The sequence below is a fragment of the Ovis aries genome, chromosome 8 (assembly GCF_016772045.2).
Source record: "Ovis aries strain OAR_USU_Benz2616 breed Rambouillet chromosome 8, ARS-UI_Ramb_v3.0, whole genome shotgun sequence".
Classification (NCBI taxonomy): domain Eukaryota; kingdom Metazoa; phylum Chordata; class Mammalia; order Artiodactyla; family Bovidae; genus Ovis; species Ovis aries.
In genome coordinates, this window is record NC_056061.1 from 49,112,778 (window position 1) to 49,184,866 (window position 72,089).

The 72,089-nt window shown below is 40.0% G+C and overlaps 1 protein-coding gene across 2 annotated transcripts; it reads left to right on the top strand.

Moving 5' to 3' along the window:
* The first annotated feature begins 24,959 nt into the window (after nt 1-24,959).
* CNR1 (cannabinoid receptor 1) lies at nt 24,960-55,816 on the top strand. 2 transcript variants are annotated; one of them, XM_060419235.1, is made up of 2 exons: nt 24,960-25,154; nt 50,250-55,816. In XM_060419235.1, exon 2 carries the CDS (start codon nt 50,313-50,315, stop codon nt 51,729-51,731), a length of 1,419 nt encoding a protein of 472 aa, XP_060275218.1. In that variant the 5' UTR covers nt 24,960-25,154; nt 50,250-50,312; the 3' UTR covers nt 51,732-55,816. The 2 variants fall into 2 exon arrangements, with proteins under 2 accessions (XP_060275218.1, XP_004011330.1); XM_004011281.4 differs by lacking the exon at nt 24,960-25,154 and adding an exon at nt 25,987-26,536.
* Nucleotides 55,817-72,089: the final 16,273 nt, after the last annotated feature.

Here is a 72,089-nt window from a genome sequence, read left to right on the forward strand (position 1 = left end):
GTCAGTCTCTTGTGGGGTCACTGCTCCTTTCATCTGGGTTCTGGTGCACACAAGGTTTTGTTTGTGCCCTCCAAGAGTCTGTTTCCCTAGTCCTGTGGAACCTCTGTAATCAAATCCCATTTTCCTCCAAAGTCAAATTCTCTGGGGTTTCTCAGTCCCTTTGCCAAATCCCAGTTTGGGAACCTGTTGTGGGTCCTAGAACTTTCTTAACAGTGCAAGAATTTCTTTGGTATAATTGTTCTGCAGTTTGTGGGACATCTGCTCATCAGCTTTATGGTGGGGTTAATGGTGACTTCCTCCAAGAGGGCTTACGCCACAGGCTGTATGACCCAGGTAGCTGTACCCACAACCCCTGCCCCTGCAGCAGGCCACTTCTGACCTGTACCTCCACAGGAGAGTCAAACACAGGTTTAGCTCAGTCTCTGTGGGGTCTCTGGGTCCTGGTGCGCACAAGGTTTTGTTTGAGTCCTCCAAGCATCTCCGGCGGGTATGGGGTTTGATTCCAAACATGATTTTGCCCCTCCGCTACCATTTTGCTGGGGCTTCTCCTTTGCCGTTGGATGTGGGTTACCTTTTTTTGGTGTGACCCATCGTTTTCCCTTCGATGGTTGTTCAGCAGCGAGTTGTAATTTTGGAGTTCTCACATGAGAAGATGAGTGCACATCCTTCTACTCCACCGTCTTGTTGTTGATTCTCTCTGTAAGTACTATCTTTATTAGAGTCTCTTCAGTGAACTATCAGAAGCGGTTGCTGTTTCCTACATTGCTCATAACTGACACAGTAGATAACTTGCTGGATTGTTACTGTTTGTTGTATTTTGCATGTGCATGTAGGGGGGTAACTGAAAAATGCCTAGAATTTTTACATAACCCTATTGGGAATGAAAGTTGTCAAGTATTATTGAGTCTTATTGTTTTGTTATGGCATATGACTGGGAATATTATTCATACTTTGATCTTTAGATGTCTAGACTGAATTTCTTTGGATCAGTGAACTTTTCTTCCATTAACTCTTTGATCTTGTTTGCTGACCCATCTATTCTGTTATCTCCTTTGGGAGTTCTATATTCCTTGGTTGAATCTCTATGATCTTTTCCCCATTTTTTTTTAAAATTTCTATCATCATTTTAATCTTTTATCCATTTCTTCTAAGTTCTGGGAGAGTTTTTGCAAATTCTTTCTACTTTACTAATTGATTTCCTGCAACATTTGCCGTCTATTGACAGCTTCCATCTCTTTTAAACTTGGCAGTTGTGTTTTTCAAATTCAAGCAATCTTTCATTACTTCAAATTTCCATGATTGTTTATTCAAGTTACATAAAGGCATCTCTCTTGAATCTTAATGACTAGACAAACCAAATATTTTTCAAAGTGGTTTACATCAAATGGCAGTTCTCTGAGCTGGATTACCCCTTACTTTTCTTTGGTTTAAATGTATCTTTGTAGGCAATATGATATTTCTCTCTTTACTCATCATTCAGGGAAGTGCTATAGGCTTCACAGTTTTGGTTCACAATTAAGCAAAACTTAAATTAGGTTCTATCAGAGACTGGTGTGAATTTATGTCCAAATCCTTTATTCAGAGAGCCATCAAGGTTTAGATTAAAATAATAAAGGAAAAGGAGCATCCGATGATACCAGCAGAATCCAGAATGGAACGAGTCATAAGTGACCTGGAGCCTGAGTTGCTCCCAGAAACCATGTTTTGCTTGTTCCTCTTTGCATTACTAGCACAATATCTGGTTAAAGACAAGTTTGATGGATGGATGAAAGAATGAATGTGTTCAAAGTTCAAGAGTTTTAAAAGTAGTCACTGAAAGAAATTTCCATATTTAAAAACCCAAACTTTTAAATATTCATTATTTTAACAAACTGTCAACTCTACAAAACTATGGGTTTAAAGAAAAGATTAATTTAAAATTTTTAAGTCCTAAAATGTCATTTTTATTAAAGTGCCATTGTTTCCTAAGTCCTGAATCAATATTCTTTCTCTCTGTACTTGGAGAAAACAAATATGCAAATGAGTCATCTGACTTGCAAATAGGCCAAGGGAGGCATGATGGTGTCAAGAAAAGGGCAAACTGATTCTTGAGAGTAGAACCAAAGTCCCATTTCCATCATTCTAGCCATTTGACTTGTGTGTGTTATTTAAACAAGCTCTTAGTTTTCTTATCCGAAACATCTACCTCAAAAGAAGCAGACAAGCATTTTAACCATGAAGCTGCTATGCAAATTTTAGTTGTAGTTATTATTATATTTTCATTTACTGCATTAATGTTAAACAAAATATTCTTTGAGTTATAAAGTAAAGGAACATGAAACACTTCAAGAATAAGAAAAAATCCTGAATGGTTTCTGGCTGCACTGAAGACACAACAAAAGGAAGTGGGTTTAAACAAGAAGAAGTTGAAAAAGGAACAGAGTCCTTGACTTTGAGTGGATAAATGAAGACACAGAGGGAAAGTGTTGCTATGTTGTTATGAAACGCAAGCTGCGTTTCACGGGTCGCAAAGAGTCAGACACGACTGAGTGAGTGAAATGAGTTGATTGAATTGAATATTTAATTAAGTGATTTAATGCAAGAGTTAAGTGCATTCTAAAAATATTGGAGTCTGGGCTATAGTTAGTACCTTGTATGAAAGAAAGTGAAAGTGAAGTCACTCAGTAATGTCTCTTTCTTTGCAACCCATGGACAGTAGCCTATCAGGTCCTCCATCCATGGGATTTTCCAGGCAAGAGTGCTGGAGTGGATTTGCCATTTCCTTTTCCAGGGGGTCTTCCCAACCCAGGAATCGATCCCAGGTCTCCTGCATTGCAGGCAGACACTTTACCTTCTGAGCCACCAGGGAAGCCCCTTGTATGGTAAGCCATATATATCTGGCACTTGCATTCTCTTTTCATACCTAAAATTACAAAAAGCACCAATTGCACAGCACATGTTGAAGAAAAATAACCTCTCTCAATAGATAGATCAGTTCAGTTCAGTCGCTCAGTCGTGTCCGACTCTTTGCGACCCCATGAGTCGCAGCATGCCAGGCCTCCCTGTCCATCACCAACTCCCAAAGTTCACTCAGACTCACGTCCATCGAGTCCGTGATGCCATCCAGCCATCTCATCCTCGGTCGTTCACTTCTCCTCCTGCCCCCAATCCCTCCCACCATCAGAGTCTTTTCCAATGAGTCAACACTTCACATTAGGTAGCCAAAGTACTGGAGCTTCAGCTTTAGCATCATCCCTTCCAAAGAAATCCCAGGGTTGATCTCCTTCAGAATGGACTGGTTGGATCTCCTTGTAGTCCAAGGGACTCTCAAGAGTCTTCTCCAACACCACAGTTCAAAAGCATTAATTCTTCGGTGCTCAGCCTTCTTCAAAGTCCAACTCTCACATCCATACACGACCACAGGAAAAATCATAGCCTTGACTAGATGAACCTTAGTTGGCAAAGTAATGTCTCTGCTTTGGAATATACTACCTAAGTTGGTCATAACTTTTCTTCCAAGGAGTAAGCGTCTTTTAATTTCATGGCTGCAGTCACCATCTGCAGTGATTTTGGAGCCTGAAAAAATAAAGTCTAACACTGTTTCCACTGTTTTCCCATCTATTTCCCATGAAGTGATGGGACCGGATGCCATGATCTTCGTTTTCTGAATGTTGAGCTTTAAGCCAACTTTTTCACTCTCCTCTTTCACTTTCTTGAAGAGGCTTTTTAGTTCCTCTTCACTTTCTGCCATAAGGGTGGTGTCATCTGCATATCTGAGGTTATTGATATTTCTTCCGGCAATCTTGATTCCAGCTTGAGTTTCTTCCAGTCCGGCGTTTCTCATGATGTACTCTGCATATAAGTTAAATAAGCAGGGTGACAATATACAGCCTTGATGTACTCCTTTTCCTATTTGGAACCAGTCTGTTGTTCCATGTCCGTTCTAACTGTTGCTTCCTGACCTGCATACAGATTTCTCAAGAGGCAGGTCAGGTGGTCTGGTATTCCCATCTCTTTCAGAATTGTCTACAGTTTATTGTGATCCACACAGTCAAAGGCTTTGGCATAGTCAATAAAGCAGAAATAGATATTTTTCTGGAACTCGCTTGCTTTTCCCATGATCCAGCGGATGTTCGCAATTTGGTCTCTGGTTCCTCTGCCTTTTCTAAAACCAGCTTGAACATCAGGGAGTTCACGGTTCACGTACTGCTGAAGCCTGGCTTGGAGAATTTTGAGCATGACTTTACTAGCATGTGAGATGAGTGCATTGTGCGGTAGTTTGAGCATTCTTTGGCATTGCCTTTCTTTGGGATTGGAATGAAAACTGACCTTTTCCAGTCCTGTGGCCACTGCTGAGTTTCCCAAATTTCCTGGCATATTGAGTGCAGCACTTTCATAGCATCACCTTTCAGGATTTGAAACAGCTCAACTGGAATTCCATCACCTCCACTAGCTTTGTTCCTAGTGATTCTTTCTAAGGCCCACTTGACTTCACATTCCAAGATGTCTGGCTCTAGATTAGTGATCACATCATCATGATTATCTGGGTCGTGAAGATCTTTTTTTGTACAGTTCTTCCATGTATTCTTGCCACCTCTTCTTAATATCTTCTGCTTCTGTTAGGTCCATACCATTTCTGTCCTTTATTGAGCCCATCTTTGCATGAAATGTTCCCATGGTATCTTTAATTTTTTTGAAGAGATCTCTAGTCTTTCCCATTCTGTTGTTTTCCTCTATTTCTTTGCATTGATCACTGAAGAAGGCTTTCTTATCTCTTCTAGCTATTCTTTGGAACTCTGCATTCAGATGCTTATATCTTTCCTTTTCTCCTTTGCTTTTCACCTCTCTTCTTTCCACAGCTATTTGTAAGGCCTTCCCAGACTGCCATTTTGCTTTTTTGCATTTCTTTTCCATCGGGATGGTCTTGATCCTTGTCTCCTGTACAATGTCACGAACCTCATCCCACAGTTCATCAGGCACTCTATCTATCAGATCTAGGCCCTTAAATCTATTTCTCACTTCCACTGTATAATCATAAGGGATTTAATTTAGGTCATACCTGAATGGTGTAGTGGTTTTCCCTACTTTCTTCAATTTAAGTCTGAATTTGGTAATAAGGAGTTCATGATCTGAACCACAGTGAGCTCCCGGCCTTATTTTTGTTGACTGTATAGAGCTTCTCCATCTTTGGCTGCAAAGATTATAATCAATCTGATTTCGGTGTTGACCATCTGGTGATGTCCATGTGTGGAATCTTCTCTTGTGTTGTTGGAAGAGGGTGTTTGCTATGACCAGTCCATTTTCTTGGCAAAACTCTATTAGTCTTTGCCCTGCTTCATTCCACGTTCCAAGGCCAAATTTGCCTGTTACTCCAGGTGTTTCTTGACTTCCTACATTTGCATTCCAGTCCCCTATAATGAAAAGGACATCTTTTTGGGGTGTTAGTTCTAAAAGGTCTTGTAGGTCTTCATAAAACCGTTCAACTTCAGTTTCTTCAGCATTACTGTGTGGGGCATAGACTTGGATAACTGTGATATTGAATGGTTTGCCTTGGAAACGAACAGAGATCATTCTGTCTTTTTTGAGATTGCATCCAAGTACTGCAATTCGGAGTCTTTTGTTGACCATGGTGGCTACTCCATCTCTTCTGAGGGATTCCTGCCCGCAGTAGTAGATATAATGGTCATCTGAGTTAAATTCACCCATTCCAGTCCATTTTAGTACGTTGATTCCTAGAATGTCGACATTCACCCTTGCCATCTCTTGTTTGACCACATCCAATTTGCCTTGATTCATGGACCTGACAGTCCAGGTTCCTATGCAATATTGCTCTTTACAGCATCGGATCTTGCTTCCATCACCAGTCACATCCAGAGCTGGGTATTGTTTTTGCTTTGGCTCCATCCCTTCATTCTTTCTAGAGTTATTTCTCCACTGATTTCCAGTAGCATATTGGGCACCTAATGACCTGGGGTGTTCCTTTTTCGCTGTCCTATCATTTTGCCTTTTCATACTGTTCATGAGGTTCTCAAGGCAAGAATACTGAAGTGGCTTGCCATTCCCTCCTCCAGTGGACCACAGAGCTAGACATATGTCTATCATCTATCTATGAGGATATTATCAGTTCAGTTCAGTTCAGTCGCTCAGTCGTGTCCGATTCTTTGCGACCCCATGAATCGCAGCATGCCAGGTCTCCCTGTCCATCACCAGCTCCCGGAGTTCACTCACACCCACGTACATCGAGTTGGTGATTCCATCCAGCCATCTCATCCTCTGTCATCCCCGTTTCCTCCCGCCCTCAATCCCTCCCAGTATCAGAGTCTTTTCCAATGAGTCAACTCTTCACATGAGGTGGCCAAAGTACTGGAGCTTCAGCTTTAGCATCAGTCCTTCCAAAGAACACCCAGGGCTGATCTCCTTTAGAATAGACTGGTTGGATCTTCTTGTAGTCCAAGGGACTCTCAAGAGTCTTCTCCAACACCACAGTTCAAAAGCATCAATTCTTCAGTGCTCAGCTTTCTTCACAGTCCAACTCTCACATCCATACATGACCACTAGAAAAACCATAGCCTTGACTAGATGGACCTTAGTCAGCAAAGTACTGTCTCTGCTTTTGAATATGCTGTCTAGGTTGGTCATAACTTTCCTTCCAAAGAGTAAGCGTCTTTTAATTTCATGGCTGCAGTCACCTATCTGAGGGCATTTAAGATCTAAAGACAGAGCTTTAGACTTCCAGTAGACTGAGAAAGCAAAACTCAAGATTTTCCTACTAAGCCAGGACCTTAGAAAAGGATTAAAATGGATCTAAATCAGTAGCATTCCCTTGCTTCTAGTAAAAGCAAAAGCTAAAACAAATCCTTTCTGAAGGAAACTAGCTTCAATGTAGGTCCTAAAGATTCCCTCAGATTAGATTCTACAGAATACGAGCTCTCAATTAAAAATAAACAAACCATAGGAAACAATGTGCAATGAGGGAAAGTGAGAAAAAAAAAAAAAAAGGAATAAAGACACATAAAAGGTAACTGGCCATCCAAGACTTTAGATATGAGAATTATTAGGTAAGAGATGTAAAATAATTATGATTAATATGTTTAAGTAATGGAAGTGGAATGAAAAAATGAACATAGAAAGAGACTGTCCAAAACACCAAGTATACTTAGAGAACTAAATACAATGTCTAGATGAAAATTATAAATAAAAACAGATATAAATGAGCTACACTTTTGATTAGACACAACTCAAGAGAAAGTGAGTTGACATAAATATACATCTGTGGGGTTACCCAGAATGCAACACAGAGAAACAAAATGCTAGAAGATGTAAAGGGAAATTAAGAAATTTTGAGGATAGAATAAGAAGGTCTAATCTGCATCTAATTAGAATCTCAGACAGAGAACAGAGGTCATAGAAGAGAAGCAATATTTGAAGTGATAATATTGGAGAAACTCCCAGATTCGGGAAAGACATGAACCCGCAAAAAGAGAAGGCATAATTTATTTATTTTATGTTTTTATGCAATCAAAATTTTAATAACAAAGATACTATTTTTAACATGGTCAAATATATTTGGCCAAGTCCAGATTTTAAAAACAAAAGTATTAGCCCAATTGTATAGCCATATGGCTCAGAACATTCCATAGATCAACAGAAAATATATTTGAGCACAAAAATTAAAAATATTTAAAGAGATCTCTAAGCAGCATTTTATCTCTGCAAAACAGACATATAATACTGATTAAATATCTACAGATGCTTTTCCTTTACAAAAATGCATATATTCTTAATAGACTAAGTCATTAACAATGATCTGGTAATCTTTCACTTCAATTTGAACTGAGAAGGCATAATTTAAATAAAACAAATAAACAAATAAGTCCATACCTAGAAGCACTGCAGTGTAAGTGTAGAATAGTGTGATGGATAATTTTATATGTCAACTTGACTGGGCTAAGGGATGCCCAGATAATTGGTAAAGTATTAGCAATGTTAATGGGTATTACCCAAGCCATTAAGGGCCTTAATAGATCAAAAAGGTGGAGGAATAGTGACTTACTCTCTCTGTATGAACTGGGATATGACTTTCTCTTGCCTTTGGACTTTGATGCTCCTGGTTCTTAAGCCTTCAAATTAGGACCAGGATTTACAGTGTGGCTGTCCGAACCTAATGGTTCTCAAGCCTTTGGACTCAGACTGAACTGAATCACTGACTTTCTTAGTTCTCCAGTTTACAGATGGCAGATCATGGAACTTCTTCGTCCTTGTAATTACATGATCAGTTCCTAGAATTATATTAGTTCTCTTATCTGGAGAATTCTGACTCATACAAGTATCAAAGGAAAATAGAAAGTCTTAAAAATACCCTTTAAAACAATTATTTAAAAGAGAATGACAACTAGACAAAACACACTTCTCAACAGCAAATGGAAGCCAATGACAGTATAATTTACCTTTAGAGTGAATTGTGTACTCAACCAGATTATCTTGCAAGGAAACTGTCTTTCAAAAATGGAAGTGAAATAAATATATTTCCAGACAAAAACTGAGAAAGTTACCACAAGCAGATTTTCAATAAAGGAAAATTTAACTCCTAAACCACACCTAACACTTATATAACACTCATTAGATTCTCAAAATAATCCTTTACAGTACTCAACCATCATTGTTAAGTCACTTCAGGTATATTCAACTCTTTGCAACCCTATGGACTTGTAGCCTGCCAGGCTTCTCTGTCCATGGGATTCTCCAGGCAAGATAACTGGAGTGGGTTGCCATTCCCTTCTCCAACCCAGCATAATTATCCACATTTTATAGAGATATTAAGGGCCAAGATCAAGCTGCTAATAATTATGTATAAGAATACTTCTGAATTCATTCTATGAGGCCTCCATCACCCTGATATCAAAACCAAGCAAGGATATTAATGCTATCAAACCGAATCCAACAATTCATTAAAAGGCTCGTACACCATGATCAAGTGGGATTTATCCCAGGGATGTGAGGATTTTTCAATATCTGCATGTGAATCAATGTGATACACCACATTAACAAACCAAAAATTAAAAACTATATTATTATCTTCATAGATGTAGAAAAAGCTTTTGATAAAATTCAACATCCATTTATGATAAAAAAAAAAAACCTCTCCAGAAAGCAGACAGAGAAGGAACATACCTCAACATAATAAAGGGCATATTGACAAACCTACAGCTAACATCATACTCAACAGCAAAAAGCTGAAAGCATTCCCTCTATTATCAGGAACAAGACAAGGATGCACACTCTCATTACTTTTATTCAACATAGTTTTGGATGTCCTAGCCATGGCAGGCAGAGCAGAAAAAGAAATGAATACAAGTTGGAAAGAAAGACGTACAACTGTCTCCACTTACAGATGACATAATACTATACATAGAAAATCCGAAAGATGCCACCAGAGAACTGCTAGAGCTCTTCAATGAATTTGGTCAAGTTGCAGGATACAAAACTAATATACCGAAATCCGTGGCATTTGTATATACTAACAACCAAATATCAGAAAGGGAAATTAAGGAAACAATCCCATTTACATCACTCAAAAAGAATAAAATACCTAGTAATAAACCTACCTAAGGAGGCAAAAGAGCTATACTCTGAAAACTGTAAGACATTGATGAAAGAAATTGAAGACAACACAAGCAGATGGAAAGCTATACCATGTTCTTAGATCGGAAGAATCAATATTGCTATTGGATTGCCCAAAAAGTTCCTTTATCTTTTAAGTAAAAATAAAAGACATTTTTCATTTTCACCAAAAGCTTTATTGAACAATATATTCACTGTTTTGTTCCACTATCTTCTATCATTTTTCAGGCAACTTCATAATTTCATCTTCCAAAAATGTTTTATCTTTTTGATCCAAGAACTGCTCCAGGTACCTTTTAAGTCTTCCAGGGAATTAAAATTTTTTCCATTAAGAGAATTTTGTAAAGACCAAAATAGAAATTTGAAGGTGAAATGTCCAGTGAACACGGCAAATAAATCAGTACTTCCCAGCCAAGCTGTAACAGTTTTTGCCTGGTCATCAAAGAAACACGAGGTCTTGCATTATTCTGATGGAAGGTTATATGTTCTCTGTTGACTAATTCTGGATGCTTTTTGTGGAGTGCTGCTTTCATTCGGTCTAATTACTAGTAGTACTTGTTGGAATTAATCATTTGGTTTTCCAGAAGGAGCTCATAATAGAGGGCACCCTTCCAATCCCACCATATGCACAACATCACCTTCTTTGGGTGAAGACCAGCCTTTGATATGGTTGGTGGTGGTTCATTTCACTTGCCCCAAGATCTCTTCTGTTCCACAATACAGTACAGCATACACTTTTCATCACCCATCAGTTTGTTTTTAAAATGGAATGCTTTCATTACATTTAAGGAGAGAACTGCATGCCATAGAATGTCTCACTAAATTTCAGAGAATTTGTATCATGTAATCAGATTTTCTGACCACAAACGATGCAATTATGTTAGATATCCATAACAAAAAGATCAATTTTTATAACTCTCCATCCTTATATTTGGTAAATAAACAATGTTTTAAAAACTCATAGCACAAAAAGTCAAAATGTAAATTTAAAACAGAGAAATAATAGAAGAAAATAACATATTGATGACTCTGGGATACACTGAATATGTATTTCTGAGCACTGAAGAATTGATGCCTTTGAACTGTGGTGTTGGAGAAGACTCTTGAGAATCCCTTGGACTGCAAGGAGATCCAACCAGTCCATTCTGAAGGAGATCAGCCCTGGGATTTCTTTGGAAGGAATGATGCTAAGGCTGAAACTCCAGTACTTTGGCCACCTCATGTGAAGAGTTGACTCATTGGAAAAGACTCTGATGGTGGGAGGGATTGGGGGCAGGAGGAGAAGGGGATGACAGAGGATGAGATGGCTGGATGGTATCACTGACCTGATGGACGTGAGTCTGAGTGAACTCCGGGAGTTGGTGATGGACAGGGAGGCCTGGCGTGCTGCAATTCATGGGGCTGCAAAGAGTCAGACATGACTGAGTGACTGAACTGAACTGAACTGAACTGATATATAGCTTTAAAGTATTTATTAGGAAGAAAAGACTGAAAATTAAGAAGTTAAATATCCATCATAAAGAAGATGAAAGAAGTAAATTCAAAGAAAGCAGACAGGGGGAGATAATATAGATAAGAGCAGAAATTAATTAAATTATATATTGTAGACATAAAAACAAAGCTACAGTTGCTCATAAGGAAAATCTCTACAATCTAATATTAAATTAAAAAGCATGGTAAAGAATCACAAATAATATGATCAAGATAGTATAGGAAGTGAGATTATACATTTCTATGTATAAAATGTCTTTAAAGATAAAAGTCACAAATGATGATTGTTTCTGGAGATAAGAACTAGGTACCCAGTAAGGACGAAGACTTCATTTGCATTCAAAACTGAATGAGAAATCTTAGATGGTATGGCAACAGAGGAAAAAATAAAAGCAGCATGACTAGAAATTAAAAAAAACAAATCCACTCTTAGTTGTCATGATATGATTGTCTGCATAGGAAATAAAAAAAAAAATACAAATTACTAGGTCAAATAAGGTTTACCCAAATGACTGGATATGCAATCAATATATAAAATTCATTACATTTCTATAAATACACAGAAAAAGTAATTCTTTGAAAAAAGAGATATTTATAGTATCAGTAAAATGTATAAAATACCCAGGAAGAAATTTACCAAAAATGTACAAGGGCTTTATGGTGACCTTTATAAAACAGTGAAATACATTAAAGAAGAGTTAAAAGAATAGAACTATACATCATGCTTATAGAGAGGAAGACTCAATATAATAGGGATGTTAATTCTCTCTAAGCTAATGATTCTATATAATTCCTTCAAGATCTCAACAAGTTATATAGAGAAAATTGACTAGCTAATTCTAAAATGTACATCAGAAAGCAAAAAATGAAGTATACCCAAGGCATTCCTATGAAATTAGAATTTCTGTGTATTAAAAGACTGTTAAACAAAGGTCCGTCTAGTCAAGGCTATGGTTTTCCAGTGGTCATGTATGGATGCGAGAGTTGAACTGTGAAGAAAGCTGAGTGCCGGGGTCCTGCCCCGGTGGATCCAGGGAATTTGAAGGGGAGATGGAGTAGGTGAGGAAAAACTTATTTATTTAGAAATATAAAAGAAATTAAGAAGAAATAGTATAGTAGGAAAATTTAGTGGAGAAAAGATGCTGAATAACTTGTTTTATGGGGAAAGCCAATAAAACTTCAGGACAAGAAGTTTGCACCATCTATGTTAGGCCACCAGCATCCGTTTGAACAGCAGAGAGTGCCCCACCTTGGGCTCCCTCTTGCATGGATCTTAGAAGCCGGGGCAAGTTAGACATGGGGAGCCTCCTCGCTCCAGATGGGAATTCAGCCAGAAAATAGAGTAAAGAAGAGAAGACACAGGGGAAACCAGTCTTTCCAATGACTGGCCCGTCCTCTATTGTCCAGAAAAGCCTTTTATACCTTTTTTTGTACATAGAGACCAATGGATAATATAAAATTATGCAGTGTCAGCAGCCCTGACTCTTATCGAGACCAGGCTCTCTCTCTGCATACCTAGCTGTATACACAAGTCTTAGGTGATTTGCATCATCTTCTGGCCAGAGGGCCAATTAACATTTTACAGCCCTTTTTCTGATAAGGGTTTGTCAACCAGAAGACTTATTTGCCCTAACAGTGTCGTTCTTCCCAAAGTCTGATGCCACTCTCAGAAAGCACTAAATAAAGTTACATTCTTACATAGCAAAGATACAACAATTTATAACAAGTAAAAGGAGTACAGTGATTTATAACAAAGAAAAGTAATTAACTCAAAAGTCTAGTATTGCTAACATCAAAACTACTATATTCCTTTCTCTATATCCCAATTACATTGATTAATATCCCTCAGGTGCCTAAAAGATAAAGAATATGGAGGCCTGGCAGCAGTCATTGACTCAATAGTGAAAACCCATCACCAATATAATTTTTAGCTCTTTAGAAAAGGCTCTGTATCTTTAAGATGCTTTCAGCTTTGTGCCTCTCGAGGTTGGGGGGCTGTAAGCAATTCACAAATTGTAAAAAGTCTGGGGGAACCTGTCAGGCAAGTTAGAGAGCCATCAAAGGGGTTTGAGCTGATGCAGGAGACTGAAGCCCTGAATTAACTTTTTTCCAGAGAATGTCAGAAGAGTGAAAAGCACAGTAATAAAGCAGGCAGACTCTGGTTTTGGGGGTTAGATGTTCAGGAAAACTCAGGGGGAACCCTTGAAGCCGGATCATGCCTTTGCGTTTTGTCAGGCTTCCTTCCTCATGACCTTTGTCACAGGCAGGATTCCTCACACAGGCTCCTGGCAGCTGAGCGCCGAAGAACTGATACTTTTGAACTGTGGTGTTGGAGAAGACTCTTGGGAGTCCTTTGGACTGCAAGGAGATCCAACCAGTCCATTCTGAAGGAGATCAGCCCTGGGATTTCTTTGGAAGGAATGATGCTAAAGCTGAAACTCCAGTACTTTGGCCACCTCATGTGAAGAGTTGACTCATTGGAAAAGACTCTGATGCTGGGAGGGATTGGGGGCAGGAGGAGAAGGGGACGACAGAGGATGAGATGGCTGGATGGCATCACTGACTCAATGAATGTGAGTCTGAGTGAACTCCGGGAGTTGGTGATGGATAGGGAGGCCTGGGGTGCTGCGATTCATGGGGTCGCAAAGAGTTGAACATGACTGAACGACTGAACTGAACTGAAAAAAAAAAAAAGTTGAAAAACCAAGCTACAAAATGAAAGAAGGTAGTCACAACACATGTAACCTGTAATGCATTATTATCCAGAACCAATTCTTTCTCTCATTCATTATATCTCTTCCACAAATCAATAAGAAAACAACAAATTATACCTTATATATACAATAAAAATGAACAAAAGACATGGACAAGACATGCACAAAAGGGGGAATAGAAACATGTATAAACATATGAAAGATGTTCAACCTCAATGGTAATCAATAAAAATTATATTAACAGCAAAACATATTGAAAAAGAATAGATGCATATATGTGTATAACTAACTCTGCTGTGAACCTGAAACTAACACAACTTTGTTAATCAATTATATACTCCAATACAAAATGGAAAATTTTAAGAAAAATATATACCTACTAAATTAGAAAACAATTAAAAATCGGACAACTCCAAGGTTTGATAGTGATGTGAAACAAGTAGAAATATTCTACACTGAATAGGAGAGTGAAGAATACAGACATTTTTGGAAAATAATCTTACATTACAAACATAAGACAAATATTTCCATATACTATAAGCCAGCATTTCTATTTTTTGGTATATTCATTCATGAGAAATTCTTCTATCTCTCCAGATAAGATCTGGAGATATGTACACAATGTTTGTAGCAACAAGAATCCTTTAAAAGAAAACAGTTAAATTAATTGTGGTATATTCATGAAAAGATATACTATTCAGAAGTGAAAATAAATAGAAGTATTAAAAAAAGAAAACCAAGCTGGGTGAATTTTGTCTGCCTAATACTGAGGGAAATAAGCAATCAAAAAGTACCACAACATTTCTATAAATACTGAAAACAGTAATTTTGGTGATAAATTTGTGATAAAGTTTACTTTAAAAGAACTTTAAAAGATCTTCCTTGGTGGCTCAGATGGTAAAACGTCTTCCTACAATGCGGGAGACCTGGGTTCAATTCCTGGGTCGGGAAGATCTCCTGGAGAAGGAAATGGCAACCCACTCCAGTATTCTTGCCTGGAAAATCCCATGGACGGAGGAGCCTGGTGGCTATAGTCCATGGAGTAGCAAAGAGGTGGACACGACTAAGCAACTTCACTTAAAAAGAAAAAAGCAAGGCAGAATAATACAAATGCCAGATGCTCTGTTGGGGGAGACAGCATATGGGACAGGAAAAGAGTACAAATGGACATTTTAAAAAGTAAATTGACTGGCTCTTAAGTTGGGTAGCTATGTTCATAAGTATTTATTTTACTAATGTTTCATAATTTACTTACATCACATATATTCTCTTTCTGTTACCAGAAAGTGGGGCAGCTTCATGAGACGTGAACAAGAATGGATTCTCTGAATGTGGTCCAGGAGAGAGATGCCCTGAACAGCTAACAGGACTGTTTCATTCCATCAGTAGGTGCTTGTAATGGGTGTGGGTATATTAGACTCCCTTAGGTTCATGATAGCTGCTAGTAAGGTCACCCTGCAGAAGGGAATGGCAACCACTCCAGTATTCTTGCCTGGAGAATTCCATGGACAGAGGGGCCTGGTGGGGACCATGGGGTTGCAAAGAATCAGTCAAGACCAAGCGACTAAGCACAGCACAAGGTCGCCAAACCTTTCTAGGTTCTCATGCCTACCAATTCCCTTCTGATAGCCATTTACCTTTCTGTGCTTTGAAAGAGACTGTGATGATCAGAAGAATCACAAGTGTGCAGTTCTCATCATTCATTGTCATTTTAGCATACATACATCAGTCTGTTGTGAGTTTGGTTACTATAACATAGCACCTCTTAGGGGATCTAGATCAATTAAGGACCCAAGGACAACCTGGTATTCATTCTCATGCAGAGCTAAGGGTCAGACTATATATAGCCCATAGGCTCTCCATCAAGGTGTTGCCACCCTGAATATTGTCTCATCCTACATCATATCTTTTTCTTTTCTTTTCTTTTTAAGCTTTCTCACATGGAATCAAGACATTTCCATAAAATGTCAATTTTGTTCATGACTAAAAAGAGTTTTGTCCTATATGAGATAAAATAAATGTATTTCCTTATGTTCTTATATAAGAAATGCAGTGTCTTGTTTTGGGGGGAATAGATGCATATGTTTTGATTCATTTACTTTTATTGAACACTTTCCTTGCAAGCTCTATTCTAGACTTTGAGGTCACAAGTTCCTACTTCCATATAAGAACTTATGCTCTGGGGGAATGTAACAAATAAAAAGGAATTGTCTTTCCACTAAACGTGTACTTTTAGGGAACCTCAGAAGTACGATAAGTGTGAAATGAAGCAACCGCAAAAGAAAAAAATAACACAGTAGGTTAATGGCATTAACATACATAGCTTAACATATATAATTACATTAATATCCAGGATTTGTTTCTAGGTGATACATTCCCTTTAAAGTGAAATCAGACTGTATGATATTACTCATACTTATAAAATACACATGTACAATTATGTACAGGGTTAGAGTAACCAGTTTAGACAAATATGCTCCAAATATTAATGATAATTTCTGGGTAACCAGATTATAAATTACTTTAGATTTTATTATTTGTACTTTTTATACTCTACATTTTTACAGTAAGCATTTATTACTTTTATAATGAAAAAAATTGATGGCACTATTTCCACTTGAAAATAATAATAATAGTAACAACTCTCTGTTACCTATAAGATTTTACTGCCCACCTATTTCTAGTAGTGGTGAGAATTTCCACTGATCTATGCAGCCTCTTGCCCCCTGGTTGACCGTGACAATGTACTGGGCGAGACTCAGGGCATAAGTGTCTTCATGTTATTTCTTCTCTTCAGCACACTCATGGTCAGTAGGCTGACCAATTTGCTTTCTCCTAGAAACAGAGAGAAGCTCTTCTGCCCACGAACTGCACTGTCCTTATGATCAGGGACACGGCTTTCGTGGCTGGGTTGGTTCTCTGGAGCTGCTGTGTAAGTAGGATTGGAGTAACTCTCTCCCTGTGGGTTCTGGGGCCTGGAGGGTGAAGCAGGCATTCCAGACTTAAGCGTGCTCAGAAGATAAATGAGCCCAACCCACCTGATCAGAGGAACGTGGATGTTCCCTACCACTGTGGGTTTCCATACCTGGCAGACACAGTGTCTATTAATGACAAATATTTTTAGTATAACCTTAAGTAAAATGAAATAAAAATTCATAGATGATCTAATTCACTACACACATGTTTTTTTATTTTATTTTTTAAATAACGTATTTATTTTTGGCTATACTAGGACTTCATTGCCTTGCTCAGGCTTTCTCTAGTTGTGGGCAGGTGGGGGCTACTCTTCATTGAGGTGCTCAGGCTTCTCATTGTATGGCTTCTCTTGTTGTGGACACAGGCTCTAGGCTCTTGGACTTCAGTAGTTGTGGCACACAGGCTCAGTAGTTGCGGTCTGTGGGCTCTAGAGCACAGGCTCAATAATTATGGCACATGGGTTTAGTTACTCCTAGGCATGTGGAATATTCCTAGACCAGGAACAGAACCCATGTCCCTTGCCCTGGCAAGCAGATTCTTATCCACTGCACCACCAGGGAAGTCCCTCACATTTAAAAAATAATGAACATCATGCCCTAAGTACAACATAAAAAGAACCAAAAGGCAAGTAATTTATATAATAAACATATATATCATTATGTAGAAGCTTGGGCATAGTGGTGGCATAGTCAGATTATACATAGAATCACTGTGCACGCACTAGTTATAAATAGAGACCAGTAAAGACATGTTGGCTTAGGACTTAAAATGCCACAGTGATGCAATTTTCCAAAATGTTTAACTCTGTATTTACATGGTGGTTGTATTCCTGGAAAATTCCATGTGTGTTAAAAGCATGACAAAGGGAAAAAAGCAACAAAAAACTTTGGATGAATTTATATGTAAAATGTAGCCAGGCTCTGGGTCCAGGAATAAAGATTCTTCATCAACATGAATGCCCACGCAAACATTTGTATACTCTATGGGACAGAGGACAATTGTTCATTGGGTGAGACTTGCCCTATGCATTGCACCATGTCTAATGTTCCAAGCCCTATTCCACCCTTCCAGTCATGGTGACAACAGAATAACCTTTTTCCTACAAATTTCCAAAGCCCCTAGGGAGCAGTACCAGTCTACCATCTTTGAATAGGTTCAATGCTGTCGGAGAGATGGTACCAGCCTGGGTTCTCACTTCACTCCAGTTGTGTGTATACATGATTGATTATGCCCATTTAAAAGACTCAGTGTATATAGGTACTTCCCTGGTGGTCTGGTGGAAAGATTTTGCCTTCTAATGCAGGGGGTGATGGTTCGATCCCTGGTCAGGGAGCTAAGATACCACATGCCTTGAGGTAAAAAAAAAACAAACAAACATAAAACAGAAGCAATATTGTAGCAAATTCAAAAAAAGACTTAAAATGGTCGATATGAAAAAAAAAAAAACTTTTAAAAAAGGCTCAGTATACTGTTGGCATTTTCTTACAGTGTTTGAAATACACAAAACTTTCACTCCTAAATTCCAATTCCTAGCACTTTGTCCTTTCATTCACTTAGCCAATTCTATATACAAACAATGGACAACAGGATATAGATCACCCTTAATAGCAAATGCTTTGGAGCAAAGAGTTGGGAAATTGGAGTATGAAGTGGGAACTCTGACTTTGTCCTTTCTATCACAAAATTTTTAATTATAATGAACATGTTTAACTTTTATGAAACAGTAGTTTTTAAAATGCTACTTTTACTCAACAATAATAATAAAGGCTGAGAATGAAATGATCAGCTTGAGTAGTGATATAACCCACTGAGTACATTAGATCCAACATTTTACTGTGATGTCACTAAAAGATGTCGTCTTGACATTGTGTTGTCTGAATCATTTTCTTAATAAAATAAAATGAAATGTCCATATTATAGCTCAGTGTGCTTTCACTTTCAGGGTTATTTCTATACCAGGTCATTTCTCTGAGGCCTCTTAGAGTGGAAACAAATTAGTCAAGAGCTGCCCTCATAGAATATGCCAGGAATTCTCCAAAGTCAGACCCTTGGGGCCGCCTGTGAAAGCTGAGGACTATTACTGTTTCATATTAGGCAAAGTGTCAGATCACAAGTTTCACAAACCATCTCAAAATTTCTCATTTTCAGTATTTAAGGGACTAAAGGAGATCAGCCCTGGGTGTTCTTTGGAAGAAATGATGATGCTAAAGCTGAAACTCCAGTACTTTGGCTACCTCATGTGAAGAGTTGACTCATTGGAAAAGACTCTGATGCTGGGAGGGATTGAGGGCAGGAGGAAAAGGGGGCGACAGAGGATGAGATGGCTGGATGGCATCAACCAACTCGATGGACGTGAGTTTGAATGAACTCCGGGAGATGGTGTTGGACAGGGAGGCCTGGTGTGCTGTGATTCATGGGGTCGCAAAGAGTCGGACACGACTGAGCGACTGAACTGAACTGAACTGAAGAGATAGTGATATCCTTGAGAAATCTTTTTTTCCTTTCTACTTACCTCCTGTTTCTTTTTCCTTTTATTTCTTTTTCCTTTCTTATCTCTCCCACCTTCCCACTCAACAAGCTCCCACTCAAAAGCACCTACTGAAGGAAGAAAGAACTAGAGAAAGAGAAATGAAAACCTTCCTCCAGAAGGTGACAGAGTGGAGGCATGGCCTTGATACTGGTGTTTTCCTCATAGTGGATCATGATAGAAAACTTCAGAACTGAATGGTTTTTTTAAAAATGCTATTTACTTATGGTTTGATGTAACCTTTCATATTCTTTCATAACTTTGTGTAAAATTGTCACATGATTTCTTTTTCTAGACTGTTGTGTCGAATTGATACATGCGATCATATCTGAAAAATTGTTAACAGCTTCTAAATTAACTTCTTATATGGGATTTCTATCCTTACAGTTGTCCTTCTGATGCCTGAAAACCATACACTCTGTAGAGATGAAGTTACTCTTATTTTACTCAATACCTACAACAGAGAGGATATGAGTTAAGTTGCCTTAACACTCAGCAGTCAGTTTTGAGAAAAATTACATTTTAAAGGAGTAGTAAATTGCACATTTTCCAGATTAATATGCATCAGGAAAGTATATCCCCTTAAGTGGAAAAAGTGGGCAACAATTTGCATCATGTAGTATCGATAAGCACAGGTGAATCAATCAATTTACCAGTGTAGAGAGACATACCATCATGCCAGGGACTGAAATTCTCTTCAATGTACATAATTATCCATTGTCCAGGATTTTTGCCTGAGTCTTCAACTTGGTTATTAGCACCCTACATCTTCTTCTCTGGGCTTTAAATACAAAATCATTGTCTTTGGAGCTCTAAGATTCATTATTTATTACTGTCTATTGACATGAGCAGAATAACTAAAATATTCTACGTAATTTTATACAGCTAAGAAATCAGTGGACCATGCAACAGATAAAGTACTAAGGGTAATAAAATCTTTTGTTGAATTTTAGCTAAAGCTTTTCCCATTGTGTTCCCACCTTTATTGTCTTATTAACCATTTTCAAGAATAGTTTAAAAGAATTAAGGCAGGTTAGTGGCACTCCCATCCCACAGAACAGAAGAGTGAGGTCTAGAAGGGTAAGTGATAGCCTGGGTCATTGATGCCATAACTGTGGATTCAAATCTATATCCCCAAGATGTTCTATTCTCAGAATTCATCTACATCCTGTCTAAATCAATAGTTCTTTAAACTAAAATTAGAAAACAATAAGATCCTTTCAATTCTTCAGTGCTGTTGAAACAATAAAGTCTGAGCTGTTACTGTTTCTTTAACGTGTTTTAGATTCAACAGAAAACGAATCCACAGACTAATCGTACACCCCATTGGCTTTCGCCAATTCTCATTTTTACTGGCAGCTGCATTTCAAGGAAAAGCTAGTGAACTGCAGGCAATGGCTAATGGGGACTTCTATGGGAATCGGTATATCCAGACTACCGTGTAAGGCAGATAATCTACAGCATCTGTTTAGAATGGGAGCGACAGCAAAGAAGTCACAGCTGAGCCTGAAGAAACCCACCAAATGTGAGCACTTTGTTTACGAATCAGCTGCCTGCCTGCCCTCTGGTTTGAGAATTCAATGCCTCTAGCCATCCTGCGGTCCTCTCCAGACAGTGAATACAAATGCAACTACAGTGTAACAGTAGTGGTGACAGAAAGCAAGACAGTTTATTGAGAGCCTCAGTTTCAGGCACCAGGTTGGGAGTTTTATGTTCATTATTTCTGCTAACTTTCATAATCCAAGATAGATGATCAATTCTATGTTCCCACATGCAGTTGAAAGAACCATGAAGAATACTGGGGAAAGGGTTCACTTAGAAGGCAGGCCAGATGACTATTTAAGACATACATATTATTTAGCACTATTTTTCTATTATTTGCCATATTTTGTTGTGATAATACTGCTGCCTGAACTATTGTTTTAAAGGAAATATTTAGACATATAATATTTGCAGCCTTTTTAATTACAGAGTTTTGATGACTATTTTGCCAGAGTTTAATCAAGAGGGAACAAAAGCCTTATTAACCTGTTTTCTCACTCCCCTTATTTGCACCATGTGCTTATTTATTGTATGTCAGAACATACTTCTCATATGATTTGAAATGAAAGGATGATCCATCTCCTCATTACTGATCCTCTGCTTGGTGATGAAAAATAAAACATATGAACAAAGGAAAAATGTCTTCCTGTCATTTCTCAGCCTTCCTTGCTGCTGCTCAGCTGGGATATTTAAAAGTGGGGTTTAATGAAAGAAGGTGAGAAGGTGAAAATAAAAAAAAGCCCTAATGAGCATGTGTTTAGTTATATGGAAAGATCACTGAGAGGTGGCAGTGATTTTCTTTGTGCCAAACATAAGGCAGTGTCCCGCAAGGTCAGAGAAGTCCAACATCTTCCCTTCCTCATCCCATTCATTTCCTACCCTAGCAACCAGCTTCTCGACCTACAACAGATTTCATGAAGTTTAATTTCTAATGGTGGAGTGAGATAGAACGTCATTCCCCATCACCAGCTTCAGAAACATGCAGAAGTGGTGCGGGTCTTCAGGTTGCTTGCATCACTGATCGAGTATCTCCTGAACAAACATTTCAGATCTCAAGCTTGGGATGACAGAGCTTCAGCCCAGTCTGCAGGCTTGCTGTCAATCACCTTTTAGATAGGGAATAAAGAATAAATTCCCATCACACAAGGCAAAGCCACTGAAAAACATACTGCTTTAATGCTTCAAAGGAAACCCAATAATAACTGTCGAGCTCTAAAGCAATGCTCCAAATGAGAATGGATTGTGTCGTCATCATATCATTCTGAAAATGTCTTTAATCTGAGAGCATTCCAGCCCTGTGGTGTGAGCGACGCACTGAAGATACCAAAAAGAAAAAAGAAAAAAAAAAAAGGCCAAACAAAACAAATACGTGAAACCCAAACTCAGAAAGAACTCCCCAAAATCTAAAGGAAAGTGATGTTTCTGCTTTCAGTTCCCAAACTGGTAAACCATTACTCATCATTCCCAACAGATCACTCTTTTGGGGAGTGGGAGAGAAGTACCACCAACCAAAACAAGTTTAAAAAGAAACTGGATTACGGCTCCTTTTGGATCAGCGTCTACCTTAGGGAGGCAGAACACGCTTCTCTAATGTTCTATGTCCAATATAACTATCAATACTTTGGCAGAAATAAATTGAGATCTATCTTTCTTTGAAGTTGAAATATGCAGTCTTCACTGTTCTCTCATCCTCTACATTTCACTGAGTGAATAACCTAAATTACACAGCACGGCAGTAAATTGGCTCATCATAGCCCTGTTCTAATTTTAAAAGGATAAAGAACTAAAAAACCAGACAGCCTCGTATGTAGCAATGCAAGGACTAGTGAAACCCACTAAGGGGCTCTCTGCGTCTTTCCCCAGGAAAGCATAGGTTCAAATTCAATGTAGGTTTGTGATAACCAAGGATCATTCAATGTCTTAGGTTAAATATATGTGTGCCTTCAACACAGTCTTCCTGAAAGGGATGCTGACAGCTTGTATTTGTCATTCTTGCTGACTCTCTTATGAGGACATTGGCTGGACCAACCACATGTGAAAACCAAATCATTTCCTCCCATATAAAGGTGATCCTTGCCAAATGTGAACTCGGAGGCACAGAGGAGCATCTTGCTTTCACACTATCAGCCGTCTGCCCATCTTCCAGCTCCAAGGGAAAAGTATAGCCATTCTTTGACTGACAGTCTACCACCCTGATGAGCTGAAGACAGATTTTAAATTTTAAAGATAGACAAGCATGCCTACAAGAATGCCATTTTCTAAACAACATAATAACTCTCTCAGTTCCAACAAAGCATTCACTCGTGGTGATAAAATGCCAGGTCACAAGTCAAATTTTGACTCCATTATTGAGCATTATCCTTGAGCTCTAAATGGAAAGTGAGTACAATTCACCAGCTGTCAGGCTCCAGCCTTCTCTCCCCCACCTCCCGAGGCCTCATCTTGAACAACAACAGAATAACAGGCTAAACAGTTATAGCTGCTGGAGTCACTACTTGATTAGATTCTTAATGAGTGACTGTCTACAGGTCACTTTGGCCAGTCACTCAACAAATAGATTTCAGGTCATTTTGGATCCTCGGTGGCTGCTTGGAATTTCAGAATTCAGTGAAGAGATCCACCATCAATCAAAAGAGATTTAGGATGACTTAGAGATAATTAAAGTAATTAGATTGCTCTTCTTTGGGGGAAAGCAAAAGTTGGTGTGGCTGAGTTGAGATATAAGATTTCCATGGAATTCCTTCCCTAGGTTATAAATGGTCTCCACCCTTAAATTTTTGAGGTTGACCACCAAGGGGCAGACTGGTAATTGGGAGAATGTCTTATAATGGGTATCCCACAAGTGTCAGTGTTGTATTTCCAAAGGATACTAAACTCCTCGGCCACCCCAAGAGCACAGGTCATCATGCTACAGAGAAACGTGGCAGCTCCCATGTGAAACCCCGTTGCCTAAGAGCCCTCCAGAAGCCCAACTTCCTAGCCTTTCCTGTCACCCGAAAGACGACCTATCATCATCAAAAGAGCTGTCTAGATCCTACTAGCAAACATCTGAACCTACGCAACCAGTAAGTGGCAAACTAGTTCTTATCAAATCGCCAGGTCACTTGGGACATAAAAGTCCGTAAGGTCACAAGGGGGCAAAACTTTGCGAATATATCCCCCTGCCAAGGGTGTAAGGTAAAAGTAAAATAAACAACCATGACCCCTAAAAAGAAAAGAAAAAAAGGAACAAATGCTCTCCCCCCGACCCCCTTTAAATCTCTAGGTAGAGCTGTCTTCACGTTGCAAGTGGTTGAAGGGGCTTTTTCAGAAGGAAGCAGAGTCTGCCCCAGGCATCAGATTTAATCCCGCATCTACCCACTCGCCATCGATTGACCGGTCCGTCAGATCTTTGTTTATAATTTATTCCGTCTACCTACCTAGCAGAAATTAATCATTTCCGCTGTGGACTCTATTGCAAATGTCCATTTCCCTGATAGGGAAATGGGAAATACTTTTTCTAGCCCAAAGCAATTTAGGGGATCTTCAAAGCCTTCAGTGGAGCCCTGCGTATTCTCTGTGATTTGGATTGAGATTTCCAAAAGGCACTCAACAGCCTCCCCTTATCCAGGACTCTCAACCCACCATCCTTGGGTTTCCTCCGCACCAATTCTCCTCCTTTCCTTGAGAGGCTCCCTTTTCCGGATTCTCATCACGTAGTCCAAATATGGGGCCCAGATCTGTTCAGATTGTTGAGCTCTGGGCTTGGGCAAGGCGAGACTAGAGATCAGAACCAGAGCGCGTGCAGGATGAGGACTGGGCAGAAACTGCCGGATCCTAGCGGGATGTCATAAAACGATCGCTGAGGCTGTCAAGGAGAGGAGAGCTTGTGAAGGAACCGAACCAAGGGTTTTCCGCGGGGCTGTTGGGTCCGGAGGACCTGGCTGCATCAGGTGGAAACCAGGCAGTCCTCCCCCGACCCAACTCCGGAGAGATAAAGATGTCTCAATAACCGGGATCGCCGCCGCTACAGCCCCGCCTGGCCCCGGGGAAAGGGGGAGGGCCTTTTCTGCTGAAACAGCGGCTGGGGCTTGTTTGTAGGTTCGCAATTCACCATGATAAATGTAAAGACCAATTAAGGTTTGATCCGTGCACACGGGAGGCAGACAGCGGCTGATAGTGGAACCAATTAACGAGCATGTCCCCTAATTCCTGCCGCGGCAGCCGGGTGCACAACGGATCCCCAGGCGCCTGCCGCGGCTGCCCGCGAGCCCCGGGCGCCCCCCGCCCGGCTTTGGAAGGGGGCGTCCTCTTCCTGCAAGAAGGTGCGAGGCGCGGGGTCCCCTCAACCCCGGCTGGGGAGGGGGCGCTCCGGGCAGGAAGGCGCAGAGCCAGCCGCCTACGGAGCCCAAATGTTTGCAGCCGGGGCCGGGCGGGTGGTGCGCGCCCGAGTGGTCCGCGCCGGGCGGGGAAGGCGGAGGCTGGAGGAGGCGCCCGGCGCGGAACCAGGCGGCGCCCGAGGGCGGAGAACAGGTGGCCGCGTGGCCTCTGCCAGGTAGCACGGGGACTCGGGGGCTGCGCGGCGCGGTCCCCGGGCTTCGCCTGACCCCGGCCCGGCTAGTGGCCGCCTGCCGCGGAAGCGGCCCGGAACTGGGGGGATCTGGGTGGGGCTCGCCGCCGCCTAGTCTCTCCTCTCCTCTCCCCCTTCCCTTCCGGCTCAGCCCGCTGGCCCAGACGTGACCCCCGCGCAAGGTGTTGTCGCTGCGCGCTGGCTGGGCGCGCGTGATTCATGGCCTCGAGGTCGGGGCCGGTGCAGGCACGAGCCCTTTCTTGGCTCGGTCAGAGTGTGAGAGTGTCTGGAAGGAGAGGCAGGTCATGGCAGTGGGGCCCCCGGGGACCGCGGCGGCGGCAGAGGTGGAGGAAGAGAAGTAGGTGACGCGGCCCAGAGAGGCTCGTCCCCTCTGGCCCCGGGGCCGGCGCCAGCGGCGGGTCCCCTCGCGCCAGCAAAGTTTGGAGCCGCGGGCGCCGCGCGCCGGTCCCTCCCCGCACAGTTCCCTCAGCGGGGTCTGTGCCGCCGCCGCTGCCAGGGCAGGACAAAGGCTCATTAACACGTGATGGGACCGCGCTTCATAAATGGGACCGGAGCGAGAGGGAGCCAGAGCGCGAGCGCAGGGAGAGTCGGGGACCGCGCGCGCCGGGCGAGGCGACGGGCGCCCGGGCTGGCGGAAACGGGCGGCCCCACGCCGGGCCAGGCGGGGCGAGCGGGAGGACCCAGCGAGGAGCCCCGGCAAGGGGCGAGGCTCGCGAGCGCAGGGGGCGCCAGTCCCGATCACCGTCGCGGGCTGGCGCTGGAGGCAGGGGACGCCGGCGCGCGGGCTGAGCGGACCGACCGACTTCCTGACCGACCGACGGAGGCACACCCCGCTCCACCCCACCCCTCCTCGCCCGCATCCCCGCGCCGGCGCCGCCTCCCTCTCGCGACTCCCTCGGCCACCCCTTCCTTCTCCACTTCTTTTCCGCCTCCGCCTCTTTCTCGGCTCCCGCGGCGCCAGTGCCTTCCCCTGGCCCGGGCGGGGCGCCTCGGTTCCCGGCAGAGCTCTCCGTAGAGTCAGGTGGGGGGACGTTTCGTTCAAGCAGAGAAGCAGCCCCTGCGCCGGGCGAGAGGTGCCGAGGGAGCTTCTCCCGCGAGGACCGGGGGATGCGAAGGGTAAGACCTGGTAGAGTTGCATTTGTAAATACTTCTTCCGCCTCCCGCCCCCTCGGGTGCTGACCAGTGTGGTTCCCAAGTGTCCTTCGTGGAGTTCTGATTCCGTGTGAGCGAATTGTGCACTGATGTTTACTAAGCCGTAGAGCCCCAGCCTGTTAACTGTGGTCTGTGCTACTTCTGGAGGTTTCTACCATTTACTAGTTATTGAATGTGTGAGCACCTGGCTGTCTGTATGCACTGATGTCTGTTTGTGGAAAATGTGTAATTGTGCATGTTTGAAAAACGGGTGCTTGAGTTGGTGCCTAATGTCTCTAAACCCTATCAGCAGCTGAGTCTTCCTGAAGAAATAACATCGATCTCTGCACCAAACCTAGAAGCTGTCCAAAGTCGGATTATTAAATGTCATATAAAGAAATGTATATCAAGTAATAAACTTTTGCATATAAAAATATAGCTACAGGAACCACTTTTCTTTGAGGAAAAAAATTAGCATTTAACTGATAACTAAATTTGAATGGTGATGGAACCATTGAATTCAGAAGTAGCCATTAGATGAAAAAAAGTTGATGTTGTCTGTTTAAAAGACATTTCTTGCCAAGGCTCACAATCACAAATGATCAGCTCCTGTGAATGAGAATGTGTTTGCTGTGACAGACCTGAGAAACTGTCATTTGGTCATTTGAAAGTTTAAAAGCATCATGCGTATTTCTGATTTTAGTTTTCAGTTGAACAGATGAGAAAAAAAAATGAGTCGCCTATTCATTATTTTGTCTCGCATCTTTTGTATTTTCCTTCAGATAAGTGCTGTTCTTGCCTTTGTTGTTATTTTCTTCACGTATTAGCATCCTCGGGCATTTAATCCAATAAGAGATTAGAACAGATCTACTGGTTTTAAAGGTGTTGAAATATATCTCAGTGGGTTCCATAACTTCTTCTCATTTTTATTACCAAGTTAATATCTTTTGAACAATAGGGGAAATGCAGTTTCTTTGGGGAAACTCAGTGGACACTGAGTATCAATGGGTGACCACTGCCATCAATCTATTTTGCAGAATCCTGAGAAGCTCAGAGCAACCAACCTTTAAGGTTCCCATAGGACTTTATCTGATTTAAAGTGTTGTTTTTCTAATCCCACCCTGCTGACAGTTTGCGGAAGATACACTGATTGATTTTTTTTCTCTGTCCTCTTTTTCTCTGGTACTCCTTGCCCCTCCTCTGTTCTCTAACTCATTTAGGACCAATGTTCTCAGAAAGGCTACGTATAGTTTCTTAAGTGACACAGATTATTTTCTGATTACCTATACATGAATAGAATCCATGCATCTCCAGAATTTTAAACATTGCATACTGCAGGCAGTTACTGAGGGTGCAATAACAGTAACCACAGTTAGGCAAGACACTTGGATATGGTTTTTAAAAACTATCTTAGGTTATCAAGAGAACTTACTGTAAACGAACTCTTTTTATACTAAAGATGTCTCTACTCCAGGCAAGGAGCAGTCTTGGCTCAGGTAGGTATCAAGTGTTTGACTGGGAAAGGTTTCCTTGTGTTCCTAAGCCTTTCTGGGGTAAAATAATGCCACAGTGGGGTAATGCTTGGTTCTGACCTTTCATAAAGAGAATTACTATGCTTTCATATTCATGGTTAAAAGGCACATTATATTCATATCTCCCCCTTTAATAGACAGCATCAGTAAATATGCATATTAAAAAGAATGTTATGCCCTGTCCCTTAAGAGAAGCTGTAAATGACATTATTCACTTTGGAGAGAGAAGATTCACCTTCCGGTGAAAAAAAAGTCCCATCTTACATTGGAGTAGTGCTCGGCTTTGTTTGTTATCTACTGTTTTCTGTCTTTTTCTGTTACCCTTTTCCCAGTGGACCACGTGCCTCCCTGTCTCGCCTGTGAGATTGTTCTTCTCTAATAAGCCTAGCTGCAGGATCACTGTGTTCTTTTTGGCATTTCAAAATGTTAAAATAGTGAAATTGTTAAATGTTACCAAGACGAAACTGCTGGGAATGAAATTCTCCAGAAGAATCACTATATTTGTGGCTTGTCATAGCCTCTTCCAAAAGAAAACTCCTTGAATCGGGTTACCTCTTTTCTCAAGAAAGCAGCAATCCCAGTGGTTGTGCTGATATGTGTTTAGTATGCGGTGTCAGCTTATTAAATTACTAAGGCAAAGCCTGAAAAACTCTTTCAAAACAATGGTGTGACATACTTCTTTGCTTTAACTCGGAACTAATATTCACCACCAGGAAATTTAGACAGGCTCTAAGGTTGTCTTGCCTATTAGGTGGAATTAGAATTGGAATACTTGGCTTATCAGAATAAACTATTATGAAATGGAACTTCTCATAGCAGTTTTTAGTTCACCAGACTTACCAAATGTTTCTTCCCAGAAAACAGTTGGCCTAATAAGGAAAAGGATTATTTCCCATAATTAGCTCTCCAGGAATGCTGCAAAAGAGAGTAATAAATCAAACTTGGAAATACCTCACAACACATGATGAGTAAAACAAGATTTGGTTATAGCATCTTGAATTTGGTTAGGAAGATGGAGCCTGTCTGTTAGTCTGCTGCCTGTTATTCTTGGGGTAATGATGGTAGCTCCGTTGCGTGAAGCACACAGATGAGAGCTTTCATTCCTGCAGAAAGGGATGCTGTGTCACCACCAGCGTAAGTCTGTCTCTTTTATTTTTGTATTCATCATCTTCTAATTGAACTAACAAATTAGAGTGAAGCCAGCCTTTGGGCTTAAATTATTTATAATTCTGCTTCTGACTCTAAAATCACCTGGATCCAACATTGCTTGAAAAACTATGCCAAGGCCAGGTTTCTATATTGCATATCTACATTTTGAGGGGCCATAAACTCTTCTGAGTTTTTTTTTTTTTTCCATGGATGAAGGCTGGTGGAAAAGTTAATGAGGAAATCAAAACCACTGGATATATTTTGCATTGGTAAAATTTTAGCCTCCTGTTTTCCCTCTGAGTCTCCAGTTCTTTCCTAATCCTGTTCTCATGATAATATTAACTTTACAGTATAACCACATGAATCCTGTTTTTGAGGGATTGGAAGGTTCAGCACTTTGTAACTAAATTGCTCTTCAATGTTTTGATAACCATTTATCCACTAATCTATATTCTTAGGTTAGATTGAGTTAACCTCATAACATATTGCAGATCAACTTAGTTTTCTCCCAAATATTTTCTGGACTAAAAGAAACAATAAATATCATCCAGAGTATATGTAATGTCAAGTTATAGATTGCAGAATTTAAGATGACAGGATGTATAAATACACCTTTATATGTGTATATGAACAAATTTTTTTCCTGGATGTATAATCACAACTAAATTAAAAATTGAGACATGTTGCTTGATATATTTGAACATATGATTCAGATTTTAAATAAATTCTACAAATTTGGGGAAATGTCCAAATTCTAGGGAACTGTGCAGATGGACATGAACAACTCAAGGCCAAAGGAAGTACCCACCTTGAATCAAAACAAGACTGTTCTTATTTTCCAGGAGAGTGGAAATCTGTCCCAGTCTCCTATGTTCTAAGAATCTTGCGAAGATGCCAGGATGGGCAGCACCACATTCAATTATAGTTTTCTCATAAACACTGACTGTTGTGTTTAACACAGTTTTCACTGGTTGTTTATTAATTTTGAGAAGAAAGTTGGGAGAAGATACACAAGGTTATTATGGGCTTCTCAGCTGGCACTATGGTAAAGAACCTGCCTGCCAGTGCAGGAAACATGAGCGACATGGGCTCCATCCCTGGATTGGGAAGATTCTCTGGAGGAGGGCATGGCAACCCACTGCAGTATTCTTGCCTGGAGAATCCCATGGACAGAGGAGCCTGGTGGGCTACAGTCCACAGATTACAAAGAGTTGGACACAGCTGAGCATGCACACACACACACAAAGTTATCACTATGTCACAAGATGCATATTCATATAGTTCTATTTCTTGGATAAAACACATTATAATGCTATTACAAGTAAGTTAAAACTATGGGAAATTTGTGAGGAGAAAAGGGGAAGGCTCTTTTAATGGTTTTCCAGTGCTTCTCTTGGTACTCCTCAAATGATATGAGGTTAGATGAACTTCTATCTCAACCAGGCCTGCATGGATAATAGGTATGTCTATGACATATCAGTGATCAGAGGTCAAAGTTGTTGCCTCAAGTAATCAGTGTGATTACCTCTAGTTCTTACCATAAAATATTTACTAAAAAGCTTTCCCGGGTTATATTTCTTTACTGAACAGGGTGCCTCATGGAAAATAAAGTACATTTCATTGTAACAGTTTTTCTAGGGTAGTTGAGATGACAAATATATTCTTGATCTAATTTTCATGGCTGCTTTCCATATGTTGGAAGTACTTTTCATATAGATGATTGGTGAATAACTTTGGAATCTCCTCTAATTTGAAAGTTTCACTTGGACAGGTTAATTTCATAACTTAGGGAGCATGGAAATCTGAGGTTCAGAGGTGCATTCATATAGGTTTTTGAGGAAAGAACTGTTTACTCCCCTAATCTGAGCAAATGGGTCTGGCAGAGTCATTGCAGTTGTACTGAAATACTATGAGTTCCGTTTTAGCCCCAGCTGGGGAAATGTTCACACCTGCACTTTAGGAAAGCTTTCAAAGTTTTGCTTTGCTTGTTTTCTTTTGTTAGTGAACATGTGAGTTGAGACTGGTCAGATGGGAATTCGTGGTTTTGTTTTTGGTTTTTTTTTTGGCCGACTCATTGTTTTTTACCCCCTAGTGCTATTATTGCATTATAGTCTGTCCTTTCGAATAAGCCTCTCAAAGTAAATTTTGCATTTTTGAATGAAAGGATTTAAGATCCATTTTCTTCTAACACAGATGAAAAATCTTTTTCCCCTAGAAGTATGATATTTTATTATCTAATGTCTTATTTTTCCACTCTGATTTGGATTTTTAATTGTTTAGAGTTTGGATTCGTTGAAATGAAATTGGATACCTTTGGCATGATTCCTTACCATCATTATCAACTCTGAATAGCATTAAAAATTTTTTTCACTTCAGGAGATAAAGTACAGCATAGTTTCCAAAATTCAACAGTGTAATATCTATTTTTTTATTCCCACTCGCAAATTCTATGCTATTGCTTTTTAAAGAAAAGCAGAAGCGTTTTTCAAAGATGTGCCAGGCAATCTGTTGTGGGAGTTGAATATACTGGCAAATGCTTTCACAAACTGTGTATGTCAGTAGTATATTTAAATATAATTAAAATAAAATGTAATTAGGAAAGAATGTGTTTCAAAGTTTATGTTGACATGGGAGGGTTCCCCTCTTTCCTTTATCATTTGTTTATCCATTCTTTAGGCCATATATTTAGAGGAGATAATTGGAGTCAATATGAGTTCTGTAAATTGAGTTAAAAGGAGTCTTACCTTTAAATTGGTGATAAATTCCACTATGCTTAAAAAAAAAAAAAAACAAATTTCCACCTTCACATATAGACATTTGAATAGGAAATTTTATAACCTTGATTTCTGTTGGTCTTCCCTGGTGACTCAGATAGTAAAGAATCTGCCTGCAATGCAGGAGACCCCCAGGTTCGATCCCTGGGTCAGAAAGATCCCCTGGAGGAGGGCATAGCAACCCACTCCAGTGTTCTTGCCTGGAGAATCCCATGGACAGAGAGCCTGGTGGGCTAGAGTCTGTGGGGTCGCAAAGAGTCAGACACGACTGAGCGAGTAACGCTAACTAACTCTGTTGGTCAGGTGGCTAAAAAAGATGTTTTTAATATAGCAAGTGAACCGCTATCATAGGTGGTATGTCTTTGTCACTCTTGTTTACTTCTAACTCAGTTATATTTAAATCAACTTGATTTATTCCTTTGTAAGGGAAGTTTATTTTAATACCACTGTGATCTGTGTATTCTGGTTTATTCCAGCATTATTTCTTAAACGGATCATATTTTCAACTCATTTCAATGCATAGCTACCAGAATTTCCAAATGTTTTCTCTAGCTTTTGTACAAGTTGTGGGGAACAAGTGATATGCACATGAAGAAAAATGAAAAAAAAGATTTGGAAAAGTTATACAACCAAAGTAAGCTCATGATTAGCTCACAACCAAAGTAAGCAAATGATTGCCCAAAGAATTCTGTGTTTTTGCCTATGTGGGAATATGACTTTAGAAAATATACAACTACTTTTGAAAATTAGATCTAAGTTCATACACACCAGAAAAGGGGAAAAGGTTTGAATGATTTTAGTCCTCGGCTAAGGAAACTAATTATGAGTAATCTGTGATCAATTTTTATTGATGAAATAATTATAGAGGAAACAGTCTGCCCAGAGTCATATATTTAAGTGCTTGGGGATATATTTCCATGTATTTATAACTTGTAGGTATTTTTGAAAGATCTCTGCCAGCTATAAGCAGTGAAAATTGCATAATTACCGGGGTAGTTCTGTAAGATAATTTGCAATAGATTTGCATTGGTTGGGCCTACTGCAAAATTTCCATTTTAGTTTGTTGTTTTCTGGGTTCATCTCCTGTGATACATTATTTTATGGTTTGGGGGAAAAGAAGAGCAAACAGAAATATTTCCAGCTTTAAAAGAAAATAAGCTGGAGTGTTACTTTTATTTTTTCCTGTTCTTTTATGCTCAGTAATCATGAGTTCCTTCACAATGGTGTTGAAAGACATGGTTAGCGGTCCTATCAAACTTTGCCTAGGCTTTGTAAATAGAATTAAGAAAAAATGGTATGCAGTTTTAAATTTATGTCTGCAGCTGAGTAAGTACATGTTATGTCTTGAAGCCACTTTTCTTTGCTGGACAAAAGATCTAGCAAATAAGTTTCCTGAAAAAGTGCAGAGAAGCTTGGAGACTGAAAATCCTTGAGAGGTTCTTCACTCCTTACCCTCATTTTCAGGCTAGACTATATTGTTCTATTTCAATCAAATAGAAAAAGCTTAGTTTTAAAGATCTTCTGTGGGAGGTTATTTTATATTATTTTATGCTTCCTTTGCAATCCATTTCAATGATCGAAAAACCTATACTCATAGAATATTCTTTCTTCCTATCTAACCTCGATACTTCTTAAAGGTTAGTTCTATTTTCCTCCTTCATCTAATCTTTTTCACGGGTCTCCATCATCTTTAACAATGGTTCTAAAACCTCAGACTGTCTTAGACTCTCCTGGAGGCCTTGTGAAAACACAGAAGTGGCCCTACTCAGAAACACAGAGTTTTTGATTCTGTAGGTCTGATGTTGGACCTGTGACTACACATCTCTCTGGTTTCCAGGTGATGCTGATGCTACTGGTTGAAGAGCATCCCTTCAGAGCCATTGACCTATAAAGTTGTTTCCCAGGTGGCTCAGTGGTAAAGAATCTGCCTGCCCATGTAGGAGATGAAGGAGACCCTGGGTCGGGAAGATACCCTGGATGAAGAAATGGCAGCCCACTCCAGTATTCTTGCTTAGAAAAATCCCATGGACAAAGGAGCCTAGAGGGCTACAGTCCATAGCGTAGCAAAGAGTCAGACATGACTGAGTGACTGAGCTCGCATGTACAACTTCTAAAATAGCTAGGTGTTCACTTCCAAACCACACCTATAAAATAACTAACTAGGTGTGCACTTCCAAACCACATGTGATTTATCAGACTGTTCTTCAAGATGTATGCTGAGATGTCCAGCCTGTGCTCAACTATCTTATTTCCCAGTTCTTTATCTTTATGTCATTTTTCTCAATGCTTTTAGTTCCTCAACTCTGTTCAAAATCATATAGCTGTATCACACAAACCTTAATTCAAAATCAAGCTCTTAAATAAGTATAATAGAACTACTTCATAGTTTCAATGGCATGAAAATTCTGACCTTGCATACAATTTGTTACATTTCCAAAACATATTTTTACATCATTATTAAAACCAAATTCTTCTAGTTCTGTTTGTACATTATAATGTGCATCTTGAAAGCATATTTTTTTCTGCTTATATCATGTATTGCTCATGCACACTGAAATTCTTTTTATTAAAGTAGGTAATTTTCAACTAAAGTAGGTGATATGTAAGTACCTAGTTTTTAAAATCACGTTTAAATGGAACCTTGAACTTAACAATAAAAATGTTTAAAATTATTCCAGCAAGAAAATGATAGGAAGGAAACTGAGTTATTTAGAAAGCTACTGTATCCTTGATTTGTATGAGTATTTGAACAGATACTAACTTCTCTTGTGAAATATTCCATTTTAGCTTCTGTAAGAATAGAAAATAATTGTCCATTCTTTTTCATCACAGAGTTATGACCTGTGTTGGTGATTTCATAATTGAAAATTGGAAAGCCAAATGTTTCATAAAATAGAAATGAGTTGAGTTTGTTATTAGAATTGATTTTGGGCTCCCAAGATATTCCCTTCTTACTTTTAGCATCTCTTGGCATAAACATGTCATTTGTTTGCAGTATAACTACTTTCCTTTACTCATTCTTAATTACTTTCTTGAGGCAGAACTCCAAATACTTACAATTAATTTTTATCAATATATTAAATTTTCTCAATGCCCTTTTGCCTCAGAAAAATAATTAGAAATTTTGTTTTTGTAGGCAATAGTAAATACCCATTTTAACCCTCTCTAACATGTTTTCTTATTTATGTTTAAATTAATTCAGTTGTAAAATGCATAAAATGTTGTAGCAGAAGTTGCTCAACCAAAGCAAGAACTATATCCACTGAACTGAGTAACAAATTGATTCCTGAGGGCTTATAAGAGCCACTCCATCTAGTGGCTGAATTTTCACATAACTTCTCTTGACAAGTTGTTTTGAAAACACTCTTGCACATGGAGAAACCACTTGGGAAAAATCAGTGCATAATAGTATGCATCTGAGGAAAGGAAAAAGTCCATTATAATCGTAGTTTTATATATTGTCTTTAAAGGTCTATCAACAGTGTATAATTAGAATTCATTCACAGTTGTGCATCTCAAAAAAATCTCCTTATACATCGTTTTTATGTGGCAAAACATTGAGGTTCATAATACACCAGGCTGAACAAGGATCAAAATAAAAAGTAAATACCTAACCTTTGTCCAGAACCTCTGCTTGCCATCAATATAACTTCTGTTTGAAACTGAGATCAAAGATCCTGGGATAAATAGTTGTTGATGTCTTCCATGTAACTTTTACATCTGGGCAGTTCTTTTCAGATGGATGTTTGTATAAAACCAAGGATCAGGTTTACTTCCCTAATGATCAACAGACTTTATGCCAAAGAAAACTAGCCACAGTTAAAAGTCATTCTGCTAGGATAGCCCTGCTCTATTGCCAACACTGATTTAGTAAACAAGCATTCTAAATGCTTGTTTACTAAATGCCAGGCACAGGGCCAGGCAGAGGACATTCAAGACCATATATTCCAAGTCTCAAGGTGTTCATGATCTGAAGGGTTTAGACACAAGAAGACTGCTATAGAATGATTCAGCATTGCCTATAGTCTCTTCAGGGAGAAAACTTCAGAGCACATGTAGGAAGGGGATTTACCCCAGTCAGTACTGTTTGATGATGAAGTACCATCTGCCTGTTATATGTATTCATGTCCTACTCACTACTGTCTTCTGTGGAAGGGGAAGGGCAGATGAATGGACCTTATTTGAAGGGTTTGTTGGAAGGGAAAATCGTTTCCCTTGTTTCCTTGACCCACATCCATTATCTAGGTGTGATACATGGATATATAATATCTGCAGTGTTCAGCAGGATTCCTAGGTGGCACTAGTGGTAAAGAACCCACCGGCCAAGGCAGGAGACTTTAAGAGATACAGGTTCGATCCCTGGGTTGGGAAGATCCCCTGAGGAGGGCATGGCAACCCCCTCCAGTATTCCTGTCTGGAGAATCCCATGGACAGGGATGGCTGGCGGGCTTCAACTCATAGGGTTGCAAAGAGTTGGACACAACAGAAGTGACTCAGTCTGTGCACACACACAGTGTTTAGCACAGAGTACATGCCCAATAAAAACTTTACACAAAGCATGTAAAGGGCCTATAACTTTATATCCATCTGCCACCTTGCATATAACACAGCTCTGTGCCTGTGCCTTTGAGTGCCAGGAGTCAGTCACATGCTCTCCCTGTTTGGAGTCCTTCTGAGGATTTCTTCTGCCTGGATTCCAGGTGAGATCTTAAGAACTTGACCATAGAAAAGTAGTCTCTCTCTGGGCCTAAGAAAACCACTCTGCTCCCAGTGGAAAGTGGAGAGATTTCCATTGAGTCTGAATATCTCTGTATGGGCAATGGATATTTCAAGCTTTTGTCAACTAACAACCATCATGTCTCGTTCAGACATGAAGAAAGTGCCCTCTCCATTCCTTGCAGGTGTTGTGGAAAGTGTCATTACTGTCCACAGTCCTTATAATTGACTACTGAAGGAAAAAAAAGGATCTATATAAGTTTTTTTTTAATAATGGCAAAGACAAGTTAGATTTTATTACTTGCCAACAGCCGCTGCAAATAAGGTGCTAATCCAGGGCTGAGATTTATAGCTTATAGTTAATTGTTATACTTTGTCCCTAAAACCCGTGGGATAAGGATGATTTGCAAGTGCTCTGGGCAACTTTTTTACTGTTAGCAGATCTTTCTTTCTGATTTTAGTTGTTCATTTTATAAAATTATTAAGTACCATATTTATTACCTCCTTTCTCAAAGTTAGTTCTTTCCTTTTCCTTAGAAATGGAAAGAAGAATGGTTTCTGCCTCAAAGTTGAGAGCAGAGGTGTTGACTTAGGCAGTCCTGGGTTGAAGTTCCAACTCCACCCTTTCTAGTAGGAAACCCTGGGCAAAAGCATTTCACTTCTCTAAGCCTCAGTTTTCTCATATGTAGAATGGGAATTGTAATAACACCTAATTTATGTAGATATTAAACAAAAATAGTACATAGCCTTAGCATGATGCCTGGCACATAATGTTTCTGATTTAAAAATATTTGGGAATTGGAATTTTCACTGTCGTGCATTTAATTACCTTAGTCACCTAATCACTTTGAGATCTGAGCCTGGGGAAACAAGACTTGATTTTTAGTTGGACTTCTTTTGTCTGTTTATGGATTCAAAGAGAAGATACTTTTTCTGTTATTGAAAGATGAATGAATAAACCCAAAGTTGTGTTGCTCCATTGGATAAAATGTTGCACATTTTAAGTTATTGCTGTCCTTGACAATGACCTGTAAAGATAACCTGCCAGCTGGGTTCTGCATATTGCTTTTGGCCTTTATTGATCAAATCTCATATGCCAGATACAGACAGTCTTATGGAGTATTTTGTATATGGACCATGGCTTCTATGAAATCAGAAAGCTGCAAATTCTATTTTAACAGATGGCTGCTTCAATTATGCTCTTTACAGCTTATATAGAAAAGGTATCTCCCTCAACCACCAGGTACCTCTCCCTCCACAAATGCAAAGGCACTTGGTAGGAGGAAACATCACAATATCAGAGCAAAATTAAATGATTAATGGAATTGGTTATAAGAGTCAGCAAATCTAAGGAATCAGTTCATTTGTATCATTAATTTGCTTTTGTGATAGGCTTTCCTTCTAGCATTGTCACCTAATAGTGAGTGCTTAATTTGATGTTGTTTAAAGGCATCATTTCTTGAGCCCTAAAATTCATTATGTTTTAATAAGACTTCAAAAGTTAAATAAGTAGGCATATATAAAGGTTAAATTTGAACTGAAATATAGCCTTATAAATATCCTAATGCTATTTAGTTCATATTAATTGGTATTTTTATGAAAAATCTAACACTCATATTGTTAGTGAGAATAGACCAGAGAAAAGGGTGCATTTAATAACTTCTGCTGTATATTACAAAATACAAGAAAAGCTAAAGCTATCAGAACCAACCGAGCATTACCAGCATAATGGAATTATCTTTTATATTAATATATGAGAAAGAGAACATTAACACAAGGAAGAAGAATTTGGTATTTTTGCCTGAATCATCAGGATAATTAAGTCAATCTTTGACTTTGCTGTGGAAAATGATGCAATAAGTAACCAAACTGCTTGAATAATTCCAAAGCTCAACTGGTTGGGCAAGAGTGAGAAAAGACTCAATTGCCCATTCAGCTGTAACAGAAACATTGTTCATCTAGTTGTGATGTTGGCACATGAGATCTGCCGTGTATATGAAGGACATGCCTTAGACATAATGCAGTTAAAATTTTCCCTACTAACTTTAGAGAAGTACATGAGCAAGTTATTTTTCTTGATCAAATTAAGATAAACCAGACTTGTTCCCAGAAATGAATGGAACATAACAAATACATCCACTGGCACCTTCCTTCTCTTGAACCATTCACAATACTCTTTTATGAGATTAGCCAAGCAGATGAAGAATTGGCCTAGAGCTCCTATATTTAATGTCCTGAATGCCTATCAATCTAGACATGATGAACTTGGCATTGTTTTCTTAAAGCATTTACAAACTTGGAATCTAGAAAAGGAGCCTGGTGGGCTGATACAGTCTGTAACTACAGTGGGAGCAGCAGTGTTTGTGATGCTTTTAGAGGATTTTCTGCCTTCCTGGATATGACATCATGCAGGAATCTAATACTGTTTACTGCCTTCCCACCCCACACCCCTCCCCCAAGATGCTACAAGGATTTTGACTCCAGAATTGACAGTGACAAATACCTAAATTACTTAAGTATCATTCTATAACAAAGAAGGTCCTCAGTGGGGCAATGAAGATTAAAATACTCTGTTATTAAATTATATTGATATAGAGAAGACTATTTTAAATCTTGTTTTGAAGACTTACTCCATGCTCATCCTAAGCAGAACATGGATATTTTATACCCTTAATAGTTATAGAAGCAAAAATATGGACTCTGAATAGACTTTAAAAAAAATTCCATGCTGCTAAACCCATGAAAATTTCTTGATGACACTACAGGCTGCTGGTTGATACATGTTTGGAGATGGTGGATGGAGAAGTGGGTGTACATACAGCTGGAAAAAAAGAACAGGTGATATTATTCTAAAAAATTGAAATTTTTTAAAAATAATAAGATTCAATGTATTAAAGTATTTTTATTATTGTTATTACAAAGGACTTTCCAGATGGCTCAGTGGTAAAGAATCCACCTACCAATGCAGGAGATGCTGAGGACACAAGTTCAATACCTGGACCGGGAAGATCCCCTGGAGGAGGAAATGGCAATCCACTCCAGTATTCTTGCCTGGAGAGTCCCACGGACAGGGGACCTGGTGGGCTGCAGTCCATAGGGTCACAATGAGTTGGACACAACTGAGCAACTGCACGTGCATGCATAAAGGCATGACAGCCTAAATTAGAGTATGTTGCTTATTTTTTAAAAAAGCAAAATTCTAGGAAAATCATCTTAAATGTCATTCAGTCATTCTTTTAGTATAATAGTAATAAAAACCAACTGCTTATTTAATAGGTGCATCTACGCATCTTGCTGAAAATTTGCAATTATGATTTTCCCAGTAGCAAACAAAAGCAAAATTAATGGTAGCTGCATCCCCCACAAAGCCTAAGCTGTATTACTAATGAACTCTCAAAGAACACTCTCATTGCAAAAAAAATAATCAGGTGGAAATTACTGTAATAATCCAAATGTAGAAATAAAGGAAAGAACTACCAAAAATGCAGAGAACAGTCTTTCTGCCACGATGCCATTAACTGTTAAAATAGCCTGAGCACGGTGGTATTTTGACATTATTAAGATTCTTGAACTGCACAAAATCCATGTACATGTTAAACTGCATTCTTTAATTATAAAGTTGGCTTACATTGGACAGAAATTACTGTATATTTCATAACCATGCCATGCCCTGCCTCTGATTTTAACAAGCTAGTTTGTTTTCATGAAAGTACTTGGTCACATTAAAATGGGAAATTGTGATCACATATGTGATGATCTTAATATAGAGTAAATCACAGACATGCATGTTTTGCATTATTGAAATAAGGTCCATGATTCTCTGTCTTTACTGAGAAAGCATTATAGCTCTTCCAAATGCTAACATTTTCATCCTTGAGGACATACCATTAGGCAGATTTACCTAGATGGGCTGGGATAGGAAAGAGTGATTTAGTAGGAGGTAGTCTTAATTACTACTGGCAAAATGCCGTAATTGGTGCTTGTAAGAGTCTGGAAGACTTGAATATACTATAAAATGCAGAATGGCTTTATCCTAGTTATTGTTCATTCTTAAAAAAGAGTATAAAGTCCAAAGGCAGAAACACTGGAGTCTGAGAAACATAGGTTCAGCTACAAATTCTTCACACCTGGACAGTTTATTTAAAACATAAGGGGCTCCATTTCCTTATATGCAAAATAGGATTATAAATAAGCACCTGATAGAGTTGTTATGACAATTTAGTGATAGAATATATGCAAAGTCTCTCAGATGCCTAGAGTATCATAGACATTCAGTAAAGCTTCCACCTCTCTCACCCATGTGTGTATCTTTTATTTGCTTCATGCTTTAAGTGCCGAGAGAAAAATAAAAATTGAATAAGCAGCCTATGAGCTAATTAAGCCAATGAATTATCTGGAAGTATAATTAATAATATATGGCAAAGAGTCATTATACTAAGTAATGATAACAATAATTAATATTTATTACAGGCTTAAATTTTGTGCCAGGTACTATGTTAAATACTTTACATGCACATTTTCTTTCATTTAATTTTTAGAACAGTTCTATGATTGAGGCATCTTCCTCCACTTTTCCTCTTCCACTTCCTTCTTCCCATTTTACAGATGAAATAATGAGCCTTAGAAGGATTAACTACTTAACCAAATATAGCTCTGATACTAATCTTGGTTTACTAACTCTAATTCAATGTTCTGTTCATTACTAGTGCTTTGATTAGTTGGAATTAGTGGGGGAAAGTGGGCAGATGGTAGATTAGGGAGATGACCTACCATAATGATTAAAAGCAACTCGAGACCTGTGATATCCAGTATGATAGCCACTAGCCACATGTAACTGTTAAGCACTTGAAGTATGGTTAGTTCCATGTGTGTTAGTCACTCAGTCATGTCCAACTCTTTGTGACCCATGGGCTGTAGCCCACCAGGATCCTCTGTCCATGCAATTATTCAGGCAAGAATACTGGAGTGGGCTGCCATTTCCTTCTCCAGAGGATATTCCAGACCCAGAGGTGGAACCCGCGTCTCCTGCATTGGCAGGCAGATTCTTAACTGTCTGAACCACCAGAGAAGTCCAAAGCTTCTTATTTAACATGAGTTCCGCATGTTGAAAGGAAAATATTTTGGATGCATTGGGTTAAATAAAATATACCATTAAGATTAATTTCACATTTTACCTTTTTCTTTTTACCCTTGATCAGTTCAGTTCAGTTCAGTTGCTCAGTCATGTCTGACTCTTTGCAACCCCATGGACTGCAGCACGCCAGGCCTTCCTGTCCATCACCAACTCCCGGAGCTTACTCAACTCATGTTCATTGAGTCGGTGATGGCATCCAACCACCTCATCCTCTGCCATCCCCTTCTCCTCTCACCTTCAATCTTTCCCAGCATAGGATCTTTTCTAATGAGTCAGTTCTTCACATCAGGTGGCCAAAGTATTGGAGTTTCAGTTTCAACATCAGTCCTTCCAATGAACACTCAGGACTGATTTCCTTTAGGATGGACTTGTTGGATCTCCTTGCAGTCCAAGGGACTCTCAAGAGTCTTCTCCAACACCACAGTTCAAAAGCACCAATTCTTTGGTGCTCAGCTTTCTTCATAGTCCAACTCTCACAACCATACATGACTACTGGAAAACCATAGCCTTGACTAGACGGACCTTAGTTGGCAAAGTAATGTCTCTGCTTTTCAATATGCTGTCTAGATTGGTCATAACTTTCCTTCCAAGGAGAAAGCATCTTTTAATTTCGTGACTGCAGTCACCATCTGCAGTGATTTTGGAGCCCAAAAAAATAAAGTCTGACACTGTTTCCACAGTTTCCCCATCTATTTCCCATGAAGTAATGGGACCGGATGCCATGATCTTCATTTTCTGAATGTTGAGCTGTAAGCCAACTTTTTCACTCTCCTCTTTCACTTTCATCAAGAGGCTCTTTAGTTCTTCTTCACTTTCTGCCATAAGGGTGGTGTCATCTGCATATCTGAGGTTATTGATATTTCTCCCAGAAATCTTGATTCCAGCTTGTGCTTCATCCAGTACAGCATTTCTCATGATGTACTCTGCATATAAGTTAAATAATCAGGGTGACAATATATAGCCTTGATGTACTCCTTTTCCTATTTGGAACCAGTCTGGTCCAGTTCTAACTGTTGCTTCCTGACCTGCATACAGATTTCTCAAGAGGCAGGTCAGGTGGTCCGGTATTCCCATCTCTTTTAAGAATTCTCCAGTTTGTGGTGATCCACACAGTACCCTTAATACTGGAAAGTTAAAAATTGCCTGTGTGGCTTGCATTCCATTTTTATGGGCCAGCATTGCTCTAGAACCAGAACATCTGATTTCATTCGGGCCCTGCCACCCATCAGCTGTGTGAATGGCAAGTTACTTACCCTCTCTGTGCCTTCCATCTACAAAATGGAGATGATGTGGCGTCTACTTTTCATCAGAAACTCAGAGGACCACCCACACATAATAAGCTCTCCGTATGTGCTTAAACGGAGAAGGCAATGGCATCCCACTCCAGTACCTGGAAACTCCAGTTTTCTTTCCTGGAAACTCCCATGGATGGAGGAGCCTAGGCTGCAGTCCATGGGGTCTCGAAGAGTCAGACATGACTGAGCGACTTCACTTTCATTTTTCACTTTCATACATTGGAGAAGAAAATGGCAGCCCACTCCAGCATTCTTACCTGGAGAATCCCAGGGACAGAGGAACCTAGTAGGCTGCCGTCTATGGGGTCGCAGAGAGTCAGACACGACTGAAGCAACTTAGCAGCAGCAGCATGTGCTTAAAAAGTCAGCAAGTCTTAGTGGTCTGCCTGCTTATAGAGGCCAAGGAGGAGGAATCCAGGGTAAGTCTAGGATGTGAACTTGGGCGTCTGGAAAGATTATTCATAGTACGGTAAGAAATATGAAAAATGACACAGCTGCATTATTTGTGATAGTGGGAGATGATAAATAACCTAAATCTGCCTCTGTAGAAGGCTGGTCGCATTCATCTAACAGGTACTCAAGGCAGCTGCTGGATGAGGAGGGAGGTTTTGTGTACTGCTGTGGAACTGTCTTCATGTACACTTTTAAAATCAACATGCAAAACACTGTATGTATTAGTGTTGGTCAAAACGAAAATAAAGAGGGAATAGATGTGTATGTATTTGCTTGACTATTCTTGGAATATCTCTGGAATGAGTACCAAGAAATGTCTCTAAAGAAAACTGGTTGATTGGAACATTGGAAAGGGAGAGGTTAGGCTGATTCTTTGCTGTATGTCCCTTTGTACATTTTGAATTATATGAGTGGAATGTGTACATAAAAATAGTCAGAATTTCAAAGAAATTAGTTTTTAATTAGGCAATGTGAAGGGAGAATTAGTTACTTGAGAGAAGATGACTTATCGGATGAAGGTCTTGGACTGGCCCCAAGTAGCTGCTTAGAAATGCTGGGCTCAGGCTTGGGTATTCAGGCCAAGTGTCCATTGAATTAATTACCTTTCTCTCTTTTAATTTTAAGAAACGGCAAATATATATTTTTTAAATCACGGCTTTTATGCATCAGTAAAATTCAACTGCCACCATATTAGCTTTGTGGGAGGATGTCTAAGGGAGCCCAGCTTCCCCCATCCCCCTCCTTCACCTGCTATCATGTTGTCAGGCTGGTGAGTCACATAAAAAAATAAAAAGACACCAGTCCTGTTTTTGGAAAGCACATTCTAGTTATGGAAATAAATATGTAAACTCATGAGAGAATGGTGTAATAAAGTCTATAATAGAAGGGTAAATTGGGAGAACTACTTCTGTCTGGAGGGAAGGGCAGGTCAAGGAGGTCTCAGAAAGATAAGCTAACGGAGACCTTGGAAATGAGTATTTCAGACAGAGGGAGGGGTAGGAGGAAGGGAGGCAGGTGTGTAGGGTGATTCAAGGAGCAGGGAGCCATCTCCTAGGACAGTGCACTTTGTGTTTTAAGTATGGGTGGGAGTTGAGAAGCAAAAGCGAGATTTGAGGATGTGCCAGGGCCATTAACAGCTCTCACAGATTATAGCGCTCTTCTCTGTCCCTCCTGTTATATGGATACTTTCATATGTGAGTGGAGTTGTTCAGCAAATGTAAATTTGCACAAAGAGCGAAGCTGACTCAAAAGTTGTGGCCCAATGCTGGGCGCACGTAGGGTGTTTTCTGGAAGAACTGAGGCTGTGAGAAAGGACATGACAGACAGATGGCTGAACAGGGAACCTGAGGAAACTTGAGAGTGAGCAGGTGGAGCCAGGCTAAGATGGGAACTCAGGAGAGACTTGACGAGGGGAATCAAGAAGCAGTGGGCAGCCATTATGGCTGTTGGACCTCAGTCTTCTATTTCTGATCCTTTATAGCCTCCACAGCTAGCCTGCCTCCCTGGGACACTTGATTGGGCTTTACCAGACTCTCAGTGCACATTGGGTGTCCCTGTGCGGTCCGTGCACTTGTGCTCCTGCCTCTGGTCAAGTCATTCCCAGCCCCCATGTGCCTTGCCCTATGCCAGTGTGGGAAGGAGTACAGAGCCAGCTCAGAAAAGGAGCTAGCTGTAAGCTCCTGAGTTATGCCAGAATTTAACCGTGGAGGATTTAGGGCCATTGATCCAGTGGTGTCTCCATACTGTCAGTACAGGTTACACTGGGATCACACTAAAGGGCTACAGGAACATGAAGGGGTGAAGGGAGACCTCCTGACTTACCTGTCATACTTAACTTTGTTCACTGTCTGATAAAACACTGCGGATATTCTTGCTAACCACTATCTAGCCAAAGCTTCCTATGTATATTTAGGCTAGGTAATCATTACATGGGGCTTCCCTTGTGGCTCAGAGGATAAAGAATCTCCTTGCAATGTGAGAGACCCGGGTTAGATCCCTGGATCAGGAAGATCCCCTGGAGAAAGAAGTGGCAACCCACTCCAGTATTCTTGCCTGAAAAATCCCATGGACAGAGAAGCCTGGTGGGCTACAGTTCATGGGGTCTCAAAGAGTTGGACACAACGGAGCAACTAACACAATCATTATGCAGGCAGCTTTCATTTAAAATATCAAAGTCAAGTTAAGTCACCTCAGTCGTGTCCAGCTCTTTGTAACCCTACGAACTGTAGCCCCTTAGGCTCCTCTGTCCATGGGATTCTCCAAGCAAGAATACTGGAATGGGTTGCCATACCCTCCTCCAGGGGATCTTCCCAACCCAGGGATTGGTCCTTGAGTCTCTTATGTCTCCTGCATTGGCAGGAGAGTTCTTTATCACTAGCGCTATCTGGGAAGCCCTAAAATATCAACAACCTCATCTAACAGAGCATTTTTCTAGCACATATGGATTGGGTAGCGATTTAGGTAAGATACCTTGATTCAAGCTACATGCTTTATTCCCATCATGATTGGGAGAATCTGTCCCTCACCTTTTCCTTTTCTGAAATACGTATATTCAACCAACCAACATATGTAGGGTCCCCTTCTATACAGTAGGCATTACACTATATGCTGTGGGTAAACACTAAGATAAAATTCCTTCCCTCAGTGAGCTTACTGTCTATTGGGTAGGAGGGGCAAAACATATGCAAACACAGAGAAATGTTAGACTATTAAGTAAATGCTGTGACAGAACTCTATTTGAATATTCTAGGAGGCCCAAAGAGGGTACTTCCTCTGATCATGGGAGCTGTAGGAGGTGGTGACATCAAATTGCAGGAAAGGACTTGACCAGATGGAGGAAGGGAAAGGATGTTTGCTCAGAGGTATATGGAAAGCGGTGGTAACTAATGCACCAAGTTGAAAAGCAGTAGACTTGCTGTGTTCATGGAGCCAAATTAACCTGGTGCAAGTGGCAAGTCCAGAAGTGGTGAGAGGAGCGTTGAAGAGACAGGCAGGGCTTAGATGACCTTGGGAAAGAAGCCTTTTACTAGACTTTGTCCTGTGGGTAATAGGGATGATGGTGGAGATCTTTCCTGCTTAGGGGGAACAGAAGGTAGAGAACGCTGGGCACAGGGAGTGAGAGTCAGATCTGAAAGGCACTCAGCTGGGCCTACACAGAAGGCAGAGAGAAGAGCTGTGTTGGATGGTCTGGAGAGCATGAACCTGAAAGGGAAACCTTGTGAATGAATTTGAACTTGGTCTTTAGGGCAAACAGGTTGAAACGGGAGTAGCGTAATCAACTACCTATTTTATGAAGATTCCCACAGCAGCTATTTGGGAAGTGGTCAAAAGGGGATTGGTTCAGAGAAAGGCAGGAAAACCAGCCGTGAAGATGGTGCTCAGGTTCTTGTGAGCTGTGATGGTGGCCTGGACATAGAGGTGGCAGAAAGTGGGGAGTTGAGCCACATGTAGCACACTGAGCCTATTCCCAGTTACTAAACAAACAGTGAGAAGCACTTCAGGACACTTAAGGTAGTCATTAAAATGGTTTTCTCTGCCTCTGTCTACACCCACATTAAGTCCACTTACCCTTGGTGTAGACATCCTCGTTTGGGGGAAGCCGCCTTCAACCCCTAGACTGCTGCTCCCGTAGCATCGTGCATGTGCTTGACCGTAGCTGTCACCATGCTTTCTCATGCTTGCAGGGTCAGCGGGCTGCTCCTCTACTACGCTGAGCTTCATGTAGTCAGGGGCTCCTCCTGGCTACTGTGCTGTTCCTAGTGCCTCATACAGTCCCTGGCATGTAGTGGGTGCTCCATGATTTGTTGGATGGATGAATAAATGAGTTATTAGTTCAGATATAGGTGGGATCTCTGTATTTAACTAGAAGATTAATACTTTTTTTCAACAGGGGAACAATTTTTATTATTTATTTTTAAACATTTTTAAATTTTATTGGCATATAGTTGCTTTACAATGATGTGTTTCTACTGTATAGTAAAGTGAATCACACACACACACACATATTCCGCCCCCCCTCCTCAACTTTGGATTTCCTTCAGCATTTTAATCAGATCCAAGTTAATGACTATCTTTCCCTTCCTCAATACTGTATTATATATTTGGGAACACAAAAAAATACTTCCTCAATACTGTATTATATATTTCGGAACACAATTAGTAAGTAAAATATTGACTTTCATGATTTTTGAAATGAGGATAGATATCACTTTGTATTTCTAATGTTGGTTGTTGGTTTCAGTCACTAAGTTGTGTCTGACTCTTCCAACTCCATGGACTGTAGCCTGCCAGGCTCTTCTGTCCATGGGATTCTCCAGGCAAGAATACTAGAGTGGGTTGCCATTTCCTTCTCCAGGGGATCTTCCTGACCCAGGAATTGAACCCAGGTCTCCTGCACTGCAGGCAGATTCTTTACCAACTGAGCTACGAATAGTTCTTCTTTATATTGAGGTCATTAGCATTGAACATTATGTTTGTTTCAGGACTATGACATCATTATTTAACTCTCTCACTTGTCTTGATGTGGCCCTTTTATGGTTTGTTGTGAAGTGCCATTCCGCTGGTTTTCAACTCTTTTTCAGAGGGAATTGTTCCATTTGTAGCTATAGATATGGTGGCTCTGTGGTAGGAGGAGCATTCAAGATCTTTCTACACTGCCATCTTGGGCTGCCCTCAGTATTTTCTTTTCAATATTTTTTTAATTGTGGTAAAAGTCACATAATATAAAACATACTCCTTTAACCATACTCACCTGTGCAATTCAGTGGCACTAAGTACATTCACATTGTTGTACAACTCTCACCATCGTTCATCTCCCAAATTTTTCACCTTCCTAAACTGAAATTCTGTCACCATTTAAAACTAACTCCCCATGCCTGCTTCCCACCCACTGATCCCCCATTCCCCGGCATCTACCAATGTACTTTCTAACTGTGAATTTGACTATTCTAGGTACCTCATATAAGCAAAATCAGACAGTATTTGTGTGCACTTACTGTATATTGTGGACTTCCCTCAGTATTTCAAATAATTTTTATAAGCTAAAGAGCTTAAAAGCCACATTTTAAACAAACATTTATAAATAGTGAAACAAATTCTCTGACCATTTATTTTGAAACAGAACCAAATTGCCCAGCTGAGAACTGAAGAGCCCTGAAAATCAACCCTTCCTCTCAGCCATCCTTATTAGCAGTGTTATCCACTTAGAAAGCTTTGGACAATCAAGCCTGTCTCCCATCCTCCAGTGTGTGCTGGTATCACCCCACCACTGGTGGCGGTCACTCTCTGGAAGCACAGTTTCGTGAGCCTCAGTGCAAGTTTGCCCTTCATAACATTTTTCTTGGCTGGTGTAGACATTCTAGAAGTGCACCTCAGGCGCAGTTCAAACGTCTTCTCTGGGTGAGGAAACTTGCCCCATGGAGTCAGAGCTAGAACCTGGGTCTTCCTATCATGGCCGCATGCTTCCTGTAGTTCGCAGCAATGTCTTCCTCTGCCTTTATACTCAACACATAGGCCCTCCAACTCAATCCTTGACCTACACTCTTGTTCTTTGGTTGTCTTATATGCTTGGTCTTACCTGTGTGACACGGCAGTCAAGTCTTCAAGAGCAGAGCTTGTGTGACATGTGGTTACTCTACCACACCAACATCAGGACACTGTGTGTGTGTGTGTGTGTGTGTACATGTGTGTGTGAGAGAGAGTAGGGGCCAGGTGGCAGACACTCCCTAATACAACTGAAATGCAGCCACTCCCAAGGTACATTACCTTCACTTGACAACCAGGCCCTGGAGAGCCACATGGGACTCACACAGTGATTCAAGTCTGGAGAGCTTACAAAATGAAAGATATGGATGTGTTGGATGTGTGCTCGACCTCATCAACTTCAGACAGCTTTTCTTGTTTGTTTGTTTTTTTTTTAAATTTTAATTATGTGTTTATTTTTATTATTGTATATTTTTCTGTACATTAATCAAGAGCATGGCTTCATTTTTATTTAATTTTTTTTCACGGAGCAGTGAGCTTGTGGAATCTTAGCTCCCCTACCAGGGATAAAACTGGCACCCTTGTCAGTGAAAGCATGGGGTCCTAACCGCTGGATTGCCAAGGAATTCTCTAGGCAGAATTTCTTTTTCAGCTAAGGAATTGACTCGACTTGTTGACTGAATTGGTTAAAGGATTTTACCTATGTTTGAGACAGGAATGAAATAACATGTAGGTACACAGTTGGGATGTTTACAATCATCTGTGGGGATTTTTTGTTGGTTGTTGTTGTTCAGCTGCTCAGTCATGTCCGACTCTGTGATTCCATGGACTGCAGCACACCAGGCTTCCCTGTCCTTCACTGTCTCCCAGGGAGTGTGCTCAAACTCATGTCTGTTGAGTCAATGATGACATCCAACCATCTCATCCTCTGTCACCCCTTTCTCCTGCTCTCAATCTTCCCTAACATCAGTTGATGGTGTGTTTTAATTCTCCCAGTTCCATGATTGGCTAAGGATTATACCTATATTTAGAGATAGGAATAAATTAACATGAGGGTACATTGTTGGGATGTTCACAGATGTTTGGGGGGATTTTTTGTGGTTGGTATGTTTTAATTCTCCTGGTTCTCTCACCATTCAGCTTATCTGTTTTCCCTCCCATCAGGGTCCCCCGCTCAGGGGCTCTTTCTCAGTCATTGTGTGTGTGGCCTGATTGAAGACGGAGGGGATGAAGTCCATCCTCGACGGCCTGGCAGATACCACCTTCCGAACCATCACCACAGACCTCCTGTACGTGGGTGCCAATGACATTCAGTACGAAGATATCAAAAGCGACATGGCATCCAAATTAGGGTACTTCCCACAGAAATTTCCTCTGACTTCCTTCAGGGGAAGTCCCTTCCAAGAAAAGATGACTGCAGGGGACAGCCCTCAGCTGGTCCCAGCAGACCAGGTGAACCTCACCGAATTTTACAACAAGTCCCTGTCCTCCTACAAGGAGAATGACGAGAACATTCAGTGCGGGGAGAACTTTATGGACATGGAGTGCTTCATGATCCTGAACCCCAGCCAGCAGCTGGCCATCGCCGTGCTGTCCCTCACGTTGGGCACCTTCACGGTCCTGGAGAATCTGCTGGTGCTGTGCGTCATCCTCCACTCCCGCAGCCTCCGCTGCCGGCCCTCTTACCACTTCATCGGCAGCCTGGCGGTCGCCGATCTCCTGGGGAGCGTCATCTTCGTCTATAGCTTTGTCGACTTCCATGTGTTCCACCGCAAAGACAGCCCCAACGTGTTTCTGTTCAAACTGGGTGGGGTCACGGCCTCGTTCACGGCCTCGGTGGGCAGCCTGTTCCTCACGGCCATCGACAGGTACATATCGATTCACAGGCCCCTGGCCTATAAGAGGATCGTCACAAGGCCCAAGGCTGTGGTGGCGTTTTGCCTAATGTGGACCATCGCGATTGTGATCGCTGTGCTGCCCCTGCTAGGCTGGAACTGCAAGAAACTGCAATCCGTGTGCTCAGACATTTTCCCTCTCATCGACGAGACCTACCTGATGTTCTGGATCGGGGTCACCAGCGTGCTATTGCTGTTCATCGTGTATGCCTACATGTACATCCTCTGGAAGGCGCACAGCCACGCTGTCCGCATGATCCAGCGTGGTACCCAGAAGAGCATCATCATCCACACGTCCGAAGACGGCAAGGTGCAGGTGACGCGGCCCGACCAAGCCCGCATGGACATTCGGCTGGCCAAGACCCTGGTCCTGATCCTGGTGGTTTTGATCATCTGCTGGGGCCCTCTGCTCGCGATCATGGTATACGACGTCTTTGGGAAGATGAACAAGCTCATTAAGACGGTGTTTGCGTTCTGCAGCATGCTCTGCCTGCTGAATTCCACAGTGAACCCCATCATCTATGCTCTGCGGAGCAAGGACTTGAGACATGCTTTCCGGAGCATGTTCCCCTCCTGCGAAGGCACCGCACAGCCTCTTGATAACAGCATGGGGGACTCGGACTGCCTGCACAAACACGCCAACAATGCAGCCAGCGTCCACAGGGCCGCGGAGAGCTGCATCAAGAGCACGGTCAAGATCGCCAAGGTGACCATGTCTGTGTCCACGGACACGTCTGCCGAGGCTCTGTGAGCCAGACACTTCCCTGGCTGCACAGAAAAAAAAAAAATTCTCTCTCTCTCTCTTTTTTTAAAGCTCGAAACCCAGAAGCGTCTGTCCTCTCATCGGTTATATTTTTTTAAGTTGACCACACTCAGTGAAAAGGTGATTTTCACCATGATCAGTTATCAGTTCTGTAACGTTTCTATAGTGTAGGTCCTCAAACTCAGTTCTCTGGAGGTTTACAGGGAAGAGAGCCTGTGGCTTCAGGGACTGGAAGGTCCTTGCAGACTCTCAATGAAATAAGAGAGACACTTTCGGCTACACAGTTGAAAGCCCAAGTACACATAGAAAAAGGCCATTAAATGAGTAATGCCTTTGTAATCACAACTTTCATTATAATGTGAAATGTACTTGTCCAGAAATATCAGAGATACTTCTGATATCTGAGAGATCTCCATTTTTACAAGAGTTTTAGGACTAAAGTAGAGCTATTTTGTGACATGCAGTGTGTCCTGTGAGATGTGTATTAGTGTTTACTATGTGTTATTTATATTTGTCTAGTTCAGCGAAACTGCAAGGTGGGCTTCTATGAGACCAATGGAACCTAAGCAGTGGATATACGCCAATGAGACCACTTTTTAAAGCATTATTGCCCATTATCTAACTTTAGAAACCTTAATATTTTTTCAAAAATCTCTATTAAAATTTGACATTGAAATAACCATAAAGTTTTATTTTTCTGTTAATCCAACAAGAAGAATTTTAAGACTGTCCAAAGTCTTGAGCAGAACTCATTGACACTTAAAATTTTCTTAGTCCTGCATTTTCATACGAGGACTCGTATTATCTTCTGGACTCTAACTGTTCTGCTGGGTGATGGATTACAGGCAGAACAAAAGAGAGATGATGTATTGACTTTTGGCTGACATCACTGACTTTCTTTAGTCTTTAACTCTTACTGGACCTCTTAAGACAGCATGTGTCAATCTTAATGTAAGTTGTTAGCACTGTGCAATCGCTGTTTACTTGAAGAGTACTGCATCCTTATATTCCAGGTTTAAGTAGATTTCATGCCTGGGTGGCCAAACAACAGTCTTCATTTTTTCTTAATTGAAAAGAAGTATTGTCTGGATCAGTAAAATTCTACTGTATGTGTGAATATAAATGTGTGTATGTGTGTGATTCTATCCTGTAACTGTTCTAGTAATGTCTTAAAGTGAGAAAACTGTGACCATGTGTACGCTGTTCCCCTTGCTGCACTCTCACACATGAATTCAGTTTCTAAAATTGAGTTCTTCTGGAAATCTTGTTGATAAAAACACTGACCATAAACCTTCAGAACCCTCCCCCTTTGAAACTGGATCAAGTGTTACTAAACTGACTTTTAGATATTTCATAAGACCAGTGTTTAGCAAGGAATCATTGATCATGAACACTCAAGTCACAGTCTGTATAGTGTTCATGTCAGGAAATGGAAGTGTTTTGGTTTCTGATTGCCTAATGTTGATTAAGTCCATGGAAATGTAAGTCATTATAAGGGAAGTGGTTCTAAAAGAAAGAAGAAAACCCAGTAGTAACACAGTTTAGTTGTATGTGTAGGCAGCGAGATCCCAGTTTAAGTAGCTCTATACCTTGCTCACTGGAGTGAGACTACCAGATCTGGCTCATGTGGTAAGAAGGCCAATCAGACAGCAAGTGAGACAGAAAAGGGCAGTGAGAAGCTGCCTTGGGATGGAGGCCTGGACGTCATGTGGTTGCTTCTGTGCTTCAAGCAGATGCCCTTGGTGACAACCCAGCACCTGGCTTTGCCTGTATAGGTTTGGGCTAAGGGAGAGGCTCTCCTCTTCTCCTGGTTAGCCAGAGGTGCTAAGGCATAAAGACGAACATGGCTTGCTTACTTCTTATGCTCCAGTTTCATCCTCAGTGGTACCATGGGTGCTCCGAATTAGGCCCTTTATCAGTAAGCATTGATAGTGCTTAAGAAGCCATTCGACACTGACAAATTTTGCTTGCAGACTACCTTTTCCCCAAATGGATAAAATGTAGCTTTTGCATAGCCTGCATAGGCCTGCATAGCCTGAAGTAAAGTGGAGAGCTAGCTAATCTGGTGATTGCTAGCTATGTGGTACCCAAGCAGCCTGATGGGGCAATGTGGTTTCCTGCAGTATAAGGCCAAGTATGGCTTGTGGACCAAGCTGAGATGCTTTTAATTGTCTGTACAGCTTGAATCTGCCTGCTGGTTCCTTCACTTTATGTCTCTGTCATATACAGATGAGGGCTCAGGGTGCTAGAGGATTAATAAGATCTCTTTAGAAAGACAAAAGATTATTTATGAAAAAACTCACCAGGGTTCCTAGTTTCCATTGAAGAGTTTGCCACTCTTTAGTCCCAAATTACCCTGAAGATGAATCCACATATCTCTGAGCTCACCAGGCGATACCAATGCTCTTTCACAGCTACGAAGACCTGGTGAAGATGAAATTCTTGTTATTGGTAGAAAAATTTGAGGATTCATTTTTGAAACTGTATTTGTGTGTATGCAAAGTAGATTTTATAGTGTGTTGTGCTTACAAGATCTTAATCATATATAATCAATTAAGGGACAATGGGGCTGACAGCACTAAACTTGGTGCTTATTGATATTCTAAGAAATATCTGTGAAATATCATCCAGTGTGTGTTATGCCACCTTCATTTTAAAACATTTAAATGAGTTTGATTCACTCTGACACTTTTAATATCACTTCCTAACCCAAGTGACTCAAATGCTCTTCCCAATGAATATACTCATTAGAATTATTATTCATTAGTATCATTCATTAATTAGTCCCTTAATGAGATCTATTGATTTAAATATAATTTAGATTTCAGTACATTTTATAAGGTCTAGCTTCAGAGTTATCTTCTTTCCTCTGAGGCTGACATATGGGTCCTGACCATGCATTTCACCATCATATATGTCTTCAGAAAGGGCCAAATTGCCAACCTGTTTGGTTTCTTCAGAGTAATGATGAATCGTTCAATCCCAGACCCATAGTTTCATTTAGAAAAAGAGGGCTGTCTCCAAGAACCCTTACTTTTCCATTACATAGGAAATAAGTGTAAAAGAAACATGGATCTGGAAGAAGCTACAGACATATGCCTACACTTGAGATGATCCCCAAGATTCCCTATCACTTTGAGTCCAAGTGGCATTAAGTGTAATGGAATTGTGGCTGCCTAAACCCACACAGCAGGAAAAGGCCCAACCTCCAGATGAGAATTAGACCCTTGATCAGTAGCATTCTAGTTACTGTCTTGTTGATTAATTTCTGCCATCTTATGTCTGTAAAAGAGACCACCAATATCATGCGCAAAATTAGATTTCTTACAATCTTAACTGTATATTTGTATGATATTTTAAAATCTCCTAAATGCTGGGCAATGGTTATTAACAATTGTCTTGCACTGGCCTTCTGATGAAACGTTAACAATGCCTACTGTAATATAGACAAAACATTTTATCTACTGATTTGGGCTGAATGTATGTAAATAGGTTTTCAAAAAGTCAGATGTTTAAGCAGTGGCCTACAAATCAGTAATTTTCAGATAGGACAGTTTCTTTACACTGCTGTGGCATCCTAAAAGCTATCTTCACATCAACTTAGTGTACTAGGCCTGCTGGGGATGATCGGCATCCCCAAGGAAGGAAACCTTTTCTTGTAATAATATGAATCAAGATACCAGATGATCTGGATTCTTATTTCCAATGTTTCAAGTGGAAAACATAGCTCTTTCTTGTCTGTAAATCAAACATGATTACTTTTCCTCTTAGAGAAATACTGTATTGTTAGATGTTTGTTGAGCTGGTAACATCCTTGCAACCGCTGCAATATCTTTGTTAGTAATAAAACTTTGTACACAAGTACTAGTAAGATTGTTATTTAATGTAGCTTCAGTCATTAAATTACTATAGTGAAGTAGTACTTCTGTAATATTTACAATGTATTAAGCCCACACTATATTTTATTTCAGTGGTGTAATTAAATTGTTATTTATTCAAAGAGAAACATCCCATCATGTCTATTGTCCAAAGTTACTTGGAATCAAATAAAAATCCTAGATTATCACAAAGAACATACAGTGTCTTTGAATTCTGCCTTATTTCACTGTCTAATGTCAAAACACTTGAGGTTTAAGTTCTGAAAGATTGATTTGTTCCTCAAAAGCAAGGAAGACTCTATTTGAGAAATGAGCACAGATTAGATTGATAGAAAAAATGCAAAAAGCATTATTTACATAATAAAGGGAGAAGCCTGCCATACCTTTTTAAAATCATTATTTAATTAAAGAGTTTAATGATTTTGCACTAAGTTAAAGCAAATGTACTACTCATAATGTATAAATTAAGTCTGAACTTCATAGATTTAGTAAAATATATAAATCTAAAGGATTTATAACATCATATATCCTGAACCATGTGAAAAGATAATTACTTTTCAGCTTATTTATAAAAGCATATTTTTATTTGAACAGTAGGAGAAAATAGAAAATTTTATAATGAAGTAAAAAAGCATTACAATGTAGTTTTACATTATTACTGTCTGAAATAAAGTATGTTTGCAGTCAATTTTGAAAGAAGTTTTTAAATTTTTCAAATGATGAATTGACAAATGTTTGAAAATAGATCATCTTTATTTTTTAATAACTGTAATTAAAACTCTTCATTCTTCTCTTAGTAAGCATTGTAGTTAACTGCATGAGCTAAATGCTTCTAGCAAAGAGCAAATGACATGTGTTCTTAATTCTTAAATTTGGGGGCTTGAAGGGAATAAGATACTAGGTTGGTGCAAAAGTAACTGTGGTTTTTACATTGTTGAAATTTGCCATTTGATATTGGAATACATTCTTAATAAATGTGGTTATGTTACACATTATTTTAATGTGTATTTCTTGGTTTATTCTTTTTTTTGCTAATGACATCACTTGCTGTTTATTTTTATATTTATTTTAGACTATGGAAATGATATTAGACAAAAAGCAAATTTAAGTGATTTTCTTATATGAGTTCAAAATGGATTGTAAAGCAGTGGAGACAACTTGCAGCATCAACAATGTACTTGGCTCAGGAACTGCTCAGGAACATATAGTGCAGTGGTGGTTCAAGAAGTTTTGCAAAGTGGATGAGAGCCTTGAAGATGAGGAGTGCAGTGGCTGGCCATCAGAATTTGACAACAGTCGACTGAGAGCAATCATCGAAGATGATCCACTTAAAGCTACACGAGAAGCTGCCGAAGAACTCAACGTCAGCCACTGTATGGTCATTCGAAACGTTTAAAGCAAGTTGGAAAGGCAAAAAAGCTTGATAAGTGAGTGTCTCAAGAGCTGACCACAAATCAAAAAAAATTTTTTTGAAGTGTCATCTTCTCTTATTCCATGCAACAACAATGAACTGTTTCTCAATAGGATTGTGACGTGTGACGAAAAGTGGATTGTGTACCACAGCTGGCAATGACCAGCTCAGTGGCTGAACTGAGAAGAAACTCCAAAGCACCTCCCAAAGCCAAACTTGCACCCAAAATAGGTCATGGTCACTACTTGGTGGTCTGCTGTAGGGCTGATCCACTATAGCTTTCCGAATCCCAGTGAAACCATTATATCTGAGAAGTATATTCAGCAAATCAATGAGATGCACTGAAAACTGCAACGTCTGCAGCTGGCATTGGTCAACAGAATGGGCCCAATTCTTCTTCACAACACCCGACTGTATGTCACACAATCAATGCTTCAAAAGTTGAACAAGTTGGGCTATGAAGTTTTGCCTCATGCACCTTATTCACCTGACCTCTCACCTACTGACCTCTCACATCTGACTACCACTTCTTCAAGCATCTAGACAACTTTTTTGGCAGGCAAAATGCCGCCACAACCAGAAGGAGGCAGAAAATGCTTTCCAAGTTTGTCAAATCCCGAAGCATAGATTTTATACCACAGGAATAAACAAACATATTTCTTACTGGCAAAAATGTGTTGATTGTAATGGTTAATTTTGATTAATAAAGATGTGTTTGAGCCTAGTTATAATGATTTAAAATTCACAGTCCAAAACCACAATTACGTTTGCACCAACCTAATACCTATTTCAATATCTTCGTATAGCATCTTGAAACTCAAAACTGACCCCAATTAGTAAAATGCATTGCCACCTGTACTGAAATACAAATTAAGAATGATGTAGAAACAGAAAAACAATTGAGATACGCAAGAAACTCCACAATATGCCACTAGATGTTTCCAAATAGAAAAATTTCACCATCCCTTCTAGTATATTCTATGGTAAGTGTGACTCCTTGATAGAAGATGATAACATGTGAAGTTCTTGGTTCACTCTTGGAATATGGAAAGTGAGCAATAGACATTATCATTGTTCTTCAACTCTGTGTCCCTGGAATGTTGGTAAGGGAAATTTGGAGTGTACATTCTGATATGCTTAGGAGCCACGATATGTACAGAATGGGTATGTCTCTGAACCTTTCAGAAGTACTTGTTGGGCTACTTATGAGCTACTTCACAAATTTCTGGGTAAAGCTGAGTAATGAATATACAGGATTATAAAATATGTAGTTCCCTATGATATATCCAATGGGAAAGAGAGTGACAGGAAGGAATGACAAAAGGGATGAGTAATTAAAATATACAGATGCAATCTTATATTAAAAGCCAAATGAAATTCTGGGACTCCCCAGTATTAACAGCAGCACCTATTCATTGCTTTGAACATGGGTACTCAAATATTGGTAAAGCAATGGAATAATTTTTCTTTTAATTCTAAGTAATTACATTACTTGGAGAAAGAAATGCAGCACTTCAGTTGTTTACTCATTTATTTATTTTAGTATTTTTACTTTATTTATTTTTTTAAGAGATGCCTTTAATTGGCCATACCACGTGGCATGTGGGATCTTGTTCCCTGATGGGGGATCAAACCTGCACCCCCTGCAGTGAAAGCACAGAGTCCTAACCACTGGACACCAGGGAAGTACCCAGTTCTTTATTTTAATAATGATAATAACATAATTCTTAACTTGGGGTAAGTTTGATCCATTTGAAAATCTTCAAGCATTTCCTATCCAGCACGCCAATCTTTTTGGCTAACATCAGAATCATGACAAATGTCAAAAGCATGCAGCTCTGACAGAGGCAGCTATTGTGCTGTGAGAACACTGGAGAAGAAATCATTCGATCCAGGGTGTAGCACTGGATCAGTCACTTTAGTGCTATTTGGCCTTGGACTTGTTACAACCTCTGATATGGTTTTCTTATCAGTAAAAACGCCAGCTCTGAAAATATCAGTAGCATCAGACGATGTAAAGTGTTTTGAAAAGCTTTGAAAACTATGAAGAACTACACCAGCCCAAGTGTAAATTAACTCATGTTCAAATAATTCATTTTATTTTACTCAGTTATTGTCTATACCAATCCTTTAGCTAATAATCAAGAATAAAGAAGCTACATTTTGTGGTGCCTATGAGTGACAGGCATTACATCAGCACTTTATATTGACATGATGATATACATTCAGGAGCTGTAGTACGTATGCATTACTACCATCATATTACAGTTGTGAGAAGAAAGCTCAGTGAGGTAAAGAACACATAGAACTCAAGCCTTCTTGATTCTAAAGCCCATATTAATTTTATTAAACCACAATGCCTCTGCTTATCATCCATTCTTCACTGAAAGCCATATATTCCACAAGTATTCATCAAACACTTCCTCTGTGCTAGGAAATGGAAAGATGAAAACTTAACTTTTCTTATCAGAATGCCTAGTACAAATAACCCCCAAAGTTCTTGTGTTTTACAGCACACTTCCACATATGTAGGTGTGGATCTTGCCTAGGGTTACATGGATAGTTAGTAGTGAGTTGAATCTCTGGTAGTTCTGGTCCTTGGGCTCTGAACTCAGGATCTTTTCCTCTACATTGCAAGATTGTGTGGGGTGTGATCAGGTGCACCGTTCTAACCAGATATCTGCATTTTCCTTCCTTGGTTCTCCAGTCAGCAGCAGTTCAAAACTTTATCAAACCTGTTCTAGATATCAAAATAAATTTGTGTTCTTTATCACTTGCCTAGTATGAATCATCACTCACCTTGGGTAGCTGAAACAGTGACTGAGAAGTTTGGTTGATTTTATCCCTTGAGCTGGGTGCTACAAATATATTTCTGATCCCTCTTATAGTAGCTTATTTTCCCTAAGCTCTTTGGCCACTTCCTACCACACAGTTTTCATTTTAATTCTTTTAACTTAAAAAATGTGCTTTATTTTTAAGTTGTAAGAACAAGGCATCCAGGAAATAATACTCTATTAGTAAATGAAATGTAACTTGTTAAAATACAATTTAACAAGTATTTACTAAGAACTTATGTTGTCCTTGCAATGATAGTAATGGTTAGCATTATCTCACCTGTTTGGAGATGCAGCATCTCATTTAAACCTCTCAACTAACCTGTGAAGTACTACTGGGTTGGCCAAAAAATTCATTTGGGTTTTCCGAAACATCCTACAGAAAAAAACATGAATGAACTTTTTGGCCAACCCAAGATCATTATCCCCACTGGACAGATAGTAACCTGCCCGAGTTCACATAGCCAGTGAGTGGTAGAGATCAGATTGGCTCTTAGCTCCTTCTGAGGGGCTGAGTTACTAAGCTGATTGCCTTAAGCCAATCTCCATTTAGCATACTGTGGCATGCATTTCTTCAATTCAAACAATGTTTATTGACTATCTACCATGACAAGTCCTCAAATTATTTAAGATCTAATGAAAGAAGGTGAACACTTAAACAGACGACCTCAGTTTCGAAGAGTTTTGTTGTTGTTGTTGTTTTACAAAGCATTGTGTATTATGTGAAAGTATGACTTCCTGCTTGGCCCAGTAGGGCACCCAGCAATGAGGGTGGGGCTCTCTACCCTGTTTCCTTGTTAACTGGTAACATATTTTCCCTACTGATGACATTACTGTCACTACTAGAAAGAACATTATTCACTAGGAACTGAGGGACATCAATTTGCTCCCCAAACAGAGCAGTCATCAGTCACAAAATGTTCCTGGTCATTATTCATCTGGGCTGGGGTGAAGCCTGTGATCTCCGGATGACAGAGCCCATATTGAACACCAGCCCTTGAGGCCGCCAACCCTGTGCCCTCTTGCCCTCTTTGCAAATAAGATTATTGCTGCTGCTACTGCCTGGTTTCCCCTAAGAGATACAGAAATCCTTCAGGGAACAAGTAGATAAGAACTAAAAGGGAGAATCTTTTAAAACTGTCCAAAGCAACCCAACCCTATACCTGATACAAACACAATTACTTCATTCATATTGAATTACAAAGTATTTTTCAATTAGGAGTCTGAGTTTTCAAAGGGAAGAAAAAAACTGAAAACATTTTTGAGTTATGCTGTAGGGAGAGGAATAAAGCTTTAAAGTATTCTGGATTAATCCTCTTCCAAATTAATTGAATATTTTGGTTTTTGTCAACACTTCACTGTATCTGTGTTCACAAAAATCTACCCAGACATTTTGTGTTTTTTTAAGGGATGGGGGGAATTTGCCACATATTTTAAGACAGGTTTTATTTACTTGTACTTATAAACCTAACAACAATTTTTCTGATTTGTGCTTTGTTCAAATTTCTGACTATTCTAGAAAGGGACAGAGATCATTTATTTGTTCAACTCAGCCTCTGATTGCATGTCTTATTAAATTCCTATCTTTATAAATAGGTGGCTATGAATAATTTGTCTTACTTGGTCATCCAATGCAAATATTTTCAGGTATTAATTCCTTCCTACTGATTAAGGAATTAGAGATAGAAAATGTCTTCCATTTCCTAACAAAAGGGAAAGTCCTATGTATTTCAGCATTATTCACTGACATTCAGTTCAGTTCAGTTCAGTCAGTCGTGTCTGACTCTTTGTGACCCCATGAACTACAGCACGCCAGGCCTCCCTGTCCATCACCAACTCCCAGAGTCCGCCCAAACCCATGTCCATTGTGTCAGCGATGCCATTCAACCATCTCATCCTCTGTCGTCCCCTTCTCCTCCTGCCTTCAATCTTTCCCAGCATCAGAGTCTTTTCAAATGAGTCAGCTCTCCGCATCAGGTGGCCAAAGTGTTGGAGTTTCAGCTTCAAGATCAGTTCTTCCAATGAACACTCAGGACTGATCTCCTTTAGGATGGACTGGTTGGATCTCCTTGCAGTTCAAGGGATTCTCAAGAGTCTTCTCCAACACCACAGTTCAAAAGCGTCAATTCAAAAGCGCTCAGCTTTCTTTATAGTCTGACTCTCACATCCATAAATGACTACTGGAAAAACCATAGCTTTGACTAGACAGACTTTGTTGGCAAAGTAGTGTCTCTGCTTTTTAATATGCTGTCTAGGTTGGTCATAACTTTCCTTCCAAGGAGCAGGCATCTTTTAATTTCACGGCTGCAATCACCAAGTACAAACATCTCCTTTGAATGATCCAGAATAGATCACACTTGATGCAAAATGCCACTGTCTCCTAAGGACAGCCTTCAGGGAAAGATGAGCAAGATGGAACATGTGACTGTTACAGCAAATATAAATCAACAAAGATCTTGGCACAATATGTCCCTTCTTGAGGCCCCTCCAAGAAAATAGAGGCACGTTTGCTTCCCCTAGAGACCCAGTCCCAAGCTCTCTTACTCTCATAGCCATTGCCAAGTCCACAAGAAAAGAAGACAGCTGAGTTCACACCTGAGAGAAGGACCTCTGGACAGTGTTCCTTTAGCAAGAATTCTGATAAGTCCCAAAGCATGAGAGTTCTTGTTCTAATCATATTATGGCCAAGTGGAGGGAAATAGGAAAAGAAATATTGATTCTGAGAAACTGATTATGAAAGTAAATTCTTTAGCAAGGTGGCCTCAGGAGATGTCTGCAGTAGAATAGGGAGATTCTTGAGGTTTTGTGTGCATATTCACAGACCACCCTTAATAGTTTGAAGCTAGAAACAGACAATACTGTGGTTAAAATGCCATGTCCACCAATGGAATTGGCTTCCATGGCCCTCCTTATGGAGTGCTTGGATTTCTCAAGATTGAAGGACAACCAAAAGTGCTTCCAGGGCTGCTTCTAAGGATGACTAAGCATGTAACCAACATATGACCTCTCATCTGAATTGAAAGGAAGAGAATGAATGCCAGTGCCAGGAAACAGTCGTGAACTATAGGACTTGGCAACAGAGCTTAATGTCATTACTCTCACTGCTATTGTCTTTGACAATAAATGGAACAAACCAGTCTAAAAAGGAAGTTCTTTACTATGTGTCCAGGGATAGGATACTCAGAGGATAGGCAGTGGGCCAAGAGAAATGAAAACTCTGGGGAAAATCAGCTTTACTATACTTGAAACCCTTACAAATTTTCCAGCTTGTTTTACATATCACTATGTGTTTGTATTGGAACTTGGAAGACATTTGCACCAAGGACAGCAAAGATAGCAATTATCTGGAAAACAGGAACTAAAAACATTAGTTTTTTTCCCCTGTAGCTAGCAAAGTAAAAATGAGATATAAAGAGCAGAAAAGAGTATGCAATTTATGAATGAAAATGAGCTTATATAACCCTTTGAATCTAATGAAAACTCCATAGGCAAGTGATTAAAGTATTTGCAAAGATATTAGATTTAGAAACCTAAAAACAAATGGGTCTTTCCTACCCAAATATATGTAAACACAATAACCAATAGATTTAACATTACATAAAGCAGAAGCTTCTGAACGTGGCTGTATAAACTCATCCATTTGCTTTTCTCCTGTAGGCAGATAATGAGTGTTCAAAAATTGTAGGAACCTAATCAGGTGTGGCCCATTAAAAGCCTTTTGTCCAATTTATGATAAGCACTTCTCACCTTTGAATGTGGAAATGGCCAGACAACTTCTCATGTTGCCACGAGAAAATGCATTTGTTCATCTACCAGGTAGTCAATGAAAACATCTTGGCAGATTTAGCTATACAGGTGTTTTTAGACAGCTTGATAGATTCAAACTCAAATTCATAAAAAAGACAAATGGGGAGGGAATTATTTCCTCACAAAGATACTTTGCACCTGCAAAAGAGCTCATAGCAGGATATGCCTTGAATTGTCAACTTCTCTACTGGATTTCAAATGTAACCAAATGTTCCTAAAAATTTATTGAAGTGTAGTTGATTCACAATGTTGTATTAATTTCTATTCTATAGCAAAGTGATTCAGTTATAGATATCTATATGCATCCTTCTTCATATTCCTTTCCATTATGGATTATCACAGGATATTGAATATAATCCCCCATGTTATACGGTAGGACCTTGATATTTACCGGTTTATATATAATACTTTGCATCTGCTAATCCCAAACTCCCAATCCATCCCTCCCCCAATCTTCCTTCCCCCTGGCAACCACAAATTTGTTCTCTATGTGTCTGAGTCTATTTCTGTTTTGTAGATTAAATCATTTGTATCACATTTTAGATTTCACATATAAATGATCTCAGAGGGGAATTGTCTTTCTCTTTCTGACTTATTTCATGTGGTGTGGTAATTTCCAGACCCCTTCTCATCGCTGTAAATGGCATTTTTTATGGCTGAGTGCTATTCCGCTGCATATGTATATGCACTGCATCTTTATCCAGTCACCTGTTGATGAACATTTAGGTTGTTTCCATGTCTTGGCTATTGTGAATGGTGCTGCTATGAACATAGGGGTGCATATATCTTTTAAATTTATAGTTTTGTCTGTATATATGCCCTGGGACTGCTGGATCATATGGCAACTTTCTTTTTAGCTTTTTGAGGAACCTCCATACTGTTTTCCCTATTTACATTCCCATCAACAGTATAGGAGGGTTCCCTTTTCTCCACACTCTCTCCAGCATCTGTTACTTGTAGATAATTTTTTAAATATTTACTTCTATTTATTTACTTATTTGGCTGTGCTGGGTCTTAGTTGCAGCATTCAGAATCTTTAGTTGTGGCATGTGAACTCTTAGTTTTGGTATGTGATTTCTATTTCCCAGACCAGGGATCGAACCTGGGCCCCTTACAATGGGAATATAGCATCCCAGCCCCTGGACCAGGGAAGCCTCTGTAAATTTTTTAATCATGGCCATTCTGACTAGTGTGAGGTGGTACCTCAGTGTAGCTTGCATAAATCCAATTCTTAATAACTTCTAAGAAATAGCTCTATTGTTCAAAGGAAGATATTTATAGTTTAATTCTTTTTTACTCTTCCTACCCTCTAATCCTGCACCAGCATTTCTTGCATCCTTCCGTATTCTGTAAAGCAGAATTGTTTGAATGGATAGATATAATGAACTGAGTACGTTCAGTTCCTTAGGGCATAGGACCCCTCTGCAAACTTGAAATTATGTTAGGAATATAGGCAAACCTCAGCTCTTCACAATAATAGTGAACGGAATAAAGTGAGTAATGAAATCCATAAATAATCCCTGGATGTCCCAGTCCTTGAGAGCTAAATATGAAACATTCTGTAAAGATTTTTCTACTGATGCTAACAAGAGGGAAAGAAGGCTGATTAAAGTCTGATGCCTTATCTGGCTGACCTCTCTCTACTGACAGAAATAACAGGCAGGCGAACGGTCAGAGAACGGGCAGCATGAGATCTGGGAGCAGAGACACTCAGCACACCGCATAATTAGCTCCAAAGTAGCAGAGAGAAGAACATAAACAAGATGGGAGCAAGCCAGAGGGGACTTTACGTCCATTTAGCAGTGATTTTGTCCATGTCCACTGGGTGCTGAGGCTAAGCACTCAGTTTTGGACCTCTCCCAAGGTTCTCCAGAGAGGCCATCGTCATCAAGCAGCAGCCCGCTTCCTGGCTCCCCAAAGCAGCCAAGACTCTGTGAAGACACTGTGCTGTCCTGGAAAGGATGCCAGGCCCAGGTTCAAGGCCTGACTTAATATCTAAGTTAGAGCTTGGCTGTACTTCATTCCTGCCCCATCAATGGGGCCCCGGCAATTGTTCTCTGACACTGTGCCAACAAAGGTCTGTATAGTCAAAGCTATGGTTTTTCCAGTAGTCATGTACGAATGTGAGAGTTGGACTACAAAGATGGCTGAAAGTGAAAGTCGCTTGGTCTTGTCTGCCTCTTTGCGATCCCATGGACTATACAGTTCAGTTCAGTTGCTCAGTCGTGTCTGACTCTTTGCGACCCCATGAATCGCAGCACGCCAGGCCTCCCTGTCCATCACCAACTCCTGGAGTCCACTCAGACTCGCGTCCATCGAGTCAGTGATGCCATCCAGCCATCTCATCCTCTGTCGTCCCCTTCTTCTCCTGCCCCCAATCCCTCCCAGCATCAAAGTCTTTTACAGTCCATGGAATTATCCAGGCCAGAATACTGGAGTGAGTAGTCGTTCCCTTCTTCAGGGGATCTTCCCAACCCAGGGATCGAAACCAGGTCTCTCGCATTGTAGGTGGATTCTTTACCAGGTAAGCCACCAGGGAAGCCCAAGAGTACTGGAGTGGTTAGTCTATCCCTTCTCCAGTGGATCTTCCTGACCCAGAAATCAAACCAGGGTCTCCTGCATTGCAGGCATATTCTTTAACAGCTGAGCTACTAGGGAAGCCCACTAAAGATGGCTGAGCACTGAAGAATTGATGCTTTAAAACTGTGGTGCTGGAGAAGACTCTCGAGAGTCCCTTGGATTGCAAGGAGATCAAACCAGTCAATCCTACAGGAAATCAAGCCTGAATATTCATTGGAAGGACCGACATTGAAGCTGATGCTCCAATACTTTGGCCACCTGTTGCAAAGAGCCGACTCATTGGAAAAGACCGTGATGCTGGGAAAGATTGAGGGCAAGAGAAGAAGGGGACCATAGAGAATGAGATGGTTGGATGGCATCACCAACTCAATGGACATGGGTTTGAGCAAGCCCTAGGATATAGTGAAGGATGGGAAGGCCTGACGTGCAGCAATCTATGGTGTCACAGAGAGTCTGACATGACTGAACAACAGCAATTGTTCTCCTGGTTGCTCTTCAGAACCAATGGGCTAGAATCATGATGAAATGGGATTGTTTCTGTGACTACATGTTAAGTCTATAAAATGCTACATTCATGTCACATTATATTTGGGAGCATTTAGAAAATAAGACAGTAGTGCAATTCACATCAGAATGACTAGATATCTTCCCATGAGTCGCCAATAGGTTCCAGTCCCCCTACTCTGTCCCACGTGTGGTGTTTGCAGCCAGCACTGAAAAGAAAAATGGCAGATCTCTGCTGTGTAGCTGAACTGCTGGGAAAATTCTTTTTAAAATATGATTCTGTCTTCTATGATCAAATTCAGTGCCATGTAGCTCTCCCCAGAGCCTCCCAGGTGACTCAGCAGCAGTCAATCTCTGTGCACAGAATTCATATATAAAGTCAAACTCTTTGCAGTAGATATTACTTTTTCCCCAAAGATCATATATATGCAAAAAATTGAAGACACTGAAAATAAATAGATGATTCTCAGTGGACTTAGAGTTATACTTGAAACTTTGTATAATTGATAACACTATTTCAGTGCCAATTTGAGATTTAATATGGGGAATTAATTTTGAGAATACAGATCAAAAAACTTAGCTCATCCATTTGACTTTCAAAAACACGATCATATCATGATTCCTACTTCTCAACCATCTTGTTATGGTATTTTAGAATAATTGTTTATTGCTACACTGTTCTGACCAGATTGTTTTACTCTGTTCCATAATGATAGTTTACATGAATCAACAAAATCCGATTATTTGTTGATTTATACGTTATTCATTTAAGAAACACTTGTGCAGATCTTTTACCTACACTGGGAAAACAGCTCAAAGCTCTTTAGAGGTTGTAGGGTTCTATGATAATTTATAGTATATAAGTCATTCTCTGTAGTCATTTTGGGTTTCTTAGATTCTGAGTATCTATTTGGTTTGTGCTGACGTTCACATCTCCCTCCAAAACTGGCTATCTTTACCAAGTCCCATGAGATACGAAGACACTTGTAAAGGTGTTAGGATAGAGAAGTCTAAGTGACAGGAGACTTCCAGCTAAGAAACAGTATTGATTCTCTGCATTTTACACCGTATGGGTCTAGTTTGCAAGGCAGCAAAAGGTTTAGGATGTTGACCTCACAGATGAGATGAGGCAAGTGAGTGGCTGCCAGGGAAAGAGAAGTTGTGATTTCTCCAATTAGAAATGAATTCAGATTAACAAGCTCCTATATTAGACTGCAAATGTCCTCATGATACATTGAACTTACTATCATTTATACGTTAATGTAAATGTTCTAAAATAATAGTGTCAACTATATATATATACATATATATTATTAATAATCACTTTTACTTCTCTAACCTTGGGCTATTCACTACTCTAAATGATAAAAGTAAATATGATACTATACTATTACGCCTAGGTTTTCAATAATACATGTCAACTATGTAGGTTCTGATCTACTGGTGTCAATTTCCCCTTCAGATTAGACCCCAGCACTTCTCGTAATTCTCCTGGGCACATCTTACTCTCATTTGTAAGAAGGCCAGTAGGCTGCTTTCACCACCTCCATCTAATAAAGCCTTTTAAGCTTCCAGAGTTCCAACAATGAATAAGTGCTTATTCCGCACTGGGAATTTTAGTTTCTAAATAAATATTGTAGTAGGTCATTGTTTCTGAATAAAGATGCTTGAAAGATGACTTTGGTAGGCTGCAATGTGAGACATTCTACTTCTTTTTAGAGTTAATAGTAACACTGTTGTTCATATTTATGACATTTTCTTCTTTTAGAAAAGTGTTTTCCAATAATTTATTAGTTTCACTCAATTAATGCATTTGCCCTTTGAGCTTCATGGTTTTTCCTGTAGGGACATTCTTGTATTTCTCAGGAATAACTGGTGTTTTTATGTCAGAATCTTTCTGCTTTAATTGATAAAATTCTTTGACTCAAAGAAGCCAGAAATCATTTACAAACACAGTGCTTTTTAAAAACCCATCAGGCAAAAGCCATTACCTTCCTTCCATTTACACATGAAGATACTGCCATTTACAAATGTTTATAGGAGAATCACTGGAGAATTCCTTCCCCTTAAAGTCATGTGCAAATACATGGTAGATCTGGGAATTAAAGTGTTTTAGCCACTGTGATTTTTTTTTTTTTTTAAATGATGTAGAAATGGTGAGATGGGGAAAGTGAGTGGAGACTACTGGGGAGAGAAATAGTCTAATGGAATTTTTCCAATTAAACCAATATATTGAAAATTCCCTCAATCTCACTACATGCATATCTGAACATGCAGAATAAATAAAGTTAAATGCAAATTTTCATAGAACTGTCCATTTGCTCCAGCCTGACTTAGATGTGGGGTAGTCCTGGGAAGATGAATCATTCAGCAACCCTTGGAATGAAATTTCATTAAATATTTCTTCAACATACGTTCAAGATAAAAGGTGAGCATTATTTACAGAAGAAAGGTTAAAAAGGAAGCCCACAAGTAGTATTGTTTCAATTTATATTCCCAGTCACAAATTAAAAGTCTTGTCATTGACTGAACTTACTTTCTTTAGAAGATACTTTATGACCGACCACTTAGGTACTTCAGGAAGCTTACAAGAGGCTAGACAGTGGGCGGGACCCGCAGAATAAATTCTCCAGGGCAGTCAACCTTTGTGTATGGGTGGCCCTAGTTCCTGATCCTGGGTAGGGATCCTCTCCTTGTTTCTTTGGCTGGCTGTGGAGCCCCCTGTAGAGACCCATGCTCTATTTCCCTGGAGGTCCTAAAGAGGGAAAATCAAATGGGCTCTAATTAGTTATTGATTTCTTTCTTACGATTTTTACCAAGATTCAATTTAAAAAAACAAGGCCTTTTAAACCTAAATTAGTTCTCAGAACAACCCATGAAAAACTGAAAGCCCAAGAAGAGAACCCGGAATTTCCAACGGCTTCATTCCAGTTGCTGTTAAGCTGCTTCCAAATGGATAGCGACCTCCTGACAAGAAACTTAAAGAAACAAAAGCCGAGGGCAGCAATTCTCAAACTTTAGCTTGTGTCAGAATCAGAGTATTTGTTAAAACAGATTGCTGGACCCTGTTCACAGCTTTCAGTTCAGTAGGTCTGTGGTAGAATCTGAGAAATGGCAATAATAACATGTTCCCAGGGGATACTGATCAACTTAATGCATTTTCTTTTTAAAAAAATAGTTAATTATTTATTTGGCTGCACCAGATCTTAGTTGCAACATGTGGGATCTAGTTCCCTGACCAGGGACTGAACTTGGGGCCCCCTGCTTTGGGAACACAGAGTCTTAGCCACTGGGCCACCAGGGAAGTCCCAACACAATGCATTTTCTCTGCTCCCTCTTAACATTTTAACATTTTCTGTCTCCTTTTGATAGTTGTCCTCCCTTTTAGGATGTAAGTTTCTTGAGGAAAGGAACTGGGTCTGTTTTGTTCATTACACTAACCCTAGACACCTTACATAGTGTCTTAAATATTCTTTTGGCTGAATAAATACTGTGATAGTTTGACTTAGCTGTTTGCATTCATCTCTCTCAAAATCCTCTCTGTTTTAATAAGATTAGCAGTTAAAATAATAAGGGTTAGTGTTAACTGTTTAAAATATATTAGAAACTGTGCCAGGTGTTGATCCTCATCATCTCATTTAATGGTCACAACAATCTTCTTAAGATTTTGCATTGTCCTTTATCTCTTTTATAGTTGAAGACATTGAGACAGAGAGAGATTAAGTAACTTGAGCTAAGCTATATTACCAGTAAATTGCAGACCCAAGATTTAAACCAGAAAGTCTAACTCCTGGCTCCTAAGTATAGTGTGACTGTGCTTTTCTTCCATCTCTCTGAGAAAATCACCATTTGCTATTCACGACCTACCCCCGTCTCCTTCTCTACCCTTTCCTTCACCCTCATGCTTAATGACACAGACTTGCCTTTTTTTTTTTTTTTTTTCAACCACATACCTTCTACTTTTAATGGCTTTCCCTCTTTATGGATCTGGAAAATACCCACCCATTTTTTAAGCCTCAACTCAAATATCTACAAAGCTTTTTCTGACTGCCCTCCACCCAACCGCAATAGATTTGGTCACTCCCTCCTTTAGGCCCTCACTGCAGCCTATTCATCTGTGATATTTTATTGTTCATTTTGCACTATTATTCTTTTTGTCCTAGAATATGAGCACCCAAAGGTCAGGGACTGCATCTTAACTGGTTTTGCTATTGTAAGAACTTAATATAGACTTTCATAGTGGACATGAATAAATATGACATAAAATTGCCTTCAGTTCAGTTCGCTCAGTCATGTCTGACTCTGTGACTCCATAGACTGCAGCACACCAGGCCTCCCTGTCCATCACCAACTCCCAAAGCTTACTCAAACTCATGTCCATTGAGTCAATGATGCCATCCAACCATCACATCTTCTGTTGTCCCCTTCTCCTCCTGCCTTCAATCCTTCCCAGCATCAGGTAAGTCCTTCCAATGAATATTCAGAACTGATTTCCTTTGCCATTTTCTCATAATATTGGTCATTATTGTATAAAATAAAGACATCTATTTCTGATACACAACCTTCTCATCATACTAATACTTATCCTTTCAACATTTAAAAACCTTAATCTCTATTGTTTTCATTTTCAGAAGTTCCATTTAATTCTTTCAAAATCTACAGAGCCTCAGATTTATTATGGTCACATTTGGGTAGCGAGTTTTCATTTGTTTTTATGCCTTGGCTCTCCTTCATGGTGATTCATTTCCTCACGTGGTTTGTAATTTTTTAATTTGTGAGCTCATCTTCTGCAGAGACTATCTTTCCCTGAAAGTCTTGATTGCTCTGAATGTGGGAGAAAAAAAATAAAACATTTTTGGGTCCTTTTAGATGAGTTGTCACTGGGGATTTCAAGTCATTCGATGGTCCAAAATCAGCTTCTAACGCTAATTTCATGGTTTAGGTTTTCTGCACCATCCTGGTAGAATAAATTCAGACCACATCTACATTTGGCACAACCCACAGGTGGTTTTACACTTCGCATAAACAACTCTTCCCCTTTCCCCCAAAGCCTTCAACAAATAATAATTTTTATTTCTGTTCTTCTGAGCTGGTAGGAAAAGTTTTTCTATATATTTTCATGCATGGAGTTATTTTTCAGCTGGCCAGCCTCACATGGATCCAATGCCATTTCTCTAGTCCCCAACCTCTGGACTCTAGAGACATACCTCATCTGAAAGCCACGTTGGCAAATGGTATCAGCTCCTACTTACTGCTTTGGCTCTGGTTTCTCTCTAAATTTCTGCCCCACCATTTCCGTTTCATTTTTTGAGCTTAGTTATGTACTGAATAA

Excerpts from the sequence above, each read along its gene's own strand:
- CNR1 (XM_060419235.1), top strand. The coding sequence starts at position 50,313 with ATGAAGTCCATCCTCGACGGCCTGGCAGATACCACCTTCCGAACCATC.